The 56,520-nt window shown below is 35.8% G+C and overlaps 9 protein-coding genes and 1 long non-coding RNA gene across 13 annotated transcripts; all 10 read left to right on the top strand.

Moving 5' to 3' along the window:
* Nucleotides 1-1,975: 1,975 nt before the first annotated feature.
* On the top strand, nucleotides 1,976-7,133 carry LOC118209857. Its single transcript, XR_004761778.1, has 2 exons — nucleotides 1,976-2,436; nucleotides 6,894-7,133. It is a non-coding gene; the product is annotated as an uncharacterized LOC118209857 (long non-coding RNA).
* On the top strand, nucleotides 4,804-11,534 carry LOC118209847 (olfactory receptor 52D1-like). Of its 2 annotated transcripts, XM_035385541.1 has the most exons (3): nucleotides 4,804-4,845; nucleotides 5,912-6,893; nucleotides 11,145-11,534. In XM_035385541.1, the coding sequence occupies exon 2, from the start codon at nucleotides 5,928-5,930 to the stop codon at nucleotides 6,870-6,872; it is 945 nt and encodes a 314-aa protein (XP_035241432.1). In that variant the 5' UTR covers nucleotides 4,804-4,845; nucleotides 5,912-5,927; the 3' UTR covers nucleotides 6,873-6,893; nucleotides 11,145-11,534. The 2 variants fall into 2 exon arrangements, with proteins under 2 accessions (XP_035241432.1, XP_035241431.1); XM_035385540.1 differs by lacking the exon at nucleotides 11,145-11,534 and having other exon boundaries at nucleotides 5,912-7,133.
* LOC118209848 (olfactory receptor 52L1-like) lies at nucleotides 8,884-15,750 on the top strand. Its single transcript, XM_035385542.1, has 3 exons — nucleotides 8,884-9,243; nucleotides 10,173-11,144; nucleotides 15,511-15,750. The coding sequence occupies exon 2, from the start codon at nucleotides 10,189-10,191 to the stop codon at nucleotides 11,131-11,133; it is 945 nt and encodes a 314-aa protein (XP_035241433.1). The 5' UTR covers nucleotides 8,884-9,243; nucleotides 10,173-10,188; the 3' UTR covers nucleotides 11,134-11,144; nucleotides 15,511-15,750.
* A 2,088-nt stretch (nucleotides 15,751-17,838) lies between these two features.
* Nucleotides 17,839-20,094, top strand: LOC118209854 (olfactory receptor 52L1-like). The gene is made up of 2 exons (XM_035385548.1): nucleotides 17,839-17,860; nucleotides 18,790-20,094. Exon 2 carries the CDS (start codon nucleotides 18,806-18,808, stop codon nucleotides 19,748-19,750), a length of 945 nt encoding a protein of 314 aa, XP_035241439.1. The 5' UTR covers nucleotides 17,839-17,860; nucleotides 18,790-18,805; the 3' UTR covers nucleotides 19,751-20,094.
* A 6,074-nt stretch (nucleotides 20,095-26,168) lies between these two features.
* Nucleotides 26,169-28,747, top strand: LOC118209851 (olfactory receptor 51G2-like). Of its 2 annotated transcripts, XM_035385546.1 has the most exons (3): nucleotides 26,169-26,207; nucleotides 26,472-26,509; nucleotides 26,689-28,747. In XM_035385546.1, the coding sequence occupies exon 3, from the start codon at nucleotides 26,710-26,712 to the stop codon at nucleotides 27,652-27,654; it is 945 nt and encodes a 314-aa protein (XP_035241437.1). In that variant the 5' UTR covers nucleotides 26,169-26,207; nucleotides 26,472-26,509; nucleotides 26,689-26,709; the 3' UTR covers nucleotides 27,655-28,747. The 2 variants fall into 2 exon arrangements, with proteins under 2 accessions (XP_035241437.1, XP_035241436.1); XM_035385545.1 differs by lacking the exon at nucleotides 26,472-26,509 and having other exon boundaries at nucleotides 26,176-26,207.
* A 10-nt stretch (nucleotides 28,748-28,757) lies between these two features.
* On the top strand, nucleotides 28,758-29,912 carry LOC118209849 (olfactory receptor 52L1-like). Its single transcript, XM_035385543.1, has one exon. The coding sequence runs from the start codon at nucleotides 28,963-28,965 to the stop codon at nucleotides 29,905-29,907; it is 945 nt and encodes a 314-aa protein (XP_035241434.1). The 5' UTR covers nucleotides 28,758-28,962; the 3' UTR covers nucleotides 29,908-29,912.
* A 2,684-nt stretch (nucleotides 29,913-32,596) lies between these two features.
* LOC118209850 (olfactory receptor 52K2-like) lies at nucleotides 32,597-37,120 on the top strand. The gene is made up of 2 exons (XM_035385544.1): nucleotides 32,597-32,799; nucleotides 35,099-37,120. Exon 2 carries the CDS (start codon nucleotides 35,115-35,117, stop codon nucleotides 36,057-36,059), a length of 945 nt encoding a protein of 314 aa, XP_035241435.1. The 5' UTR covers nucleotides 32,597-32,799; nucleotides 35,099-35,114; the 3' UTR covers nucleotides 36,060-37,120.
* An 18-nt stretch (nucleotides 37,121-37,138) lies between these two features.
* On the top strand, nucleotides 37,139-38,712 carry LOC118209853 (olfactory receptor 4K17-like). Its single transcript, XM_035385547.1, has 2 exons — nucleotides 37,139-37,183; nucleotides 37,306-38,712. The coding sequence occupies exon 2, from the start codon at nucleotides 37,327-37,329 to the stop codon at nucleotides 38,269-38,271; it is 945 nt and encodes a 314-aa protein (XP_035241438.1). The 5' UTR covers nucleotides 37,139-37,183; nucleotides 37,306-37,326; the 3' UTR covers nucleotides 38,272-38,712.
* Nucleotides 38,713-41,267: 2,555 nt separating this feature from the next.
* On the top strand, nucleotides 41,268-44,964 carry LOC118209846 (olfactory receptor 52K2-like). Its single transcript, XM_035385539.1, has 2 exons — nucleotides 41,268-41,311; nucleotides 43,128-44,964. The coding sequence occupies exon 2, from the start codon at nucleotides 43,151-43,153 to the stop codon at nucleotides 44,096-44,098; it is 948 nt and encodes a 315-aa protein (XP_035241430.1). The 5' UTR covers nucleotides 41,268-41,311; nucleotides 43,128-43,150; the 3' UTR covers nucleotides 44,099-44,964.
* Nucleotides 44,965-46,036: 1,072 nt separating this feature from the next.
* Nucleotides 46,037-53,128, top strand: LOC118209845 (olfactory receptor 51L1-like). 2 transcript variants are annotated; one of them, XM_035385535.1, is made up of 3 exons: nucleotides 46,037-46,081; nucleotides 46,214-47,056; nucleotides 52,825-53,128. In XM_035385535.1, the coding sequence occupies exons 2-3, from the start codon at nucleotides 46,235-46,237 to the stop codon at nucleotides 52,948-52,950; spliced, it is 948 nt and encodes a 315-aa protein (XP_035241426.1). In that variant the 5' UTR covers nucleotides 46,037-46,081; nucleotides 46,214-46,234; the 3' UTR covers nucleotides 52,951-53,128. The 2 variants fall into 2 exon arrangements, with proteins under 2 accessions (XP_035241426.1, XP_035241429.1); XM_035385538.1 differs by lacking the exons at nucleotides 46,037-46,081; nucleotides 46,214-47,056 and adding an exon at nucleotides 50,135-50,233 and having other exon boundaries at nucleotides 51,982-53,128.
* The last annotated feature ends 3,392 nt before the right edge of the window (nucleotides 53,129-56,520 follow it).

The following is a 56,520-nucleotide window of genomic DNA, read 5'->3' as shown; positions in this document are numbered from 1 at the left end:
TAATAACCGCAACTGCTGGTCAAAACAACTAAGTTAACCTCCAGTGTAACCACTTAACGTCATCTAACCAAAGTGCACTGCGCGTCTAAAATAATGGCGATCGCTGATAGTCAGAAATTCTATTGAAGGTTTAGGTTTTTTAAAATAACAAATCTTTGCGTGGTTTTTACAGTACATTTCCGTAACTGAGAGCATTTACAACATATTATGCCCTACAAATCTTAAGGGGTGGGGTTCCCTTTAATACGCTTGCATGGTGTTGGTGTCACCATTGGGGAAATAGTACTTAATTATAACTATAACATCACTGTAGCTGTTATCGTATTGGATGTAATCCAGCTATGACATCACCAACTGATTACGACCTGTATGTTTATGTGGACCTGTACCTTATAAAGATCGAGAGAAGATTCCATTCTTCAAATGTACTGTATGAAGAACACCAATACGATCAGGACTGTAAGTTACAAGAAACAAAAAAAGAAACAACAATAATCATTTTGAAAGGGGCCAATACTGAATGAAATATCTGCTGGGTATGTATTCTATATTTACACTGACATATTGCCACACTACTGAAGTCTTGGTAGCTTGTTTTAAAACACAATGTCTGTCTATCAGTATCGTTATTGTATTATGGTCCAGAAATATTTAGTAGTTGTGCAAATAGTAGCAGCAATAATAGTAATGGTTGTAGTAGCAGTATCAGTAGTAGTAGTACTACTAGTAGTAGGAGTAGTAGTATTTGGAGTAATATTTGAATTATTTTGCTGTACTGATTTCTAAACCTTTACTTTCACTGTTAATTCCTGTAATAATTCAGTCCAGCAAACATATCATGACCCTGCACATTCACATAAATACATAATTCAGCCTTATGACAATGAATATGTGCCAGTGCAAAAGGGGAGGAAGTGGATAAAGGAATCAAGGGATTGTTTACCCAATCAGATGCTACTTATATATAAGATATAGGATTTATGGAAATTTGATCGGGACACTGGTTTAACACCCCAAACTCTTAGAAAAAATGCCAAGTGATCTCATGTTACATCCCTCACTTTTTTCTTCAGAAATTATGAAAATAGACTTTAGATATATTATGTATACAAAAATATTAACCCCTGAAAGAATCTAGGGAGCTTGTGTATCAGATCATAAACTGCTATTTAAGTGCCTCAGGTGATTTAATTCAACAGAGGACATCTGCTGTGAGAGTACATCTTAATCTGCTAATGAATTTGTTAAAACTATCCATGTCACTATTTTTCTTGTCAATCACAGCCTACTATGCATAACCAAGTATTTTTAATGCTTAATTCAGTATTTCACCGAATACATTGCTGTTACATCCTGGAAGATTCAGCCTAACATGCAAATGAAATGTTTTTAAAAACTTACAGTCCTTGCTCCTGTCCAAATACAACATGGTTATTAAAACTGTAATTTTTATAATCTTTGCAGGATTCAACGTGCAACTATGGAGAATAGATCAGTGGTGACGTCATTTATATTGACGGCATACACTGAACTGGAAGACCATAGATATGTATACTTCACAGGTTTCCTGTTATTGTTCATTCTTATGCTATTAGTAAATATAATTCTTATTACAATAATTTATATTGAAGCCAGTCTCCATGAACCCATGTATTTTTTGTTGTGTAGCTTAGCAGGAAATGGAATTTATTGCACTATATCTTTATTACCATCAATACTTGGTCATTTAATGTCTCATACTTATGAAATATCACTGACTGCATGTCTTTTACAGATCTTTTGTTTGCACACATGTGCTTCAGTTGAATTTAATACTTTAGCAGTGATGGGCTATGACAGATATGTTGCCATTTGTCATCCATTACACTATCACCAGCTAATGTCTCATAGAAAAGTGTGCACACTTATAGCATTGTGCTGGATTTACCCTTGCATTGTGTTTGGGATGTATTTCATATTAACCTCACAGCTTATATATTGTGACAACATCATGGAAAAGGTGTATTGTGCTAGCTTTGCATTGGTCAAACTGTCTTGTTTTGACATTTCTTTGCTCAACAGAGTTGGCCTTGTTGAATTGTTTTTACTAACCGTTCCACAGCTGCTCATGATATTATTTTCATATGCACAAATACTCAGAATCTGCCTGACTGCTTCTAAGGAATCTCAGGCCAAAGCTATTCAAACATGCACCCCACACTTACTGGCTGTGATTAACTATACAGTAGGATGCTTTTTTGAAATTATTTCAACTCGTTTCAACATGAGTCATGTACCACATAAAGCTCGTATATTCCTGGCCCTTTACTTTCTGATATTTCCCCCAGTGCTTAATTCTGTAATTTATGGAATTAGCATTCAAGCCATCAGAGTTCAGGTTTTCAAACTGTTCATTACTTGTAAAAATAAGTTATTTACACTGTAGGAGACAAGGAGGTAGTCTACTGTTTGTTCAATGCATTTACACATTTTTAAGCCAATTACCTACATGACATGACATGTAATACCATTGGTGATTGGCTCAATTAAAGGTCATGACTTTGATTGCTTTTGCTGCAGGACAGGAACGCTGTTGTTATTTCTACCTCTACAATTCAAGCCCTTTTCCCAATTACATTTTAGTATTCACAAAATACTCTCATTCAGAGTGACATACACCAATTACATAAAAAGAGGTAAACCCAGATCGCTAATCCTTATGCTACGCTACCCCCCAAATGAAATTCTTGTGCCCTCACATGGTTTTTGGCACCATGTTGTCGTATATTTGTTACTGCCGCACCTTGTTGTTTGTTTTTGACTTTTTAAATCACATTTGATGTCAATTCGACAATTTTTTTCAATAAAACTCTACTTGATTTTTTCATGGTGTATTCTTGCTCGCTGATCTGTCTTAACAGAACACATTTCATCGATACTTCATAGTCATCAGGCAGTTTTATGCAGTAAGTAAATGCATTTACACCTGTGCTGAGCTGTTCTTAATGGCTGAATCCCATTTGATTGGCTCATTCAATTTTTGAATGACACATCAGTCTAGCCAATGTGGGAGTTTACCATTTTTTATTCCAGTGTATTGGGACCATGTGAAGATCTCTTCCACACATGTGTAAATAATCACTTTTTTAACATGAAAAACAAATAAGAAAAATTTACATCTTGTTAAAATTGGGATTGCATAGCAGATATAGGGGGGCCCAGGCCTGGTTTTGAGAACTACAGGCCTACATCAATGCTCACATCCCCTGTATCGATTTGCATAAGAAGCAATTATGACCAAATGCAAGCAGTCTGTACTTTTGTTAGGTAACACTTGGCAAGGTTAGTGATTGCTGTATTTAAAACCAATCTTGCTTTTGTTCGACAAAGTGCAGGTCCCATGCTGATTGGTTTGCAGTTTTGCAATGACATGAAAAACAGTCACCATTTAATGTGCCCCAAAACCCAACATGTTACCATGTTACTTTGCACAAGTAATCAACCACACGTAAGAAACTTCAAAATTCTCATTTACAAAAAGTTTTTTACTTTCACGGATCACATTTAATGGAATTTCCCATTAATAATAAAAACTGATTTCAGATTGTTCACGTCAGTGTTTCAAAAAATAAATAAATAATATATATATATATATATATATATATATATATGTTCTTATATGAATGTGATAGTGGTGCATAAAATTCGAAAATTTGTAGTTATTTTGAAAATAAACAAAATCTTTGACTTGTCAGTCGCAGTTGATATTACCATCACAATGCACTCTAGGTAGTGGCAGCAGATGGTTACACGGGTCTCAGTCTATTGCTCTTCTCCATTGAGCAGCACTGAAAATGTCTTTTGTCCAGCCTTTTAGATTCGAGCCAGAGCGGGACATTACTCAGCAGGAAAGCACCGCGGATAGCCCTCATCAAATAAATCAAAACGATGAAGATCGGAGGCCAGAGGAGACGAGAGTAGGGCATAAGAGATGGTGTCTGTGCAGCAACTGCTCACCAACAGACACGGAAATGTCTGTTGGACAGAGCTCCGCTTTCTAGCAGCAGCCGTTCAAAGTCACTTGACCACATGGATCAAACTGTCGCTTTTGGTGAAACTGCAACGTGTACGCCATCCCCATTAATTTAAATGACGTAACGTTTTTATTGATCTGCGTCGTTTATATGAGCTTAAAGCCCTTGATAATACTTCCTTTAAATGCACAATCCCTAATGATAATACGTACTGATACACTATGATGTTTAGCTATTGAATCCATCCTGTGCAGGGATATCCCGTGTTTCACATCACACAAAAATTCTGTGGCATTGTATTGATATTTTACACTATTAATAACCGCATCTGCTGGTCAAAACAACTAAGTTAACCTGTAGTGTAACCACTTTACGTCATCTACCCAAAGTGCAGTGCGCGTCTAAAATAATGGCGATCGCTGATAGTCAGAAATTCTATTGAAGGTTTAGGTTTTTAAAAAAATAACAAATCTTTGCGTGGTTTTTACAGTATATTTCCATAACTGAGAGCATTTACAACATATTAAGCCCTACATATCTTAAGGTGTTGGGTTCCCTTTAACACACGTGCATGATGTTGGTGTTACCATTCGGGAAATAGTACTTAATTATAACTATAACGTCACTAACTGTTATCGTATTGAATGTAATCCAGCTATGACATCACCAACTGATTGCAACGTGTATGCTTACCTGTGCCCATACCTTATAAAAAGATCGAGTGATGATTCCATTCCTCAAATGTGTTGTATGAAGAACAAGTTAGAAGAAGCAAAAAGAAATTATAATAATCATTTTGAAAGAGGCCAATACTGAATGAAATATCTGCTGGGTATGTATTTTATATTTACACTGGCATTTTCTCTCATATGTTACACAGGGCAGGAATGTTCTAATCCACATTAATATTATAACAACTTTTACTTCAGTATTATTATTATTGTCGGTATTATTATTGTTATTATCATTATTATTATTATTATTATTATTAATAATAATAATAATAATAATAATATTCCATATAACTATAACAATAATGTCTATATATCATTATTGTTATAGTTTTATGGTCCAGCGAGAGTTAGTAGTTGTACTAATAGTAGCAGTAATAATAGTAGTAGTCGTAGTTTTAGTTGTAGTAGCAGTAGTATCAGTACTAATAGTAGGAGTAGTAGTATTTGGAGTAATTTTAGAACTATATTGCTGCAGTGATTTATAATCCTTTACTTGCCCTTTTAATTTCTCTAATAGTTCAGTACTGCAAATATATCTTGATCCTGCACTTTCATACAAATTCATGACTCAGCCTTATGACAATGAATGTGTGCCAGTGCACAAGGGGCAGAAGTGGATAAAGGATTCAAGGGATTGTTTACCCAATCAGATGCTACTTATATATAAGATATAGGATTTATGGAAATTTTATCGGTACACTGGTTTAACACCCCAAACTCTTAGAAATATTGCCAAGTGATCTCATGTTACATCCCTCTCTTTTTTCTTCAGAAATTATGAAAATAGTCTTTAGATGTATTATGTATGCAAAAGGATTAACCCCTGAAAGAATCTAGGGAGCTTGTGTATCAGATCATAAACTGCTATTTAAGTGCCTCAGGTGATTTAATTCAACAGATGACATCTGCTGTGAGAGTACATCTTAATCTGCTAATGAACTTGTTAAAAATATCAATGTCCCTATTTTTCTTGTCAATCAAAACCTACTATGCATAACCAAGTATTTGTAAAGGCTTATTTAAAATTTTCACCGAATACATTGCTGTTACATCCTGGAAGATTCAGCCTAACATGCAAATGAAATGTTTTTAAAAACCTACAGTCCTTGCTCCTGTCCAAATAAAACATGGTTATTAAAACTGTAATTTTTATAATCTTTGCAGGATTCAACGTGCAACTATGGAGAATAGATCAGTGGTGATGTCATTTATATTGACGGCATACATTGAAATGGAAGACCATAGATATGTATACTTCACAGGTTTCCTGTCATTGTTCATTCTTATGCTGTTAGTAAATATAATTCTTATTACAGTAATTTGTATTGAAGCCAGTCTCCATGAACCCATGTATTTTTTATTGTGTAGCTTAGCAGTAAATGGAATTTATGGCACTATATCTTTATTACCATCAATACTTGGTCATTTAATGTCTCATACTTATGAAATATCACTGACTGCATGTCTTTCACAGATCTTTTGTTTACACACATGTGTTTCAGTTGAATTTATTACTTTAGCAGCGATGGGCTATGACAGATATGTTGCCATTTGTCATCCATTACACTATCACCAGTTAATGTCTCATAGAAAAGTGTGCACACTTATAGCATTGTGCTGGATTTACCCTTCCATTGTGTTTGGGATGTATTTCATATTAACTGCACAGCTTATATATTGTGACAACATCATGGAAAAGATGTATTGTGCTAGCTTTTCATTAGTGAAACTGTCTTGTTTTGACGTTTCTTTGCTCAACAGAGTTGGCCTTGTTGTTGCTTCTTTAGTTATTGTTCCACAGCTGCTCATGATACTATTTTCATATGCACAAATACTCAGAATCTGCCTGTCTGCTTCTAAGGAATCTCAGGCCAAAGCTATTCAAACATGCACCCCACACTTACTGGCTGTGATTAACTACGCAGTAGGATCCTTTTTTGAAATTATTTCAACTCGTTTCAACATGAGTCATATACCTTATAAAGCTCGCATATTCCTGGCCCTTTACTTTCTGATATTTCCCCCATTGCTTAATTCTGTAATTTATGGAATTAGCATTCAAGCCATCAGAGTTCAGGTTTTCAAACTGTTCATTACTTGTAAAAATAAGTTATTTACACTGTAAATAAGACACTGAGACAAGGAGGTAGTCTACTGTTTGTTCAATGCATTTACACATTTTTAAGCCAATTACCTACATGACATGACATGTAATACCATTGGTGATAGGCTCAATTAAAGGTCATGACACTGGTTGCTTTTGCTGCAGGACAGGAAAGCTGTTATTATTTCTACCTCTAGAATTCAAGCCCTTTTCCCAATTACATTTTAGTATTCACGAAATACACTCATTCAGAGTGACATACACCAATTACATGAAAAGAGGTAATCCCAGATCGCTAATCCTTATGCTACGCTACCCCCAAATGAAATTCTTGTGCCCTCACATGGTTTTTGGCACCATGTTGTCGTATATTTGTTACTGCCGCACCTTGTTGTTTGTTTTTGACTTTTTAAATCACATTTGATGTCAATTCGACAATTTTTTTCAATAAAACTCTACTTGATTTTTTCATGGTGTATTCTTGCTCGCTGATCTGTCTGAACAGAACACTTTTCATCGATATTTCATAGTCATCAGACAGTGTTAAGCAGTAAGTAAATGCATTTCCACCTGTGCTGAGCTGTTCTTAATGGCTGAATCCCATTTGATTGGCTCATTCAATTTTTGAATTACACATCAGTCTAGCCAATGTGGGAGTTTACCATTTTTTATTCCAGTGTATTGGGACCATGTGAAGATCTCTTCCACACATGTGTAAATAATCACTTTTTTAACATGAAAAACAAATAAGAAAAATTAACATCTTGTTAAAATTGGGATTGCATAGCAGATACAGGGGGGCCCAGGCCTGATTTTGAGAACTACTGGCCTACATCAATGCTGACGTCCCCAGTATCGATTTGCATAAGAAGCAATTATGACCAAATGCAAGCAGTCTGCAATTTTGTTAGGTAACACTTGGCAAGGTTAGTGATTGCCGTACTTAAAACGAATCTTGCTTTTGTTCGACAAAGTGCAGGTCCCATGCTGATCGATTTGCAGTTTTGCAATGACATGAAAAACAGTCACCATTTAATGTGCCCCAAAACCCACCATGTTACCACGTTACTTTGCACAAGTAATCAACCACACATAGAAACTTCAAAATTCTCATTTACAAAAAGTTTTTTACTTTCACGGATCACATTTAATGGAATTTATATATATATATATATATATATATATAAATGTGACTGGGGTGCGTAGAATATGAAAAATCTTAGTTATAAAAATGTAAAAAAATCTTTTTACTCGTAGATCGCGTTTGTTTTTACCATTGCAATGCACTCTGGGTAGTGGCATCAGATCGTTGCACGGGTCCCTGTCCATTGCTCTTGTCCATTGAGCGTCATTGAAAATGTCTTTTGTCCAGCCTTTTAGATTCGAGCCAGAGCGGGACATTACTCAGCAGGAAAGCACTGCGGACAGCCCTCATCAAATAAATCAAAAGGATGAAGATCGGAGGCCAGAGGAGACGAGAGTAGGGCATAAGAGATGGTGTCTGTGCAGCAACTGCTCACCAACAGACACGGAAATGCCTGTTGTAAACAGCTCCGCTTTCTAGCAGCAGCCGTTCAAAGTCACTTGACCACATGGATCAAACTGTCGTTTTTGGTGAAACTGAAACGTGTATGTTATTCCCATTCATTAAAATGACGTAACGTTATTATTGATCTGCGTCGTTTATATGAGCTTAAAGCCCTTGATAATACTTCCTTTAAATGCACAATCCCTAATGATAATACGTACTGATACACTATGATGTTTAGCTATTGACTCCATCCTGTTGAGGGATATCCCGTGTATCACATCACACACAAATTCTGTGGCATTGTATTGATATTTTACACTATTAATAACCGCATCTGCTGGTCAAAACAACTGAGTTAACCTCTAGTGTAACCACTTTACGTCATCTACCCAAAGTGCAGTGCACGTGTAAAATAATGGCGATCGCTGATAGTCAGAAATTCTATTGAAGGTTTAGGTTTTTAAAAAAATAACAAATCTTTGCGTGGTTTTTACAGTACATTTCCATAACTGAGAGCATTTACAACATATTATGCCCTACAAATCTTAAGGGGTGGGGTTCCCTGTAACACACTTGCATGGTGTTGGTGTCACCATTGGGGAAATAGTACTTAATTATATCTATAACATCACTGTAACTGTTATCGTATTGGATGTAATCCAGCTATGACATCACCAACTGATTACAACCTGTATGTTTATGTGGGCCTGTACCTTATAAAGATCGAGAGAAGATTCCATTCTTCAAATGTACTGTATGAAGAACACCAATACGATCAAGACTGTAAGTTACAAGAAGCAAAAAAAGAAAACAACAATAATCATTTTGAAAGTGGCCAATACTGAATGAAATATCTGCTGGGTATGTATTCTATATTTACACTGACATATTGCCACACTACTGAAGTCTTGGTAGCTTGTTTTAAAACACAATGTCTGTATATCAGTATCGTTATTGTATTATGGTCCAGCAATATTTAGTAGTTGTGCAAATAGTAGCAGCAATAATAGTAATGGTTGTAGTAGCAGTATCAGTAGTAGTAGTACTACTAGTAGTAGGAGTAGTAGTATTTGGAGTAATATTTGAATTATTTTGCTGTACTGATTTCTAAACCTTTACTTTCACTTTTAATTCCTGTAATAATTCAGTCCAGCAAACATATCATGAGTCTGCGCATTCATATAAATACATAATTCAGCCTTATGACAATGAATATGTGCCAGTGCACAAGGGGAGGAAGTGGATAAAGGATTCAAGGGATTGTTTACCCAATCAGATACTACTTATATACAAGATATAGCATTTATGGAAATTTGATCGGGACACTGGTTTAACACCCCAAACTCTTAGAAATAATGCCAAGTGATCTCATGTTACATCCCTCACTTTTTTTCTTCAGAAATTATGAAAATAGACTTTAGATATATTATGTATACAAAAATATTAACCCCTGAAAGAATCTAGGGAGCTTGTGTATCAGATCATAAACTGCTATTTAAGTGCCTCAGGTGATTTAATTCAGCAGAGGACATCTGCTGTGAGAGTACATCTTAATCTGCTAATGAACTTGTTAGAAATATCAATGTCCCTATTTTTCTTGTCAATCACAGCCTACTATGCATAACCAAGTATTTTTAATGCTTAATTCAGTATTTCACCGAATACATTGCTGTTACATCCTGGAAGATTCAGCCTAACATGCAAATAAAATGTTTTTAAAAACTTACAGTCCTTGCTCCTGTCCAAATAAAACATGGTTATTAAAACTGTAATTTTTATAATCTTTGCAGGATTCAACGTGCAACTATGGAGAATAGATCAGTGGTGACGTCATTTATATTGACGGCATACACTGAACTGGAAGACCATAGATATGTATACTTCACAGGTTTCCTGTTATTGTTCATTCTTATGCTATTAGTAAATATAATTCTTATTACAATAATTTATATTGAAGCCAGTCTCCATGAACCCATGTATTTTTTGTTGTGTAGCTTAGCAGGAAATGGAATTTATTGCACTATATCTTTATTACCATCAATACTTGGTCATTTAATGTCTCATACTTATGAAATATCACTGACTGCATGTCTTTTACAGATCTTTTGTTTGCACACATGTGCTTCAGTTGAATTTAATACTTTAGCAGTGATGGGCTATGACAGATATGTTGCCATTTGTCATCCATTACACTATCACCAGTTAATGTCTCATAGAAAAGTGTGCACACTTATAGCATTGTGCTGGATTTACCCTTGCATTGTGTTTGGGATGTATTTCATATTAACTGCACAGCTTATATATTGTGACAACATCATGGAAAAGGTGTATTGTGCTAGCTTTGCATTGGTCAAACTGTCTTGTTTTGACATTTCTTTGCTCAACAGAGTTGGCCTTGTTGAATTGTTTTTACTAACCGTTCCACAGCTGCTCATGATATTATTTTCATATGCACAAATACTCAGAATCTGCCTGACTGCTTCTAAGGAATCTCAGGCCAAAGCTATTCAAACATGCACCCCACACTTACTGGCTGTGATTAACTATACAGTGGGATGCTTTTTTGAAATTATTTCAACTCGTTTCAACATGAGTCATGTACCACATAAAGCTCGTATATTCCTGGCCCTATACTTTCTGATATTTCCCCCAGTGCTTAATTCTGTAATTTATGGAATTAGCATTCAAGCCATCAGAGTTCAGGTTTTCAAATTTTTCATTACTTGTAAAAAGAAGTTATTTACACTGTAGGAGACAAGGAGGTAGTCTACTGTTTGTTCAATGCATTTACACATTTTTAAGCCAATTACCTACATGACATGACATGTAATACCATTGGTGATAGGCTCAATTAAAGGTCATGACTCTGGTTGCTTTTGCTGCAGGACAGGGAAGCTGTTGTTATTTCTACCTCTACAATTCAAGCCCTTTTCCCATTTACATTTTAGTATTCACAAAATACTCTCATTCAGAGTGACATACACCAATTACATAAAAAGAGGTAATCCCAGATCGCTAATCCTTATGCTACGCTACCCCCCAAATGAAATTCTCGTACCCTCACATGGTTTTTGGCACCTTGTTGTCGTATATTTGTTACTGCCGCACCTTGTTATTTGATTTTGACTTTTTAAAATCACATTTGATGTCAATTCGACAATTTTTTTCAATAAAATTGTTTTCACTTGATTTTTTCATGGTGTATTCTTGCTCGCTGATCTGTCTTAACAGAACACATTTCATCGATACTTCATAGTCATCAGGCAGTTTTATGCAGTAAGTAAATGCATTTACACCTGTGCTGAGCTGTTCTTAATGGCTGAATCCCATTTGATTGGCTCATTCAATTTTTGAAAGACACATCTGTCTAGCCAAAGTGGGAGTTTACCATTTTTTATTCCAGTGTGTTAGGTCCATGTAAAGATCTCTTCCACACATGCGTACATAATCACTTTTTTAGCACGACAAGCAAATAAGAATAATTAACATCTTGTTAAAATTAGGATTGCATAGCATATACAGGGGGGCCCAGGCCTGATTTTGAGAACTACTTGCCTACATCAATGCTCACGTCCCCGTATCGATTTGCATAAGAAGCAATATGACCAAACGCAAGCAGTCTGCACTTTTGTTAGGTAACACTTGGCAAGGTTAGTGATTGCCGTACTTAAAACCAATCTTGCTTTTGTTCGACAAAGTCCAGGTCCCATGCTGATTGATTTGCAGTTTTGCAATGACATGAAAAACAGTCACCATTTAATGTGCCCCAAAACCCACCACGTTACCACGTTACTTTGCACAAGTAATCAACCACACATAAGAAACTTCAAAATTCTCATTTACAAAAAGTTTTTTACTTTCACGGATCATATTTAATGGAATTTATATACATATATAAATGTGACTGGTGTGCGTAGAATATGAAAAATCTTAGTTATAAAAATGTAAAAAAATCTTTTGACTCGTAGGTTGCGATTGTTATTACCGTCGCAATGCACTCTGGGTAGTGGCATCAGATCGTTGCACGGGTCCCTGTCCATTGCTCTTGTCCATTGAGCGTCATTGAAAATGTCTTTTGTCCAGCCTTTTAGATTCGAGCCAGAGCGGGACATTACTCAGCAGGAAAGCACCGCGGATAGCCCTCATCAAATAAATCAAAACGATGAAGATCGGAGGCCAGAGGAGACGAGAGTAGGGCATAAGAGATGGTGTCTGTGCAGCAACTGCTCACCAACAGACACGGAAATGTCTGTTGGACAGAGCTCCGCTTTCTAGCAGCAGCCGTTCAAAGTCACTTGACCACATGGATCAAACTGTCGCTTTTGGTGAAACTGCAACGTGTACGCCATCCCCATTAATTTAAATGACGTAACGTTATTATTGATCTGCGTCGTTTATATGAGCTTAAAGCCCTTGATAATACTTCCTTTAAATGCACAATCCCTAATGATAATACGTACTGATACACTATGATGTTTAGCTATTGAATCCATCCTGTGCAGGGATATCCCGTGTTTCACATCACACAAAAATTCTGTGGCATTGTATTGATATTTTACACTATTAATAACCGCATCTGCTGGTCAAAACAACTAAGTTAACCTGTAGTGTAACCACTTTACGTCATCTACCCAAAGTGCAGTGCGCGTCTAAAATAATGGCGATCGCTGATAGTCAGAAATTCTATTGAAGGTTTAGGTTTTTAAAAAAATAACAAATCTTTGCGTGGTTTTTACAGTATATTTCCATAACTGAGAGCATTTACAACATATTAAGCCCTACATATCTTAAGGTGTTGGGTTCCCTTTAACACACGTGCATGATGTTGGTGTTACCATTCGGGAAATAGTACTTAATTATAACTATAACGTCACTAACTGTTATCGTATTGAATGTAATCCAGCTATGACATCACCAACTGATTGCAACGTGTATGCTTACCTGTGCCCATACCTTATAAAAAGATCGAGTGATGATTCCATTCCTCAAATGTGTTGTATGAAGAACAAGTTAGAAGAAGCAAAAAGAAATTATAATAATCATTTTGAAAGAGGCCAATACTGAATGAAATATCTGCTGGGTATGTATTTTATATTTACACTGGCATTTTCTCTCATATGTTACACAGGGCAGGAATGTTCTAATCCACATTAATATTATAACAACTTTTACTTCAGTATTATTATTATTGTCGGTATTATTATTGTTATTATCATTATTATTATTATTATTATTATTAATAATAATAATAATAATAATAATATTCCATATAACTATAACAATAATGTCTATATATCATTATTGTTATAGTTTTATGGTCCAGCGAGAGTTAGTAGTTGTACTAATAGTAGCAGTAATAATAGTAGTAGTCGTAGTTTTAGTTGTAGTAGCAGTAGTATCAGTACTAATAGTAGGAGTAGTAGTATTTGGAGTAATTTTAGAACTATATTGCTGCAGTGATTTATAATCCTTTACTTGCCCTTTTAATTTCTCTAATAGTTCAGTACTGCAAATATATCTTGATCCTGCACTTTCATACAAATTCATGACTCAGCCTTATGACAATGAATGTGTGCCAGTGCACAAGGGGCAGAAGTGGATAAAGGATTCAAGGGATTGTTTACCCAATCAGATGCTACTTATATATAAGATATAGGATTTATGGAAATTTTATCGGTACACTGGTTTAACACCCCAAACTCTTAGAAATATTGCCAAGTGATCTCATGTTACATCCCTCTCTTTTTTCTTCAGAAATTATGAAAATAGTCTTTAGATGTATTATGTATGCAAAAGGATTAACCCCTGAAAGAATCTAGGGAGCTTGTGTATCAGATCATAAACTGCTATTTAAGTGCCTCAGGTGATTTAATTCAACAGATGACATCTGCTGTGAGAGTACATCTTAATCTGCTAATGAACTTGTTAAAAATATCAATGTCCCTATTTTTCTTTTCAATCAAAACCTACTATGCATAACCAAGTATTTGTAAAGGCTTATTTAAAATTTTCACCGAATACATTGCTGTTACATCCTGGAAGATTCAGCCTAACATGCAAATGAAATGTTTTTAAAAACCTACAGTCCTTGCTCCTGTCCAAATAAAACATGGTTATTAAAACTGTAATTTTTATAATCTTTGCAGGATTCAACGTGCAACTATGGAGAATAGATCAGTGGTGATGTAATTTATATTGACGGCATACATTGAAATGGAAGACCATAGATATGTATACTTCACAGGTTTCCTGTTATTGTTCATTCTTATGCTGTTAGTAAATATAATTCTTATTACAGTAATTTGTATTGAAGCCAGTCTCCATGAACCCATGTATTTTTTATTGTGTAGCTTAGCAGTAAATGGAATTTATGGCACTATATCTTTATTACCATCAATACTTGGTCATTTAATGTCTCATACTTATGAAATATCACTGACTGCATGTCTTTCACAGATCTTTTGTTTACACACATGTGTTTCAGTTGAATTTATTACTTTAGCAGCGATGGGCTATGACAGATATGTTGCCATTTGTCATCCATTACACTATCACCAGTTAATGTCTCATAGAAAAGTGTGCACACTTATAGCATTGTGCTGGATTTACCCTTCCATTGTGTTTGGGATGTATTTCATATTAACTGCACAGCTTATATATTGTGACAACATCATGGAAAAGATGTATTGTGCTAGCTTTTCATTAGTGAAACTGTCTTGTTTTGACGTTTCTTTGCTCAACAGAGTTGGCCTTGTTGTTGCTTCTTTAGTTATTGTTCCACAGCTGCTCATGATACTATTTTCATATGCACAAATACTCAGAATCTGCCTGTCTGCTTCTAAGGAATCTCAGGCCAAAGCTATTCAAACATGCACCCCACACTTACTGGCTGTGATTAACTACGCAGTAGGATCCTTTTTTGAAATTATTTCAACTCGTTTCAACATGAGTCATATACCTTATAAAGCTCGCATATTCCTGGCCCTTTACTTTCTGATATTTCCCCCATTGCTTAATTCTGTAATTTATGGAATTAGCATTCAAGCCATCAGAGTTCAGGTTTTCAAACTGTTCATTACTTGTAAAAATAAGTTATTTACACTGTAAATAAGACACTGAGACAAGGAGGTAGTCTACTGTTTGTTCAATGCATTTACACATTTTTAAGCCAATTACCTACATGACATGACATGTAATACCATTGGTGATAGGCTCAATTAAAGGTCATGACACTGGTTGCTTTTGCTGCAGGACAGGAAAGCTGTTATTATTTCTACCTCTAGAATTCAAGCCCTTTTCCCAATTACATTTTAGTATTCACGAAATACACTCATTCAGAGTGACATACACCAATTACATGAAAAGAGGTAATCCCAGATCGCTAATCCTTATGCTACGCTACCCCCAAATGAAATTCTTGTGCCCTCACATGGTTTTTGGCACCATGTTGTCGTATATTTGTTACTGCCGCACCTTGTTGTTTGTTTTTGACTTTTTAAATCACATTTGATGTCAATTCGACAATTTTTTTCAATAAAACTCTACTTGATTTTTTCATGGTGTATTCTTGCTCGCTGATCTGTCTGAACAGAACACTTTTCATCGATATTTCATAGTCATCAGACAGTGTTAAGCAGTAAGTAAATGCATTTCCACCTGTGCTGAGCTGTTCTTAATGGCTGAATCCCATTTGATTGGCTCATTCAATTTTTGAATTACACATCAGTCTAGCCAATGTGGGAGTTTACCATTTTTTATTCCAGTGTATTGGGACCATGTGAAGATCTCTTCCACACATGTGTAAATAATCACTTTTTTAACATGAAAAACAAATAAGAAAAATTAACATCTTGTTAAAATTGGGATTGCATAGCAGATACAGGGGGGCCCAGGCCTGATTTTGAGAACTACTGGCCTACATCAATGCTGACGTCCCCAGTATCGATTTGCATAAGAAGCAATTATGACCAAATGCAAGCAGTCTGCAATTTTGTTAGGTAACACTTGGCAAGGTTAGTGATTGCCGTACTTAAAACGAATCTTGCTTTTGTTCGACAAAGTGCAGGTCCCATGCTGATCGATTTGCAGTTTTGCAATGACATGAAAAACAGTCACCATTTAATGTGCCCCAAAACCCACCATGTTACCACGTTACTTTGCACAAGTAATCAACCACACATAGAAACTTCAACATTCTCATTTACAAAAAGTTTTTTACTTTCACGGATCACATTTAATGGAATTTATATATATATATATATATATATATATAAATGTGACTGGGGTGCGTAGAATATGAAAAATCTTAGTTATAAAAATGTAAAAAAATCTTTTTACTCGTAGATCGCGTTTGTTTTTACCATCGCAATGCACTCTGGGTAGTGGCATCAGATCGTTGCACGGGTCCCTGTCCATTGCTCTTGTCCATTGAGCGTCATTGAAAATGTCTTTTGTCCAGCCTTTTAGATTCGAGCCAGAGCGGGACATTACTCAGCAGGAAAGCACTGCGGACAGCCCTCATCAAATAAATCAAAAGGATGAAGATCGGAGGCCAGAGGAGACGAGAGTAGGGCATAAGAGATGGTGTCTGTGCAGCAACTGCTCACCAACAGACACGGAAATGCCTGTTGTAAACAGCTCCGCTTTCTAGCAGCAGCCGTTCAAAGTCACTTGACCACATGGATCAAACTGTCGTTTTTGGTGAAACTGAAACGTGTATGTTATTCCCATTCATTAAAATGACGTAACGTTATTATTGATCTGCGTCGTTTATATGAGCTTAAAGCCCTTGATAATACTTCCTTTAAATGCACAATCCCTAATGATAATACGTACTGATACACTATGATGTTTAGCTATTGACTCCATCCTGTTGAGGGATATCCCGTGTATCACATCACACACAAATTCTGTGGCATTGTATTGATATTTTACACTATTAATAACCGCATCTGCTGGTCAAAACAACTGAGTTAACCTCTAGTGTAACCACTTTACGTCATCTACCCAAAGTGCAGTGCACGTGTAAAATAATGGCGATCGCTGATAGTCAGAAATTCTATTGAAGGTTTAGGTTTTTAAAAAAATAACAAATCTTTGCGTGGTTTTTACAGTACATTTCCATAACTGAGAGCATTTACAACATATTATGCCCTACAAATCTTAAGGGGTGGGGTTCCCTGTAACACACTTGCATGGTGTTGGTGTCACCATTGGGGAAATAGTACTTAATTATATCTATAACATCACTGTAACTGTTATCGTATTGGATGTAATCCAGCTATGACATCACCAACTGATTACAACCTCTATGTTTATGTGGGCCTGTACCTTATAAAGATCGAGAGAAGATTCCATTCTTCAAATGTACTGTATGAAGATCACTAATACGATCAGGACTGTAAGTTACAAGAAACAACAAAAGGAAACAACAATAATCATTTTGAAAGGGGCCAATACTGAATGAAATATCTGCTGGGTATGTATTATATATTTACACTGACATATTGCCACACTACTGAAGTCTTGGTAGCTTGTTTTAAAACACAATGTCTGTATATCAGTATCGTTATTGTATCATGGTCCAGCAATATTTAGTAGTTGTGCAAATAGTAGCAGCAATAATAGTAATGGTTGTAGTAGCAGCATCAGTAGTAGTAGTACTACTAGTAGTAGGAGTAGTAGTATTTGGAGTAATATTTGAATTATTTTGCTGTACTGATTTCTAAACCTTTACTTTCACTTTTAATTCCTGTTATAATTCAGTCCAGCAAACATATCTTGACCCTGTGCATGCATATAAATACATAATTCAGCCCTATGACAATGAATGTGTGCCAGTGCACAAGGGGAGGAAGTGGATAAAGGATTCAAGGGATTGTTTACCCAATCAGGTGCTACTTATATATAAGATATAGGATTTATGGAAATTTGATCGGGGCACTGGTTTAACACCCCAAACTCTTAGAAATGATGCCAAGTGATCTCATGTTACATCCCTCACTTTTTTCTTCAGAAATTATGAAAATAGACTTTAGATATATTATGTATACAAAAATATTAACCCCTGAAAGAATCTAGGGAGCTTGTGTATCAGATCATAAACTGCTATTTAAGTGCCTCAGGTGATTTAATTCAACAGATGACATCTGCTGTGAGAGTACATCTTAATCTACTAATGAACTTGTTAAAAATATCACTGTCCTTATTTTTCTTGTCAATCAAAACCTACTATGCATAACCAAGTATTTGTAAAGGCTTATTTAATATTTTCACCGAGTACTTTGCTGTTACATCCTGGAAGATTTATCCTGACATGCAAATAAAATGTTTTTAAAAACTTACAGTCCTTGCTCCTGTCCAAATAAAACATGGTTATTAAAACTGTAATTTTTATAATCTTTGCAGGATTCAATGTGCAACTATGGAGAATAGATCAGTGGTGACTTCATTCATATTGAAGGCATACACTGAAATGGAAGACCATAGATATGTATACTTCACAGGTTTCCTGTTATTATTCATCCTTATGCTATTAATAAATATAATTCTTATTACAATAATTTATATTGAAACCAGTCTCCATGAACCCATGTATTTTTTATTGTGTAACTTAGCAGTAAATGGAATTTATGGCACTATATCTTTATTACCATCAGTACTTGGTAATTTAATGTCTCATACTTACGAAATATCACTGACTGCATGTCTTTTACAGATCTTTTGTTTGCACACATATGGTGCAGTTGAATTTAATTCTTTAGCAGTGATGGGCTATGACAGATATGTTGCCATTTGTCATCCATTACACTATCACCAGTTAATGTCTCATAGAAAAGTGTGCATACTTATAGTATTGTGCTGGATTTATCCTAGCATTGTGTTTGGGATTTATTTCATATTAACTGCACAGCTTATATATTGTGACAGCATCATGGAAAAGGTGTATTGTGCTAGCTTTGCATTAGTCAGACTGTCTTGTTTTGACGTTTCTTTTCTCAGCAGAGTTGGCTTTGTTGTATTGTTTTCTGTGACCGTTCCACAGCTGCTCATGATACTATTTTCCTATGCACAAATACTCAGAATCTGCCTGTCTGCCTCTAAGGAATCTCAGGCCAAAGCTGTTCAGACTTGCACCCCACACTTACTGGCCGTGATTAACTATGCAGTGGGAGGCTTTTTTGAAATAATTTCAAGTCGTTTCAATATGAGTCATGTACCATATAAAGTTCGCATGTTTATGACCCTTTACTTTCTGATATTTCCCCCAGTGTTTAATCCTCTCATTTATGGAATTAGCATTCAAGCCATTAGGGTTCAGGTTTTCAAACTGTTCATTACTTGTAAAAATAAGTTATTTACACTGTAGGTGACATGGAGGTAGTCTACTGTTTGTTCAATGCATTTACACATTTTTAAGCTAATCACCTGAATGAGATGTAATTCCAAAGGGTGATAGGCTCAATTAAAGGTCATGACTCTGGTTGCTTTTGCAGCAGGACAAGAAAGCTGTTATTATTTCTACCTCCAGAATTAAAGCCCTTTTCCCATTTACATTTTAGTATTTACCAGATACTCTCATTCAGAGCTACATACACCAATTACATAAAAAGAGGCAAGCCCAGTTCGCTAACCCTTATGCTACACTACCCCCAAATGAAATTCTTGTTCCCTCACATGGTTTTTGGCCTCTTTTTGTCATATATTTGTTACAGCTGCATTTTGTAATTTGTTTTTGACTTTTTAAAATTACATTTGATGTCAATTAGACAATGTTCTTCAATAAAACTTCACTTGATTTTTTTTCATGGTTTGTTCTGCTGACTAATTTGTCTTAACAGAACACATTTCATCACGATACTTCATCATCATCAGACAGTGTTAAGCAATAAATAAATGCATTTCCACATTTTCTGACCTGGATCCCATTTGATTAGCTTATTAAATTTTTGAATGACACATCTGTCTAGCAACATGGGAGCCCACCTTTATTTCCCAGTACTGATTTTGAGAACCCCTGGTCTACAGCAATTCTCACACTCTCTTTATCAATTTGCATAAGAAGCAATTATGACCAAATGCTCTTGGTAAAACCTGGCATACTACTCAGCAAAGGTTGACCTGTATTCAATCAATATTTATCCTTAATATTGGCTTTATAACTCCAGATGTGAACACCACAGAGACTTAAAAAATGACTTATGAAGCAAATCATTTGTACCATTTAACATATTAACCAGGTTACCTAGATTCATTTGTATTCATAATTTTGGAATAAAGAAAAGTGCCACAAATGCAATTGTCTAGGCAAAAATGAATTTGCTCTTTTTTAGTTTGCAATGAAATACTGAGATGTTGAATATATATACAGCAGGTTACACTATACATGCCCTAGATCAAAAACTCCTTGACCACAAGTTCATAAAATTCAAGGGTGGATATGTAGAACTATGAAGCAGAAACTAAGCAGTGTACCCAGCATCTCTAAATCTATCCAGTATGTCTAAATTATGCATTGCTGTAAATCACAACATATGTAGGGTAAACGTCCCTATTAAGCCCACGTACCATATAAGCCCACTTGCAACTTCTGAGTCAAATCAAAAAAAACTACATCATCATTTTTTGCTGTGTGATGTTTTTTCGAATGAAGCTGCTTGTTACGTAAATGACACTTTTTATTGTAAGTCAATCACATTTGTCGATATTGAGTTATCGAAGCATATGTGTGGCATGTGCCTGCTGATCCCAGAAGAAGTTGCAAAAAAACTTTTTGGTACCCTCAGAAAAGAACATTTTTTGTATATTTCTACTCCTGTTTTTGGAAAGTACTCACTTTTTATCAAAATTTAAGAGATTAGTGTTTTGAATGAGACATATGTTAGAATATTACCTGAATTAGAAATATTGTGTCTTTTGAAATCAAAATATGAGTTTTAGCACGCTAGCAAACAGACCACATGCTGCATCAATACAGTAGCTACATAGTATGGTTCATTGCAATGACATAAAGCATGATAAGCATGTATAGTTTATATTTTTGTATGCAGTTTATATTATTATACTGTTAAATAGACAATAAATGTGTATGTTTATCTTTATTTATTTTTTAATTAACATTTTTACCTGGTGGGCTTAAAGGGGACTCTAGCAAAAAAATCACACTGAGTGAGGTGGATGTAAATGAGTATAGCTAATTACTTCTCTACATGATCAATTTATACTTTTCATATTTTGTTAGTGCACCATATATAGATTTATTTCATACAGTTGTTTTTTTAATGTCATGTGAGTAGAATAAAATATTCTGTCTTTAACCATAAATTCACTGATGTTCCCTTTAAGCCCACCTGTTCCCATTAAGCCCACTTTACTGTGTTTCAATGGGGATTTTCTCCCTTTTGACCTCTGAACCATTTTCCTCCCTAATTTTGACCTCACCTGATGAATCAGCTCCATAATTCAGATAATTAATACCCATATTTAAATATCAGTGATATTGCATATGTCAATTCATTCTGGATAGGCCTGTGTTAACATCTTAACACTAGCAATAATTTTTTAATCTTTACTTTTCAGATGAGTTTTAGTTCAAGATGACTAAAACACGAAAGAACTACAGTTCATGCCCACGCATGATAGAAGCGCAAGTTCATTCTCTGCAAAGCAGGGCTGTAGGGACCTGGACCATTCTATTTGCGCAATCATGAGGTCATTGAAAATCTACAAAAATAAGATGAAAGCCATGAACGACTTGCTAGCGTAAGACAAAGACAACCACAACGTGGGCTAAAGATTGAAGCAAACAAATAAAATAAAGCTTAGACCACCCTATAACCTGTTATGTTACACTACTAAGATGGAGCATGGAGCAAATGATAGCCTTACTAAAACGATACAATCACCTCAAAGAGCATAGGCCTACGTTTAGTCTAGGAGAAAGTAGAAATTGCAGAAATGTTGACATCTTTCTTATTTATTTTGTTTAAGTTATTGGCTAATGATACATGAGCTTCAATATGTTATGACTGATGTCTCCTCATAATGAACTGTATGTTTTAATGTTACTCCACAATGAACTGAATGGTTTTAAAATGTGTTTTTACAATGTTTTCAAACTACTATCCTAAATCTGTTTAACATTTAAAAATGTATTGTTTAATTGTAAATCCTGAAATTGACTCATTTACTATCCTTAGAACATTAGTATTGAACTTGAAATTGTTTTTCATTCAGTCAGTCGGTCTTCAGAAATCTTCATAAAAACACCTGCACTTTCAACCAGCTGACTGAACCAGAAATTTTGGCCAATTTCAAATGCCAACAGCACACCATAGGATAGAGATACAGACAAAATGACAACACATATTGAAAGATGAAGTATTGAAGAGTAATTTCCACTATAGTTTTGATTTTGTTCGTAAATAGTTTTTTGGCTACATTCCAAAGAAGACATGTTGTAAGTTTAACTTTTTCTGTGTTGACAACACAGCAAAAAGGCTGGTCATGCCTATTTCAAATGCCATTTACAGGCCATAGGATAGGAGTGGAGACAAAATGAAAATAGCTATTGAGAGCTAAGAGATTACAGATTTGAATAGAACAAGTTTGTATTGTTAGGATTTTTTAAATATATATTTATTTATCAACAAATCATGAAGTGGGCTTATTTGGAACACCCATGGGCTTAAAGGGTACGTTAGGTACCCATTAAGCCCATGCCAGACTTTTGACATATTTTGACAAATTAAACAATAAAAACATTAGAAATTGGTATAAATGAATTATTGACACTTCAAATGAGAGATTAGACTTTCATTATAACTAAAATGTTCTCACTTAAATTGGGGCAGTATACATGAAAAATGTCTGAAAAGCGGATTTGGTGGGCTTAATAGGGACGTTTACCCTATTTCACTACAAATCAACTGTTTTTCCTCAAGAAACACACTGTTGCATAATTTTCAAGTGGGAATTACAAGCTTTCCGTCAGTACAGTGGTCTAATATATCTAGGGGTCCAGAAACATATCCAAAATCTCTTCAAAAAGGAATATAATGCTTTTTGTCCTTTATAAAGCATATAAATTAGCCCATTATGAAGATGAAACATTGATATCAGATAAAAAAATAATGCAAAAACACAATGCGGTACCATACCTAAATATGTAATAATTAACTCTCGTATGTATTTCTGTACTCTACAGTATGTAATGTTTTCTTGCATGGGGATGGGTTGACATAAAAACAATTTTCAACTGTCCACCACGTTTTGGCAGTGTTCCAGCTCTCACGTCATAACTGTTGCATGCATCACAAAAACTACTAAGCTACCAATGGACACTTACATTACAGTGTGAAATATCCTGATTATAAAATACCATTACCATAACCTATTTGAAGACACTCAATTTCAAAAATATATTGGGAAATTTTTAGTTTATTATAAATCGATGGGCCACATTAGCCTGTTATTTCCACAGGGATCAAAAAACCTGAACAAAGAAATTTTAATTAGTCCCAGCTTCAATTTGTAATGTTCATAAAGAATAACATCATCCACAATAATAAATTGATGAAAACTGGTTTTTATCACATTTCCCTGTGTCCAGCTATTCTGTCCCTCCTAGGGATGTCATGCGGTGTGACAGCCTTATGACCAGATCAGTAAAGTAGGCAGTATACTTCGTAAGAAGTAGAACTTTTAGAGCAAAAAGTCGCAATGAGAACAACTGAAGAACAAAAAGATGCGGTGTTGTGTGTTCTCACGGTGCAGTGTGCAACGGCCTCCAGGGATAACTTTTAGAAAATGCCTTTCTTGTTCTCCGACCTCCCCCTCTCAGCTATTGGTCCAAATATGACATGGTTGGTTACATCACGGTTGAAAGTTCAGAGGGCAGACTTCACATGCTAATGTACGGAGAGTCAACGCCAATCTCTCATCTGTAGAGATGGGAATTCTGTGAGTTCCCGCATGCTTGATGAATGGTGCTACTTGTTTCAGCAAGTCATCAAAACGCCTAGCACACATTCGGAAATAAGAGAAAGTGGACCCCCTCGTCTAAACTCCGCATTTGCCGAATATACAGAAAACTCTCCATTCTCCATCCTACTCTGATTTAGAGGGCGAACGTACCATCTCCTTCGCCTTTTTTTCTTCTTTTGCATAGCTAGATAAACTAAAGCCACTTTAAACACTTTAAACTTTTTGTTTTGTGTTGTGATCTCACGTAGCCCTTCTATTTATACATCCATGGCGTAGCCGCGAGACGGAGGTCTGGGTGAGATTCCAGCCCCGGTTAATAGCTGCCTTGTAATTATTCGTAATTATTCATGCCCCAGCAGTGTGGAGTGACTTTAAACGGTGCGGTGTTCTCACTGAGTATACCGACAACAGTGTTCGTAGACATGTTCGCCGGTGGTTCTCAATCCTGAAGTTCTTTCTTCTTACTGAGTATACTGCCAGCTTAAGAGGAAGCCACCTTGTGACAATGTGACATAGTGCTAACTACATACAAAACAACCTGTGTCACAACATACTGCCCCACACTGCATCACAACATACTCTCCCACCCTGCATCACAACATACTGTCCCACCCTACATCACAACATACTGTCCCACCCTACATCACAACATACTGCCCCACCCTGTATCACTACATACTCTCCCACCCTGCATCACAACATACTGCCCAACCTGCATCACAACATATTGCCCCACCCTGTATCACAACATATTGCCCCATCCTGCATCACAACATACTGTCCCACCCTACATCACAACATACTGCCCCACCCTGTATCACTACATACTCTCCCACCCTGCATCACAACATACTGTCCCTCTCTTCCCTATGTGGCACTGTAGAATTAGGTATCTGACAGACATCAACACTCATTCATTTCACTCACTGAAAAAAAAAAACTGTTAAGTGATTCTCTTCATTGCTCACTGGCCAATAATGTCTCTGCTGAGCCAAAGGTTCCCACAGCAATTTTCTCAGCAATGTCTTGGCATTGACAGGCATGTGTGACAGATTTTCCATGATTTTATGTAAAGGACAAGCTCGCCAAATATGATTATGTATTCTGTATAATTGCTTTGGTAATTCTAGCCTGCAAACTGCAAACCATGGGCCACACTTGGTAAATCAAACTGACCTGGCGACAGCTGTATCTGTGTTCTTTAGTGAGGACCCAGCTAGTGAATTCATGGGCAGCAAACATGGCCAAACTTTCAGGAAGTGAGAAACAGGATGTGGTGCTTACTGGGTGCTAAGACCACCAGCCAATGAAAACCTTTTTATAGAAACCTGAAATAGCTACCCTCCTGTATTGAATGAATTTACTCAGACAGTTAGGCACAGGCAAGCTTTGCATCTGGGAATGAGACTAAGACAAAACCAAACACGAAGATTTGTTTAATATGTTCTTCAGAACTTTCAAGTATAGTAAGTTTGTGAAGCCAAAATGAACATTTCCATTTTTTTCCGCAGACATTTCTCCAGTTGCTTCTCCTTTAACTCACTTGCATGGTATTGGTGTGAATATCTTTGGGGGATTTGTGCTTAATTATAACTATAACGTCACTGTAACTGTTAGCGTATAAGATGTAATGAAGCTATGACATCAACTGACTACAACCTGTATGTTTATGTCGGCCTGTACCTTATAAAAAGATTGAGTGAAGATTCCATTCCTCAAATGAGTTGTATGAAGAACACCAGCACGATCAGGGCTGTAAGTTACAAGAAGAATTTATTTTATTTCTTTTAAATAACAATAATCATTTTGAAAGAGGCCAAAACTGAATGAATATCTGCTGGGTATGTATTTTATATTTACGCTGACATTTTCTCTCATACATTATACAGGGCATGCATGTCATAATCCACATATTAATATTATAATAACATCTACAGCAGTATTATTATTATTATTAGTAGTAGTAGTAGTAGTAGTAGTAGTAGGAGTAATAGTATGGCTGGATGATATAGAAAATACATTTTTCATTATAATTATTTTCATATCCTTCCATATTGATATATGCATAATGATAAAAAGCAAAATATTATTTCTGACATTTAAAGATTCCATTTGGCTCCAGTGTGAAAGATGAAGATACCAGGTTGGACATGGTTTGGATTATTACATATTTTCAGCCAGACTTGAAAAATTTACAAACTAGTGTGTGGATTACAAACAGAAACATAACATATTAACACATTTTTAAAAAAAAACTTCAGTCCTTCCTCCTGTCCAAATTAAACATAGTTAATAAATCTGTTATTTTTATCATCTTCGCAGGATTTGATGTACAACTAGACCATGGAGAATAGATCAGTGGTTGCAGCATTCATATTGATGGCATACAGTGAGCTGGAAGACCATAGATATGTATATTTCACAGGTTTCCTGTTATTGTTCATCCTTATGGTATTCACAAATTTAATTCTTATTATATTAATTTATAATGAAACCAGTCTCCATGAACCCATGTATTTTTTAATGTGTAACTTAGCAGTGAATGGAATTTATGGCACTATATCTTTATTACCATCAGTACTTGGCAATTTAATGTCTCATACTTATGAAATATATTTGACTGCTTGTTTTTTACAGGTCTTTTGTATACACACATATGGTTCAGTTGAATTTAATACTTTAGCAGTGATGGGCTATGACCGATATGTTGCCATTTGTCATCCATTACACTATCACCAATTGATGTCTCAGAGAAAATTTTGCACCCTTATAGCATTGTCCTGGATTTATCCTTGCATTGTGTTTGGGCTGTATTTCATATTAACTGTACAGTATACATTTTGTGGCAGGATCATAGAAAAAGTGTATTGTGTCAACTTTGAATTAGTCAAACTGTCCTGTTTTGACATTTCTTTTCACAGCAAAGTTGGATTCTTTGTAATGATTTTACTAATTGTTCCACAGCTGCTCATGATACTATTTTCATATGCACAGATACTAAGAATTTGCCTGTCTGCCTCTAAGGAATCTCAGGCCAAAGCTATTCAAACATGCACCCCACACTTACTGGCTGTGATTAACTATACAGTAGGATGCTTTTTTGAAATTATTTCAACTCGTTTCAACATGAGTCATGTACCACATAAAGCTCGCATATTCCTGGCCCTTTACTTTCTGATATTTCCCCCAGTGCTTAATTCTGTAATTTATGGAATTAGCATTCAAGCCATCAGAGTTCAGGTTTTCAAACTGTTCATTACTTGTAAAAATAAGTTATTTACACTGTAGGAGACAAGGAGGTAGTCTACTGTTTGTTCAATGCATTTACACATTTTTAAGCCAATCAGCTAAATGAGATGAAATGTAATTCCACTGGGTTAAAAGTAATGGCACTGGTTGCTTTTGCAGCGAGACAAGAAAGCTGTTAATATATCTGCCTGTGGAATTCAAACCCTTTTCCCATTTACATTTTAGCATTTACCAGATACCCAGCAAAAGACGAAATGTATTCAATCAACATCTATCCTTACTATTGACTCACATTTAAGGTTATTTTTCACAAATTCACTTTGCAAGATTAGTGATTGCTGTACTTAAAAAAATTAAAAAAAATAAAAAAAACTTTTTTTGCTTTTGTTAGCCAAAGTTCAGAAATTCAATTGATTGAACTGCAGGCCATGCTTTGGCTGAGGGGAGTGGGAGCTAGTGTGAGTTTGGGACCTTAATTCATGGTATAAACATTTTGAGAAACAATACCACATCCACCTGTTATTTCAGCAGGGAACAAAAAACTTCACTTGGTCCCGGGTTCACTGTGTAGTGTTCATAAGGAGTAATTAATCACAAAAAAAAAACAATGTTGTAAGTTAAATGTGTTAATTTGCCGAAAGCCTCAAAAGACAGGAAATGAAATTGATAAGGTCAAACGCTAACATCAGCCCGTTCTCCATCAATGGGTATCAGCACAGACCTTTGGCAACTGCTAAAGCTCTGCGGTGGGGACTGAATCTGGGAAGGAACTGGACCTGCCGTTGAGGATCGAATCCGTGAAGGAACTGGACATTCTGATTGCTAAGTTTGTGTAGCCAAAATGAACATTTTCGGTGTTTCCCCAATCACCTCTCCTGCTGCATCTGCTTTAACACAATTTCACTGCACGGAGCTGGTGTTAATACCTTTGGGGGATTTGTGCTTAATTATAACTGTAGTGTCACTATAACGGTAACTGTTTTGAATTACATCACCAACTGACTACAACCTGTATGTTTATGTGGGCCCGTCCCTTATAAAAAGCTCGAGTGAAGGTTCCATTCCTCAATTGTGTTGTCTGAAGAACACCAGCACGATCAGGGCTGTAAGTTACAAGGAGCAAAAAAAAAAATACATTTTTTAAATAACAATAATAATCTTGAAAGAGACCAATACTGAATTAAATATCTACTGGGTATGTATTTAATATTTACGCTGACATTTTCTCTCATACGTTATACAGGGCAGGGATTTTCTAATCCACATATTAAAATTATAATAACTTCTAATTTATAATTATTTGTAATCTATATATAATCTTTGCAGGATTCTATGCACAACTAGACCATGGAGAATGGATCAGTGGTGATGTCATTCATATTGATGGCATACACTGAAATGGAAGACCATAGATATCTATACTTCACAGGTTTCCTGTTATTGTTCATCCTTATGCTATTGACAAATATTATTCTCATTACAGTAATTTACATTGCAACAGCTCTCCATGAACCCATGTACTTTTTAATGTGTAACTTAGCTGTGAATGGGATTTATGGCTCTATATCTTTATTACCATCAGTACTTGGCAATTTAATGTCTCATACTTATGAAATATCTCTGACTGCTTGTTTTTTACAGGTCTTTTGTTTACACACATTTGTTTCAGTTGAATTTAGTATTTTAGCCGTGATGGGCTATGACCGGTATGTTGCCATTTGTCATCCATTACACTATCACCAATTAATGTCTCATAGAAAAGTGTATGCACTTATAGCATTGTGCTGGATTTATCCTTTCATTGTCTTTGGGCTGTATTTCATGTTAACTACACAGCGTGTATTTTGTGATAGAATCATAGAAAAGGTATATTGTATTAACTTTGAATTAGTAAAACTGTCTTGTTTTGAAACTTCTTTTCAGAGTAAAGTTGGCTTTATTGTAACTGTTTTTATAATTGTTCCCCAGGTCCTCATGATATTATTTTCCTATGCACAAATACTCAGAATCTGCCTGTCTGCTTCTAAGGAATCTCAGGCCAAAGCTATTCAAACATGCACCCCACACTTACTGTCTGTTATGAACTATACAGTAGGATGCTTTTTTGAAGTTATCCAGAGTCGTTTCAACATGAGTCATGTACCGTATAAAGCTCGAATATTCCTGTCCCTACACATGGGCATATTTCCCCCATTGTTAAATCCTGTAATTTATGGAATTACTATTCAAGTCATTAGAGTTCAGATTTTCAAACTGTTCTTTACTTGTAAAAATAGGTTGTCTACACAGTAGTTGATTAAGGAGTTTATATAAATGTTTTATTTTTTTAATACATTTTTAAGCCAATAATGAGCTCAAATGGAATTCCATTGGGTGAAGGGCTCAGTGAAACATCTGGACACTGGTTGCTTTGCAACAGGACAAGAAAACTGTTTCTTCTGCCTGTAGAATTCAATCCCCTTTCCCATTCTACTCACTATAATACACCAATCACTTTAACATATAAAGAATATATACAGATGGATATTTACTAAAGAAAGTCTGATCAAGCTCCTTGCTCAAGGGTATGATGACAGTGCCCCACCTGGGAATCAAGCCAACAGCCTTTGTGTGATAGTGAAGTTTGTGTTCAATCACATAGTTTTGGGCACCTTCTTGATCTGTGACTACTGCAACTTGTTCAATGTTTTTAATGTTTTCAAATCAGATTTGATGTCTGGTACACAATGTAAAATAAACCTTTCCTTGATTTTGTACTTTTGTACTCTTTATCACTAATATGTCGTTGTGATACGTCATCAAATAATGTTCAGCAGTAATTGAATGCATTTCCACATGGGCTGAGCTGTTATTAATGGCTGAATCTATTTAGATTGGCTCATTCAGTTTTTGAATGACACATCTGTCTAGCCAATGAGGTGGTTTGCCCTTCATTGCAGTCGGTAGGGCCCGTGAGAATGTCTCTTCCACACACGCTCAAAAATGCCCGATTCTTTATTTGAATCACTTTCGATCGTTAGATGCAGTACATTTGTTTCACCCCAAATCACTACTTTATTAGATCAATTTTACTGTTAAAGGCAATGCTGCTAATTGAGACAAATGTATTACAAAGACATACCTAACATTGATTCTTATTTTATTTGCCTATATCAGTGCTCACTCTGTCTGAAATGATTTGCATGAGGAGGAATTATGCCAATATTTTTCTCAAAAACTCAATTTGGCATGGTTAGTGACTGCTGAATTTGGAAAGCGGTGTCTGTGGTGTAAAAATAAAATAAGTTATTTTATTTATTTATTTTGTCAGAGTGAATCCCAGTCCACACGTTGGCTCTGGGGAGTGAGAGCTGGAGTCAGACTGATGCTCATTCAGTGTAAGAACACTGTAGAAAACGGTCAGCAGTCTTGTGCATTTATTAAAATTAGATTTGTCTCCATACCCCATTAGCCAGAATTTCAGTAAGGAACATGAAACTTAATGTGGTCCAAGCCACCCTTTATAATGCCCATAAATCTACGGCACTGTGAGAATAACCAGGTTTTACTTCGATGTGCGAAGAATCCATGCAAATTCCAAAGAAGGGCTTCATTTATGAACTTAAGTTAAATTGAGCATACTGAACAGTGCATATCACACTTTTCCCCCACAACTGTTCAACTCGCAGTTTGTTTACTTGCAGTGGAAGGTAATGACAGAACATTCCCAGTTTCTGTTCTTTATTTATGTTTTCTGTGATTAGGATTTTTTAAATTATCTAAAATTTGGAATACAGAGCCAAATCAAGAACACAAATATTTAGTTAGACTGTCTTGCCCTGCACTGTTGAGGAATGAATAATCAAAACAGTGCATGAGATTTTAATCAGTTAACAAAGATATTAAGATTAAGATGATATTAAGATTTCTGAACATTGTTTGATGGTTTATTTATTTATGTATTTTTCTAATATCTATCCTATTAATATGTGCTCTCATGGACCAGGCTTTTTTGTAAGGCAGGCCAGACTCACTCAGGTTAGCCTCATCATAATCATTTTTGAAGGCATGTACTAAAAGCAATAATTCGACATTTACAACACCATGTAGTGTGTGGCCTTCCTTACAGCCTGCCAGTCTGCAGCTGTATGCTAAGGGCGCCTGTACCTGCACACACCTCTAAGAACGTGCCTGAGGCTTCTAGGCCTGCTGTTTGTTTATGTTAACACACTGTCCCTCTCTCCCCAATGTGGCACTCTAAAGCTAGGTATCTGACAGACATCAACACTCATTCCTTTCAGTCACTGGGGAAAAAAAAAACTTATCAGTGATTCTTTCATTTCCTACTGACCAATAATGTCTCTTCTGCTGTTCCCACAGCAATTTTCTCAGCAATGTCTTGGCATTGACAGGCATGTGTGACAGATTTTCCATGATTTTATATAAAGGACAAGATCGCCAAATATGATTATGTATTCTGTACAATTGCTTTGGTAATTCTAGCCTGCAAACTGCAAACCGTGGGCCACACTTGGTAAATAAAACTGACCTGGCAACAGTTGTACATGTCTTCTTTAGTGAGGACCCAGCTAGTGAATTCATGGGCAGCAAACATGGCCAAACTTTCAGGAAGTGAGAAACAGGATGTGGTGCTTACTGGGTGCTAAGACTGCCAGCCAATGAAAACCTTTTATAGAAACCTGAAATAGCTACCCTTCTGTTTTGAATGAATTTACTCAGACAGTTAGGCACGGGCAAGCTTTGCATCTGGGAATGAGCCAAAACCAAACACGAAGATTTGTTTAATGTGTTTTTTATAACTTCCAAGTATAGTAAGTTTGTGAAGCCAAAATGAACATTTCCTTTTTTTCCGCAAACATTTCTCTTGTTGCTTCTCCTTTAACACACTTGCATGTTGTTGGTGTGAATATCTTTGGGGGATTTGTGTTTAATTATAACCATAACGTCACTGTAACTGATAGCATATTGAATGTAATGAAGCTATGACATCAACTGGCTACAACCTGTATGTTTATGTGGGCAGATCCTTTATAAAAAGCTAGAGTGAAGATTCTATTCCTCAAGTGTGTTGTCTGAAGGACACCAGCACGATCAGGGCTGTAAATTCCAAGAGGAAATTTTAAACTTTTTTAAAATAACAATAATCATTTTGAAAGAGGCCAAAACGGAATGAATATCTGCTGGGTATGTATTTTATATTTACGCTGACATTTTCTCTCATACGTTATACGGGGCATGAATGTCCTAATCTACATAAAATTATGATAACTTCTACTTTGTTATTATTATTATTATTATTATTTAGTAGTAGTAGTAGTAGTAGTAGTAGTAGTAATATGAGTAATAGTCGGGCTGGATGGTATGTCAAAAAAGGTTTTCATGATAATTTTTTCATATCAGTACATATCAATATATGAATCACAATAAAAGCAAACCATTATTTATGACATATAAAGATTCTCTTTTGCTCCTGTATGAACGATGAAGATACCAGGTTAGACGTGGTTTGGATTATTACTTATTTTTAGTCAGGCTTGAAAATTTACAAACAAGTGTATGGGTTACAAACAGAAATATAAGGTATTAATATAATCAATGCATTATTTAAAAAATAAATGAATAAATGAAATAAAATCTCAATTCTTGTCAGCAGATGAAAGAAAAAACCTTAAATCCTGGAAAACAACCGTTGTGCAAAATAGTGTATATAGTGTAATAATAGCCAGAACAGCTTTCAAGTGTTACAGCAAATCAGAGCAGAAAAGAAAATTAATGGAATTCTGGACAGAATCCTTGATACAAAATAGTATATCAATAAATAATCATAAAAAACAAAAATCTCAATTTTTGTTTAGCACACATCCTTTGTCAGACTTTAAAATAGGTTTCCAGTGTTATAGGAGTGTTATAGTGTTTGTGTTAAAACAAGCAAACAAACAAACAACTGGGTGAGCGCAGTGTAACATGTTTAGGGCCAGGGAGTTCATATCTCAGACAATATACGTCATCTTGTTTTGTGTTGGATATTAAATGACTAAATTATTGCCACGCTACTGAAGTCTTAGTACCTTTTTTAAAAACACATTGTCTACACTTGTTGAGCATGAGGTTGTGGCTGTTGAGTTGTCACTTCATACGTTTTTACACTGTCACTCCAAATGTCCTTTGAAAGAAGGCTGATTTTTTCATTCCTTCTTTCAAACCAAAACAGCATCACTTAACATTAACATTACAGGCATTTAGCAGACGCTCTTATCCAGAGCGACTTACACAACTTTTTTACATAGCATTTTACATTTACATTGTATCCATTTATACAGCTGGATATATACGGAAGCAATTTCGGTTAAGTACCTTGCTCAAGGGTACAACGGCAGTGTCCTACCCGGGAATCGAACCTGCGACCTTTCGGTTACAAGTCTAGTTCCTTACCCACTGTGCTCCACTCCGTCCGTGGTGCTGTGCATCTCAACCTTATTCAATGCTGTATGCAACTCTCTTCCTGCTACGTGATTGGTTAGACATTGCTTCATTTCTGTTTTGATTGGCTGTTTGTACATTATTTGTGTACTCGTTTGTCCGTCCATGCAATGATCTCTATTGACGTATTATAGAATATTTCTTATTTGAGCATTGATGAAAAGTTATATCAAGGTACATATATATCATTATCATTATTGTTTAATTGCCCAGCCATATGTAGTAGTTGTAGTAGTAGCAGTAATGGTAGCAGTAGTAGCTGTAGTAACAGTACTAGTAGTAGTAGCAGTATTTGGTGTAATTTTATAATACTTTTGCTGCAGTGATTTCTAAACCTTTACTTGCCCTTTTAATTTCTTTAATAGTTCAGTCCTGCAAACATATCATGACCCTGCACATTCATATAAATACATAATTCAGCCCTATGACAATGAATGTGTGCCAGTGCAAAAGGGGCAGAAGTGGATAAAGGATTCAAGGGATTGTTTACCCAATCAGATGCTACATATATATAAGATATAGGATTTATGGAAATTTGATCGGGACACTGGTTTAACACCCCAAACTTAGAAATAATGCCAAGTGATCTCATGTTACATCCCTCACTTTTTTCTTCAGAAATTATGAAAATGGACTTTAGATATATTATGTATACAAAAGGACCCCTGAAAGAATCTAGGGAGCTTGTGTATCAAATCATAAACTGCTATTTAAGTGCCTCAGGTGATTTAATTCAACAGAAGACATCTGCTGTGAGAGTACATCTTAATCTGCTAATGAACTCGTTGAAATTTCAATGTCTCAATTTTTCTTGTCTATCAAAATCTGCTATGCATAACCAAGTATTTGTAAAGGCTTATTTAAAATTTTCACCGAGTACTTTGCTGTTACATCCTGGAAGATTCATCCTGACATGCAAATAAATTTTTTTTAAACGTACAGTCCTTGCTCCTGTCCAAATAAAACATGGTTATTAAAACTGTAATTTTTATCATCTTTGCAGGATTCAATGTGCAACTATGGAGAATAGATCAGTGGTGACATCATTCATATTGAAGGCATACACTGAACTGGAAGACCATAGATATGTATACTTCACAGGTTTCCTGTTATTGTTTATCCTTATGCTATTAATAAATATAATTCTTATTACAATAATTTATATTGAAACCAGTCTCCATGAACCCATGTATTTTTTATTGTGTAACTTAGCAGTAAATGGAATTTATGGCACTATATCTTTATTACCATCAGTACTTGGTAATTTAATGTCTCATACTTATGAAATATCACTGACTGCATGTCTTTTACAGGTCTTTTGTTTGCACATATATGGTGCAGTTGAATTTAATTCTTTAGCAGTGATGGGCTATGACAGATATGTTGCCATTTGTCATCCATTACACTATCACCAATTATTGTCTCAGAGAACATTTTGCACCCTTATAGCATTGTCCTGGATTTATCCTTGCATTGTGTTTGGGCTGTATTTCATATTAACTGTACAGTATACATTTTGTGGCAGGATCATAGAAAAAGTGTATTGTGTTAACTTTGAATTAGTCAAACTGTCCTGTTTTGACATTTCTTTTCACAGCAAAGTTGGCTTTTTTGTAATGGTTTTAATAATTGTTCCCCAGGTCCTCATGATATTATTTTCCTATGCACAAATACTCAGAATCTGCCTGACTGCTTCTAAGGAATCTCAGGCCAAAGCTATTCAAACATGCACCCCACACTTACTGGCCGTGATTAACTATGCAGTGGGAGTCTTTTTTGAAATTATTTCAACTCGTTTCAACATGAGTCATGTACCATATAAAGTTCGCATATTCCTGTCCCTTTACTTTCTGATATTTCCCCCATTGCTTAATCCTGTAATTTATGGAATTAGCATTCAAGCCATCAGAGTTCAGATTTTCAAACTGTTCATTACTTGTAAAAATAAGTTATTTACACTGTAGGAGACAATGAAGTAGTCTAATGATTGTTCAATACTTTTACACATTTTTAAGCCAATCAGCTAAATGAGACGAAATGTAATTCCACAGGGTTAAAAGTAATGCTCAATTAAAAGTAATGACACTGGTTGCTTTTGCAGCGAGACAAGAAAGCTGTTAATATATCTGCCTGTGGAATTTAAACCCTTTTCCCATTTACATTTTAGCATTTACCAGATACCCAGCAAAAGACGAAATGTATTCAATCAACATCTATCCTTACTATTGACTCACATTTAAGGTTATTTTTCACAAATTCACTTTGGCAAGGTTAGTGATTGCTGTACTTAAAAATAAAAAACAATTTTTGCTTTTGTTAGCCAAAGTTCAGAAATTCAATTGATTGAACTGCAGGCCATGCTTTGGCTGAGGGGAGTGGGAGCTAGTGTGAGTTTGGGACCTTAATTCATGGTATAAACATTTTGAGAAACAATACCACATCCACCTGTTATTTCAGCAGGGAACAAAAAACTTCACTTGGTCCCGGGTTCACTGTGTAGTGTTCATAAGGAGTAATTAATCACAAAAAAAAAACAATGTTGTAAGTTAAATGTGTTAATTTGCTGAAAGCCTCAAAAGACAGGAAATGAAATTGATTAGGCCAAACGCTAACATCAGCCCGTTCTCCATCAATGGGTATCAGCACAGACCTTTGACAACTGCTAAAGCTCTGCGGTGGGGACTGAATCTGGGAAGGAACTGGACATTCTGATTGCTAAGTTTGTGTAGCCAAAATGAACATTTTCGGTGTTTCCCCAATCATCTCTCCTGCTGCGTCTGCTTTAACACAATTTCACTGCACGGAGCTGGTGTTAATACCTTTGGGGGATTTGTGCTTAATTATAACTGTAGTGTCACGATAACGGTAACTGTTTTGAATGACATCACCAACTGACTACAACCTGTATGTTTATGTGGGCCCGTCCCTTATAAAAAGATCGAGTGAAGGTTCCATTCCTCAATTGTGTTGTCTGAAGAACACCAGCACGATCAGGGCTGTAAGTTACAAGGAGCAAAAAAAAAAATACATTTTTTAAATAACAATAATAATCTTGAAAGAGACCAATACTGAATTAAATATCTACTGGGTATGTATTTAATATTTACGCTGACATTTTCTCTCATACGGCAGGAATTTTCTAATCCACATATTAAAATTATAATAACTTCTAATTTATAATTATTTGTAATCTATATATAATCTTTGCAGGATTCTATGCACAACTAGACCATGGAGAATGGATCAGTGGTGATGTCATTCATATTGATGGCATACACTGAAATGGAAGACCATAGATATCTATACTTCACAGGTTTCCTGTTATTGTTCATCCTTATGCTATTGACAAATATTATTCTCATTACAGTAATTTACATTGCAACAGCTCTCCATGAACCCATGTACTTTTTAATGTGTAACTTATCTGTGAATGGGATTTATGGCACTATATCTTTAATACCATCAGTACTTGGCAATTTAATGTCTCATACTTATGAAATATCTCTGACTGCTTGTTTTTTACAGGTCTTTTGTTTACACACATATGGTTCAGTTGAATTTAGTATTTTAGCCGTGATGGGCTATGACCGGTATGTTGCCATTTGTCATCCATTTCACTATCACCAATTAATGTCTCATAGAAATGTGTGCATATTTATTGCATTTTCCTGGATTTATCCTTGCATTGTGTTTGGGCTGTATTTCATATTAACTGTACAGTGTACATTTTGTGGCAGGATCATAGAAAAAGTGTGTTGTGTTAACTTTGAATTAGTCAAACTGTCCTGTTTTGACATTTCTTTTCACAGCAAAGTTGGCTTTGTTGTAACTGTTTTTATAATTGTTCCCCAGGTCCTCATGATATTATTTTCCTATGCACAAATACTCAGAATCTGCCTGTCTGCTTCTAAGGAATCTCAGGCCAAAGCTGTTCAGACATGCACCCCACACTTACTGGCTGTTATTAACTATGCAGTAGGATGGTTTTTTGAAGTTATCCAGAGTCGTTTCAACATGAGTCATGTACCGTATAAAGCTCGAATATTCCTGTCCCTTTACTTTCTGATATTTCCCCCATTGTTAAATCCTGTAATTTATGGAATTACTATTCAAGTCATTAGAGTTCAGATTTTCAAACTGTTCTTTACTTGTAAAAATAGGTTGTCTACACAGTAGTTGATTAAGGAGTTTCATAAATGTTTTATTTTTTTTATACATTTTTAAGCCAATAATGAGCTCAAATGGAATTCCATTGTGTGAAGGGCTCAGTGAAACATCTGGACACTGGTTGCTTTGCAACAGGACAAGAAAACTGTTATTTCTTCCTGTAGAATTCAATTCCCTTTTCCCATTCTACTCACTATAATACACCAGTCACTTTAACATATAAAGAATATATACAGATGGATATTTACTAAAGAAAGTCTGATCAAGCTCCTTGCTCAAGGGTATGATGACAGTGCTCCACCTGGGAATCAAACCAACAGCCTTTGTGTGATAGTAAAGTTTGTGTTCAATCACATAGTTTTAGGCACCTTCTTGATCTGTGACTACTGCAACTTGTTCAATGTTTTTAATGTTTTCAAATCAGATTTGATGTCTGCTACACAATGTAAAATAAACCTTTCCTTGATTTTGTACTTTTGTACTCTTTATCACTAATATGTCGTTGTGATACGTCATCAAATAATGTTCAGCAGTAATTGAATGCATTTCCACATGGACTGAGCTGTTATTAATGGCTGAATCTATTTTTATTGGCTCATTCAGTTTTTGAATGACACATCTGTCCAGCCAATGAGGTGGTTTGCCCTTCATTGCAGTCGGTAGGGCCCATGAGAATGTCTCTTCCACACATGCTCAAAAATGCCCGATTCTTTATTTGAATCACTTTCGATCCTTAGATACAGTACATTTGTTTCACCCTAAATCACTACTTTATTAGATCAATTTTACTGTTAAAGGCAATGCTGCTAATTGAGACAAATGTATTACAAAGACACACCTAACATTGATTCTTATTTCATTTGCCTATATCAGTGCTCACGCTCTCTGAAATGATTTGCATGAGGAGGAATTATGGCCAAATGGAAGCAGTCTGCACTTTTATTTGGTGAAACTAGTCACAATACTCAACATATCATACCCTGTATTAAAACAACATTAATCCTTAACTTTGACTAACAGGTAAACGCTATTTTTCTCAAAAACTCAATTTGGCATAGTTAGTGATTGCTGAATGTGCAAAGTGGTGTCTGGTGGAAAAATCAAATAAAATAATTTATTTAATTTATTTATTTTGTCAGAGTGAATCCCAGTCCACACGTTGGCTCTGGGGAGTGAGAGCTGGAGTCAGACTGATGCTCATTCAGTGTAAGAACACTGTAGAAAACGGTCAGCAGTCTTGTGCATTTATTAAAATTAGATTTGTCTCCATACCCCATTAGCCAGAATTTCAGTAAGGAACATGAAACTTAATGTGGTCCAAGCCACCCTTTATAATGCCCATAAATCTACGGCACTGTGAGAATAACCAGGTTTTACTTCGATGTGCGAAGAATCCATGCAAATTCCAAAGAAGGGCTTCATTTATGAACTTAAGTTAAATTGAGCATACTGAACAGTGCATATCACACTTTTCCCCCACAACTGTTCAACTCGCAGTTTGTTTACTTGCAGTGAAAGTCCAAGTTTCTGTTCTTTATTTATGCTTTCTGTGATTACGATTTTTTAAATTATCTAAAATTGTGGAGTACGGAGCCAAATCAAGAACACAAATATTTAGTTAGACTGTCTTGCCCTGCACTATTGAGGAATTAATAATCAAAACAGTGCATGAGATTTTAATCAGTTAACAATAATCAGCGATATTAAGATTCGCTAAAATATTTTAAGGGTGTTGATTTCTGAACATTGTTTGATGGTTTATTTATTTATGTATTTTTCTAATATCTATCCTATTAATATGTGCTCTCATGGACCAGGCTTTGTTGTAAGGCAGGCCAGACTCACTCAGGTTAGCCTCATCATAATCATTTTTGAAGGCATGTACTAAAAGCAATAATTCGACATTTACAACACCATGTAGTGTGTGGCCTTCCTTACAGCCTGCCAGTCTGCAGCTGTATGCTAAGGGCGCCTGTACCTGCACACACCTCTAAGAACGTGCCTGAGGCTTCTAGGCCTGCTGTTTGTTTATGTTAACACACTGTCCCTCTCTCCCCAATGTGGCACTCTAAAGCTAGGTATCTGACAGACTTCAACACTCATTCCTTTCAATCACTGTGGGAAAAAAAACTGATCAGTGATTCTTTCATTGCTTACTTGCCAATAATGTCTCTGCTGAGCCAAAGGTTCCTACAGCAATTTTCTCAACAATGTCTTGGCATTGACAGGCATGTGTGACAGATTCCATGACATTCCAATATGTCACTAGATTTTCCATGATTTTATATAAAGGACGAGATCACCAAATATGATTATGTATTCTGTACAATTGCTTTGGTAATTCTAGCCTGCAAACTGCAAACCGTGGGCCACACTTGGTAAATAAAACTGACCTGGCAACAGTTGTACATGTCTTCTTTAGTGAGGACCCAGCTAGTGAATTCATGGGCAGCAAACATGGCCAAACTTTCAGGAAGTGAGAAACAGGATGTGGTGCTTACTGGGTGCTAAGACCGCCAGCCAATGAAAACCTTTTATAGAAACCTGAATTAGCTACCCTCCCGTTTTGAATGAATTTACTCAGACAGTTAGGCACGGGCAAGCTTTGCATCTGGGAATGAGACAAAATCAAACACGAAGATTTGTTTAATGTGTTCTTTATAACTTTCAAGTAGAGTACGTTTGTGAAGCCAAAATGAACATTTCCATTATTTTTCGCAAACATCTCTCCTGTTGCTTCTCCTTTAACACACTTGCATGTTGTTGGTGTGAATATCTTTGGGGGATTTGTGTTTAATTATAACCATAACGTCACTGTAACTGATAGCATATTGAATGTAAATAAGCTATGACATCAACTGACTACAACCTGTATGGTTATGTGGGCAGATCCTTTATAAAAAGATCGAGTGAAGATTCTATTCCTCAAGTGTGTTGTCTGAAGAACACCAACACGATCAGGGCTGTAAGTTACAAGAAGAATTTTTTTTTTTTTTTAAATAACAATAATCATTTTGAAAGGGGCCAGAACTGAATGAATATCTGCTGGGTATGTATTTTATATTTACGTTGACATTTTCTCTCATACGTTATACAGGGCATGAATGTCCTAATCCACATAAAATTATGATAACTTCTACTTTGTTGTTATTATTATTATTATTATTATTATTATTATTATTATTATTATTATTATTATTATTATTATTTAGTAGTAGTAGTAGTAGTAGTAATATGAGTAATAGTCGGGCTGGATGGTATGTCAAAAAAGGTTTTCATGATAATTTTTTCATATCAGTACGTATCAATATATGAATCACAATAAAAGCAAACCATTATTTCTGACATGTAAAGATTCCCTTTTGCTCCTGTATGAAAGATGAAGATACCAGGTTAGACGTGGTTTGGATTATTACTTATTTTCAGTCAGGCTTGAAAATTTACAAACAAGTGTATGGGTTACAAACAGAAATATAAGGGATTAATATAATCAATTCATTATTTAAAAAAATAAATGAATAAATAAAATAAAATCTCAATTCTTGTCAGCAGATGAAAGAAAAAACCTTAAATTCTGGAAAACAACCTTTGTGCAAAATAGTGCATATAGTGTAATAATAGCCAGAACAGCTTTCAAGTGTTACAGCAAATCAGAGCAGAAAAGAAAATGAATGGAATTCTGGACAGAATCCTTGATACAAAATAGTATATCAATAAATAATCATAAAAAACAAAAATCTCAATTTTTGTTTAGCACACATCCTTCGTCAGATTTTAAAATAGGTTTCCAGTGTTATAGGAGTGTTATAGTGTTTGTGTTAAAACAAACAAACAAGCAAACAAACAAACAACTGGGTGAGCGCAGTGTAACATGTTTACGGCCAGGGAGTTCATATCTCAGCCAATATACGTCATCCTGTTTTGTGTTGGACATTAAATGACTAAATTATTGCCACACTACTTAAGTCTTAGTACCTTTTTTAAAAACACATTGTCTACACTTGTTGAGCATGAGGTTGTGGCTGTTGAGTTGTCACTTCATACGTTTTTACACTGTCACTCCAAATGTCCTTTGAAAGAAGGCTGATTTTTTCATTCATTCTTTCAAACCTAAACAGCATCACGTGGTGCTGTGCATCTCAACCTTAATCAATGCTGTATGCAACTCTCTTCCTGCTACGTGATTGGTTAGACATGGCTTCATTTCTGTTTTGATTGGCTGTTTGTACATTATTTGTGTACTTGTTTGTCCTTCCATGCAATGATCTCTATTGACGTATTATAGAATATTTCTTATTTGAGCATTGATGAAAAGTTATATCAAGGTACATATATATCATTATCATTATTGTTTAATTGCCCAGCCATATGTAGTAGTTGTAGTAGTAGCAGTAATGGTAGCAGTAGTAGCTGTAGTAACAGTACTAGTAGTAGTAGCAGTATTTGGTGTAATTTTATAATACTTTTGCTGCAGTGATTTCTAAACCTTTACTTGCCCTTTTAATTTCTTTAATAGTTCAGTCCTGCAAACATATCATGACCCTGCGCATTCATATAAATACATAATTCAGCCTTATGACAATGAATGTGTACCAGTGCAAAAGGGGAGGAAGTGGATAAAGGATTCAAGGGATTGTTTACCCAATCAGATGCTACTTATATACAAGATATAGAATTTATGGAAATTTGATCGGGACACTGGTTTAACACCCCAGACTCGTCGAAATAGTTTTCACAGAGACTCTGCTGTCACATCCTGGAAGATTCATCCTAACATGTAAATACAAAATAAAAAAAACTACAGTCCCTCCTCCTGCTCAAATATAACATGGTTAATACATCTGTTATTTTTATAATCTTTGCAGGATTCAGTGTGTGCAACTAGACCATGGAGAATGGATCAGTGGTGACGTCATTCATATTGAAGCCATACACTGAACTGGAAGACCATAGATATCTATACTTTCCAGGTTTCCTGTTATTGTTCATCCTTATGCTAATGACAAATATAATTCTTCTTACAGTAATTTATATTGAAAAAAGTCTCCATGAACCCATGTATTTTTTAATGTGTAACTTATCTGTGAATGGGATTTATGGCACTATATCTTTATTACCATCAGTCCTTGGCAATTTAATGTCTCGTACTTATGAAATATCTCTGGCTGCTTGTTTTTTACAGGTCATTTGTATACACACATATGGTTCAGTTGAATTTAATACTTTAGCAGTGATGGGCTATGACCGATATGTTGCCATTTGTCATCCATTACACTATCACCAATTAATGTCTCATAGAAAAGTATGCACCCTTATTGCATTGTCCTGGATTTATCCTTTCATTATATTTGGGCTGTATTTTATATTAACTCTACTGTATACATTTTGTGGCAGGATAATAGAAAAGGTGTATTGTGTTAACTTTGAATTAGTGAAACTGTCTTGTTTTGAAATTTCTTTCCACAGCAAAGTTGGCTTTGTTGTATCTGTTTTTTTAATTGTTCCACAGCTGCTCATGATACTATATTCATATGCGCAAATACTCAGAATCTGCCTGTCTGCTTCAAAGGAGTCTCAGGCCAAAGCTATTCAAACGTGCACCCCACACTTACTGGCTGTGATTAACTATGCAGTGGGAGCCTTTTTTGATATTATCCAGAGTCGTTTCAACATGAGTCATGTACCATATAAAGCTCGCATATTTCTTGCCCTTTACTTTCTGATATTTCCCCCATTGCTTAATCCTGTAATTTATGGAATTAGCATTCAAGCTATCAGGATTCAGATTTTCAAACTGTTCATTACTTGTAAAAATTACACATGTTTAAGCCAATAATGAGCTCAAATGGAGTTCCACTTGGTGACAGGCTCAATGAAACTTCTGGACACTGGTTGCTTTGCAAGAGGACAAGAAAACTATTATTTCTGCCTGTTGAATTCAATCCCTTTTTTTTACCATTCTGCTCAACTAAACTACTTAAGTTGTTGTGGGAAGTAACATAAATAATAAAAACACGGCCTTTTAAAGTTTAGACGACCACACATTCATGTAACAACCCATAGAAACATTTTTTATGTTGTAGTGTAGTGCTCATTATCTAGGGCTCACAAAGATCATGTCTGCAGTGTGGTAGAAAGCATTTTAACTGTTGTAATAATTTAAAAAAGAGAGTTACCAGATCCATAAAAATATCTGAATGGCTTCTATGCTGATACCAGCCTAAAATCAGCTGGTATTAGGGCTTTATTTGTCCCAAATACTATTTGTTATCTCTTCAAATCACAGTGCTAACCTCATTTTAAGATTGCGAATCACTCCGAAATGCAACGCGGCATGACGTCCAGTACAATGCAGAATGGCGGAAGCTGTCCTTATGAGGAAATATTACACTCTGCTGCCCCCTGCTGTCAGAAACCTGCATGCATTTCCCTCTGGCCGGCAGAACATCTGCCGCAGAGGCAAATGCGTCAACTGGAACCAGTGACCACTGTACACCAATCACTTTAACATATAAAGAATTTATAAAGATGGATATTTACTAAAGTAAGTCTGATCAAGTTCCTTGCTCAAGGGTATGATGACAGTTCCCCACCTGGGAATCAAACCAACAGGCTTGGTGTGATAGTCTCCTCTTTATTTATGCTTTCTGTGATTACGATTTTTTAAATTATCTAAAATTGTGGAGTACGGAGCCAAATCAAGAACACAAATATTTACTTAGACTGTCTTGCCCTGCACTATTGAGGAATGAATAATCAAAACAGTGCATGAGATTTTAATCAGTTAACAATAATCAGCGATATTAAGATTCGCTAAAATATTTTAAGGGTGTTGATTTCTGAACATTGTTTGATGGTTTATTTATTTATGTATTTTTCTAATATCTATCCTATTAATATGTGCTCTCATGGACCAGGCTTTGTTGTAAGGCAGACCACACTCACTCAGGTTAGCCTCATCATAATCATTTTTGAAGGCATGTACTAAAAGCAATAATTCAACATTTACAACACCATGTAGTGTGTGGCAGATTTTCCATGATTTTATATAAAGGACAAGATCGCCAAATATGATTATGTATTCTGTACAATTGCTTTGGTAATTCTAGCCTGCAAACTGCAAACCGTGGGCCACACTTGGTAAATAAAACTGACCTGGCAACAGTTGTACATGTCTTCTTTAGTGAGGACCCAGCTAGTGAATTCATGGGCAGCAAACATGGCCAAACTTTCAAGAAGTGAGAAACTGGATGTGGTGCTTACTGGGTGCTAAGACTGCCAGCCAATGAAAACCTTTTATAGAAACCTGAAATAGCTACCCTTCTGTTTTGAATGAATTTACTCAGACAGTTAGGCACGGGCAAGCTTTGCATCTGGGAATGAGCCAAAACCAAACACGAAGATTTGTTTAATGTGTTCTTTATAACTTTCAAGTATAGTAAGTTTGTGAAGCCAAAATGAACATTTCCTTTTTTTTCCGCAAACATTTCTCTTGTTGCTTCTCCTTTAACACACTTGCATGGTGTTGGTGTGAATATCTTTGGGGGATTTGTGCTTAATTATAACTATAACGTCACTGTAACTAATAGCATATTTAATGTAATGAAGCTATGACATCAACTGGCTACAACCTGTATGTTTATGTGGGCCCGTCCCTTATAAAAAGATCGAGTGAAGGTTCCATTCCTCAATTGTGTTGTCTGAAGAACACCAGCACGATCTGGGCTGTAAGTTACAAGGAGCAAAAAAAAAAAAAAACATTTTTTAAATAAAAATAATAATCTTGAAAGAGACCAATACTGAATTAAATATCTACTGGGTATGTATTTAATATTTACGCTGACATTTTCTCTCATACGTTATACAGGGCAGGAATCCACATATTAAAATTATAATAACTTCTTTATTTACTAATTTATAATTATTTGTAATCTTTATATAATCTTTGCAGGATTCTATGCACAACTAGACCATGGAGAATGGATCAGTGGTGATGTCATTCATATTGATGGCATACACTGAAATGGAAGACCATAGATATCTATACTTCACAGGTTTCCTGTTATTGTTCATCCTTATGCTATTGACAAATATTATTCTCATTACAGTAATTTACATTGCAACAGCTCTCCATGAACCCATGTACTTTTTAATGTGTAACTTAGCAGTGAATGGAATTTATGGCACTATATCTTTATTACCATCAGTACTTGGCAATTTAATGTCTCATACTTATGAAATATCTCTGACTGCTTGTTTTTTACAGGTCTTTTGTTTACACACATTTGTTTCAGTTGAATTTAGTATTTTAGCCGTGATGGGCTATGACCGGTATGTTGCCATTTGTCATCCATTACACTATCACCAATTAATGTCTCATAGAAATGTGTGCATATTTATTGCATTTTCCTGGATTTATCCTTTAATTGTCTTTGGGCTGTATTTCATGTTAACTACACAGCGTGTATTTTGTGATAGAATCATAGAAAAGGTATATTGTGTTAACTTTGAATTAGTAAAACTGTCTTGTTTTGAAACTTCTTTTCAGAGTAAAGTTGGCTTTGTTGTAACTGTTTTTAAAAATGTTCCACAGGTCCTCATGATATTATTTTCCTATGCACAAATACTCCGAATCTGCCTGTCTGCTTCTAAGGAATCTCAGGCCAAAGCTATTCAGACATGCACCCCACACTTACTGTCTGTTATTAACTATGCAGTGGGAGTCTTTTTTGAAGTTATCCAGAGTCGTTTCAACATGAGTCATGTACCGTATAAAGCTCGAATATTCCTGTCCCTACACATGGGCATATTTCCCCCATTGTTAAATCCTGTAATTTATGGAATTACTATTCAAGTCATTAGAGTTCAGATTTTCAAACTGTTCTTTACTTGTAAAAATAGGTTGTCTACACAGTAGTTGATTAAGGAGTTTCATAAATGTTTTATTTTTTTAATACATTTTTAAGCCAATAATGAGCTCAAATGGAATTCCATTGGGTGAAGGGCTCAGTGAAACATCTGGACACTGGTTGCTTTGCAGCAGGACAAGAAAACTGTTTCTTCTGCCTGTAGAATTCAATCCCCTTTCCCATTCTACTCACTATAATACACCAATCACTTTAACATATAAAGAATTTATACAGATGGATATTTACTAAAGAAAGTCTGATCAAGCTCCTTGCTCAAGGGTAATGACAGTGCCCCACCTGGGAATCAAACCAACAGCCTTTGTGTGATAGTGAAGTTTGTGTTCAGTCACATAGTTTTGGGCACCTTCTTGACATATATCTGTGACTACTGCAACTTGTTCAATGTTTTTAATGTTTTCAAATCACATTTGATGTCTGGTACACAATGTAAAATAAACTTTTCCTTGATTTTGTACTTTTGTACTCTTTATCACTAATATGTCATTGTGATACGTCATCAAATAATATTCAGCAGTAATTGAATGCATTTCCACATGGGCTGAGCTGTTATTAATGGCTGAATCTATTTAGATTGGCTCATTCAGTTTTTGAATGACACATCTGTCTAGCCAATGAGGTGGTTTGCCCTTCATTGCAGTCGGTAGGGCCCGTGAGAATGTCTCTTCCACACACGCTCAAAAATGCCCGATTCTTTATTTGAATCACTTTCGATCGTTAGATGCAGTACATTTGTTTCACCCCAAATCACTACTTTATTAGATCGATTTTACTGTTAAAGGCAATGCTGCTAATTGAGACAAATGTATTACAAAGACACACCTAACATAGATTCTTATTTTATTTGCCTATATCAGTGCTCACTCTCTCTGAAATGATTTGCATGAGGAGAAATTATGGCCAAATGGAAGCAGTTTGCACTTTTATTCGGTGAAACTAGTCACAATACTCAACATACCATACTCTGTATTAAAACAACATTAATGCTTAACTTTGACTAACAGGTAAACGCTATTTTTCTCAAAAACTCAATTTGGCATAGTTAGTGATTGCTGAATGTGCAAAGTGGTGTCTGGTGGAAAAATCAAATAAAATAATTTATTTTATTTATTTATTTTGTCAGAGTGAATCCCAGTCCACACGTTGGCTCTGGGGAGTGAGAGCTGGAGTCAGACTGATGCTCATTCAGTGTAAGATCACTGTAGAAAACGGTCAGCAGTCTTGTGCATTTATTAAAATTAGATTTGTCTCCATACCCCATTAGCCAGAATTTCAGTAAGGAACATGAAACTTAATGTGGTCCAAGCCACCCTTTATAATGCCCATACATCTACGGCACTGTGAGAATAACCAGGTTTTACTTCGATGTGCGAAGAATCCATGCAAATTTCCAAAGAAGGGCTTCATTTATGAACTTAAGTTAAATTGAGCATACTGAACAGTGCATATCACACTTTTCCCCCACAACTGTTCAACTCGCAGTTTGTTTACTTGCAGTGAAAGTCCAAGTTTCTGTTCTTTATTTATGCTTTCTGTGATTACGATTTTTTAAATTATCTAAAATTGTGGAGTACGGAGCCAAATCAAGAACACAAATATTTAGTTAGACTGTCTTGCCCTGCACTATTGAGGAATGAATAATCAAAACAGTGCATGAGATTTTAATCAGTTAACAATAATCAGCGATATTAAGATTCGCTAAAATATTTTAAGGGTGTTGATTTCTGAACATTGCTTGATGGTTTATTTATTTATGTATTTTTCTAATATCTATCCTATTAATATGTGCTCTCATGGACCAGGCTTTGTTGTAAGGCAGGCCAGACTCACTCAGGTTAGCCTCATCATAATCATTTTTGAAGGCATGTACTAAAAGCAATAATTCGACATTTACAACACCATGTAGTGTGTGGCCTTCCTTACAGCCTGCCAGTCTGCAGCTGTATGCTAAGGGCGCCTGTACCTGCACACACCTCTAAGAACGTGCCTGAGGCTTCTAGGCCTGCTGTTTGTTTATGTTAACACACTGTCCCTCTCTCCCCAATGTGGCACTCTAAAGCTAGGTATCTGACAGACTTCAACACTCATTCCTTTCAGTCACTGGGGGAAAAAAAACTGATCCAGTGATTCTTTTATTGCTTACTGGCCAATAATGTCTCTGCTGAGCCAAAGGTTCCTACAGCAATTTTCTCAACAATGTCTTGGCATTGACAGGCATGTGTGACAGATTACAATGACATTCCAATATGTCACTAGATTTTCCATGATTTTATATAAAGGACGAGATCACCAAATATGATTATGTATTCTGTACAATTGCTTTGGTAATTCTAGCCTGCAAACTGCAAACTGTGGGCCACACTTGGTAAATGAAACTAACCTGCCAACAGTTGTATCTGTGTTCTTTAGTGAGGACCCAGCTAGTGAATTCATGGGCAGCAAACATGGCCAAACTTTCAGGAAGTGAGAAACAGGATGTGGTGCTTACTGGGTGCTAAGACCGCCAGCCAATGAAAACCTTTTATAGAAACCTGAATTAGCTACCCTCCCGTTTTGAATGAATTTACTCAGACAGTTAGGCACGGGCAAGCTTTGCATCTGGGAATGAGACTAAGACAAAACCAAACACGAAGATCTGTTTAATGTGTTCTTTATAACTTTCAAGTATAGTACGTTTGTGAAGCCAAAATGAACATTTCCATTATTTTTCGCAAACATCTCTCCTGTTGCTTCTCCTTTAACACACTTGCATGTTGTTGGTGTGAATATCTTTGGGGGATTTGTGTTTAATTATAACCATAACGTCACTGTAACTGATAGCATATTGAATGTAAATAAGCTATGACATCAACTGACTACAACCTGTATGTTTATGTGGGCAGATCCTTTATAAAATGATCGAGTGAAGATTCTATTCCTCAAGTGTGTTGTCTGAAGAACACCAACACGATCAGGGCTGTAAGTTACAAGAAGAATTTTTTTTTTTTTTTTTAAATAACAATAATCATTTTGAAAGAGGCCAGAACTGAATGAATATCTGCTGGGTATGTATTTTATATTTACGTTGACATTTTCTCTCATACGTTATACAGGGCATGAATGTCCTAATCCACATAAAATTATGATAACTTCTACTTTGTTGTTATTATTATTATTATTATTATTATTATTATTATTATTATTATTATTATTTAGTAGTAGTAGTAGTAGTAGTAATATGAGTAATAGTCGGGCTGGATGGTATGTCAAAAAAGGTTTTCATGATAATTTTTTCATATCCGTACATATCAATATTTGAATCACAATAAAAGCAAACCATTATTTCTGACATCAAAGATTCCCTTTTGCTCCTGTATGAAAGATGAAGATACCAGGTTAGACGTGGTTTGGATTATTACTTATTTTTAGTCAGGCTTGAAAATTTACAAACAAGTGTATGGGTTACAAACAGAAATATAAGGTATTAATATAATCAATGCATTATTTTAAAAAAGAAATGAATAAATAAAATAAAATCTCAATTCTTGTCAGCAGATGAAAGAAAAAACCTTAAATTCTGGAAAACAACCTTTGTGCAAAATAGTGCATATAGTGTAATAATAGCCAGAACAGCTTTCAAGTGTTACAGCAAATCAGAGCAGAAAAGAAAATGAATGGAATTCTGGACAGAATCCTTGATACAAAATAGTATATCAATAAATAATCATAAAAAAACAAAAATCTCAATTTTTGTTTAGCACACATCCTTCGTCAGATTTTCAAATAGGTTTCCAGTGTTATAGGAGTGTTATAGTGTTTGTGTTAAAACAAACAAACAAGCAAACAAACAAACAACTGGGTGAGCGCAGTGTAACATGTTTAGGGCCAGGGAGTTCATATCTCAGCCAATATACGTCATCCTGTTTTGTGTCGGACATTAAATGACTAAATTATTGCCACGCTACTGAAGTCTTAGTACCTTTTTTAAAAACACATTGTCTACACTTGTTGAGCATGAGGTTGTGGCTGTTGAGTTGTCACTTCATACGTTTTTACACTGTCACTCCAAATGTCCTTTGAATCTGCATCTCAACCTTAATCAATGCTGTATGCAACTCTCTTCCTGCTACATGATTGGTTAGACATGGCTTTGTTTCTGTTTTGATTGACTGTTTGTCCATTATTTGTGTACTTGTTTGTCCGTCCATGCAATGATCTCTATTGCCGTATTATAGAATATTTCTTATTTGAGCATTGATGAAAAGTTATATCAAGGTACATATATCATTATCGTTGTTGTTTAATTGCCCAGCCATATGTAGTAGTTGTAGTAGTAGCAGTAATGGTAGCAGTAGTAGCTGTAGTAACAGTACTAGTACTAGTAGCAGTATTTGGAGTAATTTTATAATAATTTTGCTGCAGTGATTTCTAAACCTTTACTTGTCCTTTTAATTTCTTTAATAGTTCAGTCCTGCAAACATATCATGACCCTGCGCATTCATATAAATACATAATTCAGCCCTATGACAATGAATATGTGCCAGTGCAAAAGGGGAGGAAGTGGATAAAGGAATCAAGGGATTGTTTACCCAATCAGATGCTACTTATATATAAGATATAGGATTTATGTAAATTTGATCGGGACACTGGTTTAACACCCCAGACTCTTCGAAATAGTTTTCACAGAGACTCTGCTGTCACATCCTGGAAAATTCATCCTAACATGCAAATACAAAATAAAAAAAACTAATGTCCCTCCTCCTGCTCAAATAAAACATGGTTAATAAATATGTTATTTTTATCATCTTTGCAGGATTCAGTGTGCAACTAGACCATGGAGAATGGATCAGTGGTGACGTCATTTATATTGAAGGCATACACTGAAATGGAAGACCATAGATATCTATACTTCACAGGTTTCCTGTTATTGTTCATCCTTATGCTAATGACAAATATCATTCTTCTTACAGTAATTTATATTGAAACCAGTCTCCATGAACCCATGTATTTTTTATTGTGTAACTTATCAGTGAATGGAATTTATGGCACTGTATCTTTATTACCATCATTACTTGAAAATTTAATGTCTCGTACTTATGAAATATCTCTGGCTGCTTGTTTATTACAAATCTTTTGTATACACACATATGGTTCAGTTGAATTTAATACTTTAGCAGTGATGGGCTATGACCGATATGTTGCCATTTGTCATCCATTACACTATCACCAATTAATGTCTCATAGAAAAGTGTATGCACTTATAGCATTGTGCTGGATTCATCCTTTCATTATATTTGGGCTGTATTTTATATTAACTGTACAGTATACATTTTGTGGCAGGATCATAGAAAAGGTGTATTGTATTAATTTTGAATTAGTGAAACTGTCTTGTTTTGAAATTTCTTTCCACAGCAAAGTTGGCTTTGTTGTAACTGTTTTTTTAATTGTTCCACAGCTGCTCATGATACTATATTCATATGCACAAATCCTCAGAATCTGCCTGACTGCTTCTAAGGAGTCTCAGGCCAAAGCTATTCAAACATGCACCCCACACTTACTGGCTGTGATTAATTATGCAGTAGGATCCTTTTTTGAAATTATCCAGAGTCGTTTCAATATGAGTCATGTACCATTTAAAGCTCGCATATTTCTTGCCCTTTACTTTCTGATATTTCCCCCATTGTTTAATCCTGTCATTTATGGAATTAGCATTCGAGCTATCAGAATTCAGATTTTCAAACTGTTCATTACTCGTAAAAACAACACATTTTTAAGCCAATAATGAGCTCAAATGGAGTTCCACTTGTAACTTCTGGACACTGGTTGCTTTGCAAGAGGACAAGAAAACTTGTTATTTCTGCCTGTTGAATTCAACCCCTTTTTTTACCATTCTGCTCAACTCAACAACTTAAGTTGTTGTGGGAAGTAACATAAATAATAAAAACACAGCCTTTTTGACGACCACATGTTCATGTTAAAACCCATAGAAACATTTTTTATGTTCTATTTTCTCAAAGATTTGCAAGAAAGCAAGGGAAATTATCTTCGTTCACCCGGCAGGTTCCGTTTGTTTCACAAATGAGTAATTAGAGGCGTAAATCAGACAGTCTCTCATCACAGAAATTGATTAAGAGCGTTACATGAGGCCGTCTATGGCTTGAAGAGATATAAATAATCAGGTATGTAGTGTAGTGCTCATTATCTGGGCTTCACAAAGATCATGTCTGCAGTGTGGTAGAAAGCATTTTAGTTTTACAAATGGGTGTTTATTTATTTATTTATTTATTTATTTATTTAAATATTTTAATTATAGTGAAAAGGTGACACGTCTTTTCGATTCCCAGTTCCCAACCATTTTCTCAAGGGAGAAGGGAAGAATTCTAATTTCCTCAGGACAGCTTAACATTATAGGACACCTAAATATATAAAAACACTTAATACATAATAACCGAATAACATGTAAAACATTTCACAGCGGTTTTGAGTTATAACGAAAATGTGCAATAATACCATCAATGAGGTCAGATTTTTTTTATAATGGCCCAATTGACTTCGGTGCAGCATTAGGTGCAGGCACAAATGCTCGTAAACAAAGTCAAATGACCTGTTAAAGTGAGCCCAGATACCGATTTAGTTTTAATGCTTGTGAGTGAATACACTGCCAGGAGAAAGTGTCACCTCCCTCTGCAACTAGGGTGATAATAAATCATATTAAAGAAAACAGACGTTATTTTCTGATAAGTTAGGTATTTATATGTTATTATGTGAGTAGCACTTATTACATTGTGAAAAATAAACCGTTTGTTTGCTGAAAAATGGCTAAAACGGGTTTGACGTCCCTATTAGGGTCTTACGAGTTTTATGTTGCAAACTGTTGTAATAATTAAAAAAAAGAGAGTTTCCAGATCCATAAAAATATCTAAATGGCTTCTATGCTGATATCGGCCTAATATCAGCTGGTATTAGGGGTTTATTTGTCCCAAATACTATTTGTTATCTCTTCAAATCACAGAGCTAAACTCATTTTAAGATTGCGAATCACTCCGAAATGCAACGCAGCATGACGTCAAGTACAATGCAGAATGGTGGAAGCTGTCCTTATGAGGAAATATTACACTCTGCTGCCCCCTACTGTCAGAACCCTGCATGCATTTCCCTCTGGGCCGGGAGAACATCTGCCGCAGAGGCAAATGCGTCAACTGAAATCAGTGACCACTGTACACCAATCACATTAACATATAAAGAATTTATACAGATGGATATTTACTAAAGTAAGTCTGATCAAGTTCCTTGCTCAAGGGTATGATGACAGTTTCCCACCTGGGAATCAAACCAACAGGCTTGGTGTGATAGTCTCAGTTCCATACTCATTACACTACACTACCACCCAAATGAAGTTTGTGTTCAATCACATAGTTTTGGGCACCTTCTTGACATATATCTGTGACTACTGCAACTTGTTCAATGTTTTTAATGTTTTCAAATTACATGTGATGTCTGCTACACAATGTAAAATAAACCTTTCCTTGATTTCGTACTTTTGTACTCTTTATCACTAATATGTCATCGTGATACGTCATCAAATAATATTCAGCAGTAATTGAATGCATTTCCACATGGGCTGAGCTGTTCTTAATGGCTGAATCCCATTTGATTGGCTCATTCAGTTTTTGAATGACAATGTGGTGGTTTGTCCTTCATTCCAGTGTGTTGGGCCCATGAGAAGGTCTCTTCCACACATGCTCAAAAATGCCAGATTTTTTATTTGAAACACTTTCGATCCTTCGATTCTTATTTTATTTGCCCATATCAATGCTCTCTCTCTTGCATGAGGAGGAATTTTGGCCAAATGGAAGCGGTCTGCAATTTATTTGGTGAAACTAGTCATAGTACTCAACATACCATCTCGCATCAAATTTAAGACCTTGGTGCTTGCATACCAGGCAGCTAAGGGGTCAGCACCAAGGTACATTCAGAGGATCATCAGACCCTACATACCAGCCAGACCTCTCCGTTCTGCCACCTCTGGACGCTTGGCACCTCCCCCTCTTCGCGTCTGTACTTCCCGCTCCCGTCTCCTGTCTGTCCTGGCCCCTCGCTGGTGGAATGACCTCCCTGTGACGGTCAGAACAGCAGAGAATCTCACCACCTTCAAACGCAGACTGAAGACTCATCTCTTCAGGCTGCACCTCTCCCCACCCCTCCCTAGCCTATAGTTCAGCTCACTGTACCTAGTTAGGATAATATGATTATGTTAGTGTATCTGGCAGGATTGTTTTTGTCTGATTAGGTGTGATTAGATGTGATTCCAGTGCTAGTTTGTACTTGGTAGGATTCTTGCTTGCTGAACAAGCTTACTCTACAGGGTTGGAGTCCTGATCGATGTGGTCACTTCTGGCACTACGATCCTTACTTCACTCTAGTGTTTCTTTTGCACCTCTACATCATGAACCTATGCACTTGTTGTACGTCGCTCTGGATAAGAGCGTCTGCTAAATGCCTATAATGTAATGTAATGTAATACCATAGCCTGTATTCAAACAACATTTATCCTTAGCTTTGACTAACAGGCAAACGCTATTTTTCTCAAACTCAATTTGGCATGGATAGTGATTGCTGAATTAGCAAAACGGTGTCTGTGGTGGAAAATCAGGAGAATTAATTTGTTTTATTTATTTATTTTGTCAGTGTGAATCCCAGTCCACACGCTGGCTATGGGGAGTGAGAGCTGGAGTCAGACTGATGCTCATTCAGTGTAAGAACACTGTAGAAAATGGTCAGCAGTCTTGTGCTTTTATTAAAATTAGATTTTTTATATTTTTCTAATATCTATCCTATTAATATGTGCTCTCATGGACCAGGCTTTGTTGTAAGGCAGGCCACACTCACTCAGGTTAGCCTCATCATAATCATTTTTGATGGCATGTACTAAAAGCAATAATTCGACATTTACAACACCATGTAGTGTGTGGCCTTCCTTACGGCCTGCCAGTCTGCAGCTGTATGCTAAGGGAGCCTGTACCTGCACACACCTGTAAGAACGTGCCTGAGGCTTCTAGGCCTGCTGTTTGTTATCAGGCCTGCAGTGTGTGGCCTTCCTTACGGCCTGCCAGTCTGCAGCTCAGCTCTCCGCTCGGTAGCTGCTCTTCTCCCAGAGGGTCGGGGTAAAGTGGGCTCTGACGTGTGACCATGGTGACGACCGTCTCCCTGCTCGGGTGGGCCGGGCTCCTGGGGGCTCATTATGGGATGGACTATGATGCAATAGTGTGTGCTGCATTGTGCAGATCTCAGTTATTACCAAAGCAGTGGATCCCTTTCATTTATGAAAAAGTAACTGCCAAGCACTCATTTT

This window comes from Anguilla anguilla, chromosome 12, assembly GCF_013347855.1.
Source record: "Anguilla anguilla isolate fAngAng1 chromosome 12, fAngAng1.pri, whole genome shotgun sequence".
In the NCBI taxonomy this organism is placed as follows: Eukaryota; Metazoa; Chordata; class Actinopteri; order Anguilliformes; family Anguillidae; genus Anguilla; species Anguilla anguilla.
Note: the sequence above shows the minus strand (reverse complement) of the source record. Positions and strands in the feature narration are given on the sequence as shown.

Excerpts from the sequence above, each read along its gene's own strand:
- LOC118209847 (XM_035385541.1), top strand. The coding sequence starts at position 5,928 with ATGGAGAATAGATCAGTGGTGATGTCATTTATATTGACGGCATACATT.
- LOC118209848 (XM_035385542.1), top strand. The coding sequence starts at position 10,189 with ATGGAGAATAGATCAGTGGTGACGTCATTTATATTGACGGCATACACT.
- LOC118209854 (XM_035385548.1), top strand. The coding sequence starts at position 18,806 with ATGGAGAATAGATCAGTGGTGACTTCATTCATATTGAAGGCATACACT.
- LOC118209851 (XM_035385546.1), top strand. The coding sequence starts at position 26,710 with ATGGAGAATAGATCAGTGGTTGCAGCATTCATATTGATGGCATACAGT.
- LOC118209849 (XM_035385543.1), top strand. The coding sequence starts at position 28,963 with ATGGAGAATGGATCAGTGGTGATGTCATTCATATTGATGGCATACACT.
- LOC118209850 (XM_035385544.1), top strand. The coding sequence starts at position 35,115 with ATGGAGAATAGATCAGTGGTGACATCATTCATATTGAAGGCATACACT.
- LOC118209853 (XM_035385547.1), top strand. The coding sequence starts at position 37,327 with ATGGAGAATGGATCAGTGGTGATGTCATTCATATTGATGGCATACACT.
- LOC118209846 (XM_035385539.1), top strand. The coding sequence starts at position 43,151 with ATGGAGAATGGATCAGTGGTGACGTCATTCATATTGAAGCCATACACT.
- LOC118209845 (XM_035385535.1), top strand. The coding sequence starts at position 46,235 with ATGGAGAATGGATCAGTGGTGATGTCATTCATATTGATGGCATACACT. Across the intron at positions 47,057-52,824 it reads AAGCTCGAATATTCCTGTCC|CTTTACTTTCTGATATTTCC; the intron begins CTACACATGGGC and ends ATATTTCTTGCC.